This window comes from Ictidomys tridecemlineatus, chromosome 2 (assembly GCF_052094955.1).
Source record: "Ictidomys tridecemlineatus isolate mIctTri1 chromosome 2, mIctTri1.hap1, whole genome shotgun sequence".
In the NCBI taxonomy this organism is placed as follows: Eukaryota; Metazoa; Chordata; class Mammalia; order Rodentia; family Sciuridae; genus Ictidomys; species Ictidomys tridecemlineatus.
This window is the reverse complement of record NC_135478.1, coordinates 76,725,311-76,795,016: the sequence shown is the minus strand read 5'-3', so window position 1 is coordinate 76,795,016 and position 69,706 is coordinate 76,725,311. Positions and strand designations below refer to the sequence as shown.

At 55.9% G+C, this 69,706-nt stretch overlaps 2 protein-coding genes and 1 long non-coding RNA gene across 5 annotated transcripts in view; 1 reads left to right on the top strand and 2 right to left on the bottom strand.

Moving 5' to 3' along the window:
• Wscd2 (WSC domain containing 2) overlaps positions 1-5,980 on the top strand; it is an 82,341-nt gene extending 76,361 nt beyond the window's left edge. For all 3 annotated transcript variants that reach the window (XM_078038980.1, XM_078038978.1, XM_078038979.1), the window contains one exon: positions 4,115-5,980. In XM_078038980.1, coding sequence (XP_077895106.1) covers positions 4,115-4,467 — 353 coding nt within the window. In that variant the 3' untranslated portion in view covers positions 4,468-5,980. The remainder of the gene's footprint in view (positions 1-4,114) is intronic.
• Positions 5,981-14,003: 8,023 nt separating this feature from the next.
• LOC120891289 (uncharacterized) lies at positions 14,004-18,637 on the bottom strand. The gene is made up of 3 exons (XR_005735667.2): positions 18,567-18,637; positions 15,600-15,765; positions 14,004-14,169 (listed from the first exon to the last, which is right to left on the bottom strand). It is a non-coding gene; the product is annotated as an uncharacterized LOC120891289 (long non-coding RNA).
• Positions 18,638-31,842: 13,205 nt separating this feature from the next.
• On the bottom strand, positions 31,843-68,261 carry Cmklr1 (chemerin chemokine-like receptor 1). Its single transcript, XM_078038977.1, has 3 exons — positions 67,903-68,261; positions 38,545-38,609; positions 31,843-37,898 (listed from the first exon to the last, which is right to left on the bottom strand). The coding sequence occupies exon 3, from the start codon at positions 37,893-37,895 to the stop codon at positions 36,804-36,806; it is 1,092 nt and encodes a 363-aa protein (XP_077895103.1). The 5' UTR covers positions 37,896-37,898; positions 38,545-38,609; positions 67,903-68,261; the 3' UTR covers positions 31,843-36,803.
• Positions 68,262-69,706: the final 1,445 nt, after the last annotated feature.

The window sequence follows — 69,706 nt, the reverse complement described above, 5'->3', positions numbered from 1 at the left end:
ACAGCCGGGACCTTTAAATCACTGCGAAGGAAGGAATCGCGACAGGCTGAACCTAGAGGCTGTGGGTGGACGGGGTCCTCCACACTCATCTCCCATCAGCCTAGGGCCCCACGTCAGTCTGGGAAGAGGCCCCAACATCCCCTCCCAGGCCTGACCTCGGTCTTCAAGCAAAGAGCCCCCCAAAGCGCAGTGCTCCCAGGCCACCCTGCGGATTCCTCTTCTGCCCTGGGATCCAGAGTTTGAGACCCTTGCTCTTGAGTCTGCGCAGCAGCGACAGCTTGGCCTGGGAGCTCGTTAGATATGCAAATTCTCAGGCTCCGCCCAATCGCTCCTGGATCTGAAACTCCGGGAGTGGGCCCCGCCCTCTGCAGTTGGCCCCGCCCTCTGCAGTTGGCCCCGCCCTCTGCAGTTGGCCCCGCCCTCTGGGAGTTACCCAGGAGAACTCAGGCTTGGGCACCTCTCCTACTCAAAGTGCCGCCGCGGACCCGCAGCACCTACACCACCCAGGAGAGTTACTGACTAGTCTCAGGCAGGCCCCAGCCTCGTCTTAGGGGAACCGAATCTGCATTTTAACAAGATTCCCAAGTGCTTTGAGCCCAGTTGGAAGTTTGAGACTTGCTGCTTTAGGATACGCTCGGTGTGGGAGGGGAGGGTCCTCCTTAAAAGCAGAGGCCACCCAGCTGTTGTGTAGGCCCATTCCCCCTTACCTTTGCCCCTCTCCCAATTATGGCTGGATTGAGGCTCCTACGCCCCCCCTTTGGTTCCACAACATTAATTTTACAACCTCCCTGGAGCGAGTTCAAAGTAAAATTTTATGTGATCTGATTACACAAGGTGAATTGTCCTGGATCTGCTTAATGAAACAGAGACTGTGTTTAATGATTCCAGGGGGAACTAGGTAGAGACAGCCATCCCTCGGGGCTGGTTCCTCTGTGGACAGGAAGATGGCCAGGCGCACCTGGGGGGGGGGGGCGGTCCTGATGGAACCGGCACTGGGGATGGGGCCGGGTGGCTCAGTGTGCCTTTGTTACCGGATTTGCAGGCGGTGATCGATAACCAGGAATCCTGAGTTAATTGAGGACTTTGGGTTTTAATTTTCTTCTTTTTCCCAGTGAAGTCACTTGGGAGCTTGGCCACAGGACGGGGTGCGGAGGACAGATGTGTGGCAGAAACAGCGAGGCTATCTGCTGAGCTTTGGGAGGGAGGCTCAGACCCACGTGGCGGGGCATTGGGGGGGGTCTCAAGAGATGCTGGGGGGGACCGCATCAGCTCAGATGACCAACACTTACGGAGCACCTCCTGAGCCCCAGATGTTGTGCCAGGACCTTTGCAGACCTTACTCCGCCCAATCTGCACCACGTCTGTAGGAGGCGGGCCTTATCTGGACTGCTGATTTGCAGATGGGTAAACTGAGCCTCAAGGAGAGCTAATAATATCCTCAAGGTCACCCCGCTCAGGTGGAGAGGAACTGCGTGTGGAGCCCCCCGACCACCCAATCACAAAGTCATGGGTGAATAGACCCCATGTCCTACATGACAGGCTGAAGGGCCCAGAGGGTGGAGTAGAAGACAGCTGCCCAGGACCCATCAAAAAAAAGAAAGGCCACAGCCCGTCACACCAGGGTTGTGACGTCTTCCAGGGTTGGTGTGGAAGCTGGAGCCAGCTGCAGCCTGGGGCTGACGTGGGTTTGAATCCTGCCTTGGATTCCAATCGCCTCATGTCTCTGAGCATCCTTTGCCTGGGTCTCAGGTGGGGCTAGCCATTCCTACTCCGCAGGCTGCTAGAGAGACAGGGTGAGATTGGGCAAGGTGCCCCGCGTAGCCCCTGACGCCCCCCAGAGGCTCCCGCAATGTCCATTCCCAGCTTACACCGGGGACAGAGGAGCCTGGTCTCCCCCAGAAGTTTCCAATCAGCAAAAACAGTGTGTCCTCTCTGTCCCGCCTGCATCCAAGGCCTGGGCACCCGGGCTGCCTGAGGGACCCGCCACCATGCACACCAGCCCCTCCTTTTTCTCCAGGGCCACCCTCAACCCCCCCACCCACCCTTTGGCATCTCTCAGGGTGGTCAGAAGTGACAGGGTCTAGAAGTGTGGGTGTGGAGGGTGCTGGGTGGCATAGCAGTCACCTCGCAGTCACCTCCGGTGACCGGTGACCACAGCAGCTGTCCTGAATCACCAGGAGTGCTTGGAGGTGACTCAGGAGTGGGGAGATTCTGGAGAAGCAAAGCAGACCCTGCCACCGCTGGATCCTCCTTAATCACCAGCTACATCTGGCCTTAACCCATTGTAACAGTACGGGCCCAATTAGCCAGAGACATTGTCAATAATTTATTTTAAGAATAAAAACTATCCCGTCACCACCATAAATATTTCTCAAGCAGCCGTGGGACCCCAGGAGGGGACGGGGGGCGCAGGAGTCTTCCACAAACTCCGATGTATTCTGCAAAGGAAAAGGAGCCCTTTATCACATTGTGAGGGTGGTTTGCAGATTTCAATTTAGTTCAACAGCCATTCACGGAGCCCCTGCTGAGTCCCAGGCCTGGGGAAGTATCTAGGGTGAGGCTGCGGGTGCCTGGAAAAGAGCAGGGGCTGGAATCAGGCAGGCTTGATCAGGATGATGCTTCTTGGCTGTGTGACCTTGAGCAAGTCGCCTCACCTCTCCGAGCCTCAGTCTCCTCCCTGGTGCTGAGTGAACAGGAGTCCTGATTTCAGGGTAGTTGTTAGGGTTAAATGAGACAATGGGTAGCCATCACCCAGCAGGAGATTCCGATTTAGTTGAAGAACTAATAATAACTGTCCTCACACACATTCCCCCCAGGGAGGTGCTGGGTGGCGCTGAACCCACAGGAAGCAGTAGTGCCCGTTTGGTCTTCAGAGCACCTGCCCTGTGGTTTTCCAGCTGGGCTCAGAGTTGAGGCAGAAGTCCCTTTTCTCTGTTCCCAGCATCCTCCTCTCACCTGAGAAGAGAACAGGGTAGCAGTCACAGCTGGTTCCAGCCTCCATGCCCACAACTGCATACGATTCCTGCTTCCTCTGTACAACAGCCCCTTTATTACCCTCGGAGTAGGGGCTCAGGCCACATGGGACACGTTAGCCGCCGTTAAAAGCCCAGAACTTGAAGCCAGATTGCCTGACCTCAGATCTGGCTCTGCTGGTTATTAGCTGAGTGACCCTGAGCAAACTACTTAACTTCTCTGTGCCTCCGTTTCCTCTCCTGTTGAGTGAAAATGATGATGTCCAACCCCATAAGGTTGTGAGGATTCATGAAATTAATAGCTATATTAGCATAGCTATGAAAATACAATTATAGCTGGGCATGGTGGTCATGCCTGTAGTCCCAGCTACTCCAGAGGCTGAGGCAGGAGGATCGCCAGTTCAAAGCCATCCTCAGCAATTTAAAGAGGTACTAAGCAACTCAGTGAGACCCTGTCTCAAAATAAAATGCAAAGTAGAGTTGGGGATGTGGCTCAGTGGCTGAGTGCCCCTGGGTTCAATCCCCTGTATCCCCCCAAAATATATGTATATATGATTATAGGTATACACCATGATACATAATTGACATGTTAATATAAGTTCTATATAATTTATGAATGCATTTGATTCTATATTATAAATATATTATTTATATGTGATACATGGTTATTTACTTATTACATATATCACATATATTACATGTATTTATGTATGTGGCATACTTCTATAAAATTTAATGATATATAAATATGCATGTATATGTATAAAATATGCATATATTATATATTAATCTTGTATAATTATCTAGTGTACACAATTTACATATTTCCTATCATATTTTCTATATTCATATATGTAGGGTGATGCGCATTTTCTGTCATCTATGGTTGTGTATTTCTGTGTCCTATGTCTCTTACGTTATCTTTCTATGCCGTAGTTACCCAGGTTTATACCCAGGGCTGTGCCTGGCCCGTGGTGACACCAAGTGGTGCCACCCTCCTCGGCGAGGAGGGCCAGAGGCGGTGCCAGGCGGAGGCTGAGGCTGAGGGCGGGGGCGGGGCCAGCGCGGTCAAAGGCCGCTCCGCCCCGGGGGGGGGGGGGGGGGGGGGGTCCTGCCTGACCGCTGGCTCCTCCTCTCCGCAGAGTGGCCGGAGTTCGTGCGCAACTACGCCCCCTGGTGGGCCACCCACACGCTGGACTGGCTCAAGTTCGGCAAGAAGGTGCTGGTGGTGCACTTCGAGGACCTGAAGCAGGACCTGTTCGTGCAGCTGGGCCGCATGGTGCGCCTGCTGGGCGTGGCGGTGCGGGAGGACCGGCTGCTGTGCGTGGAGAGCCAGAAGGACGGCAACTTCAAGCGCTCGGGGCTGCGCAAGCTCGAGTTCGACCCCTACACGGCCGACATGCAGCGCAGCATCTCGGCCTACATCAAGATGGTGGACGCGGCGCTCAAGGGCCGCAACCTCACGGGCGTCCCCGACGACTACTACCCGAGATGATGCGGCGCGGGAGGGCGGCGGCCTGGCCACGCCCACTCACCTGGCCTCTCCGGTTGGGGACCGCCCCCGTGGCAGCCGCTGCTTGCCCTGGGCGAGCCTCCTGCATGACAGAGGAGGCTCGAGGGAACCGACTGTCCAGGTCCCCGCGCCCTCCGCACCCGCCCCTTCCCTCTTGGAGATGCGGGCTACCTGGCTTGGGGAGTTCTGGTCACGGGCACCAGCGTCTTGTGTCCCCCGTGTCCCTGCGCCCACCACTCCGGGTTGCACTGGTGGGCTGCAGGGTTCACCGTGGTCGTGGAGATCAGCTGTTTGGGACCTTGCCCGGATGGCTCACGGGGCAGAGCCTCGCTTTCTCCAGGAAGCGCTTGCTGTGACATGGCTCAGGTCACCTCCTGTTTGGGAGAAAGACAGCCGGCCACGTCCCGGAGGCCTTAGATGTCTGGGGTCTGGGTGGGTAGAGGAGAGCGCCGTGCTCACGGCACAGTGGGCACCCCAGGCAGGGTCACGGGCGTCCTGAGCACACCCCAGGCAGGTCACACTGTGGCCCTCCCTCCCTGCCCAGCCCCCTGTCTAGGAGGTGAACTCCGAGTCCTGGATCCTATTCCCAGGTCTCCCCGGGCACCCGACGGAAGACCCAGTGAACCAAGGTGGAGGTCTCACACCTCGATCTTACACTGCCCTGGTGACCCCTACCAGTGGGTCCCGTGCTATCCAGGTGAGAGCGCCAGGTTCCAGATCAGAAGGAACCGCGCCTGGAAGAGATGCCCCTCCTTTCCAGGCACCGGCCTCCCCTTGACCACAGCCCAGTAGGACCCGCCTCCCCGGGGGTCCTCCGAGGAAGGGGTCAGAATGGCCCATCATCTCCACGCTCCGCTGCTCTCTTGACGCCGAGACACCAAACCAAAGGATTTCTGAGGACCTGAGTCACTGATCATTCATTGACCCCAGATCCCCTCCCGCCCGCAGGTCGGATCCTTCGGCTTTACATCCTGTCCACAGGACCCTCCCACGACCTCCATGCAAAAGCCATAGGTCACTGCCTCTTCGCCATCCTGTCCAGGGCGGCCCCCCTGAGCCGTCCCTCTGAAGACGAAGCTCGTTCCAAACAGCAAAGGGGCCTGGGGAAGGCAAGTGAAAAGAGATTTATTTTTTTAAGAGGTCTATGACGAATACATTCCGCCCCCTGGACCCCGGCCATGCAGAGAGGGCACAGGAGTCAGACCTGTATCTCTGGTTCCCACGACTGTAGGACCTGGGCCACCCCAGGGCCCGGCCAGGGGGCTCTGAATGTATCGTGTACCGAGTGTCCTTCCCCCGGTGAATTTCTAGTGTTCTTTCACAAAGCAGCAGCGGACTTGGCCTCCACTCCCACTGGGAGGGCAGCTGTCTCTGGGAGATTCGGTCCAAGACCTGGACCAGCTCTTTGCCGGTGGTCACCTTGGACCACCCGCCTCTGTCTGAAGATTCCTCAGGTCAACACTATCATTAAATGAGAGTTTTGTTGATAATTCTACCACGTGGCAGAGTGTTGTGTTCATAGACGGGATGTTTCCTTAGTGTGTGTGTGTGTGTGTGTGTGTGTGTGTGTGTGTGTGAGAGAGAGACAGAGACAGACAGGTAGACACAGTGACAGAATATCTGGGGCAAGGGTTGGTGTCTAATCCTGAGGTCACTGAGATAGGCGGGGAAGACAGAGCTCTGGGGACGGGGCGTGAGGTTGCTCAGAGCTGAGGGCAGTGTCCCTCTCCTCAGGGCTTGGTCCTGGCTCCTGGACACCATTCTGTGCTCTGATCTGCGCCCCAGGCTACCCTGGGACCCCACTGTTAAGCCAAGTCTGAGCTGGTCACAGAATCCAATCCAACACCCCTGAACCTGGCTCATAGCTAAACCCTGCTCGCAGACTGAGCCCTGATCCTAGGCACGTGCTGATCCCTGATCTAGGTCTCCTACTGATCCCTTGTCCACACTCCACATGGAGTCCCAAGTCTGACCCGAACCATACCAAACCCTGACCCTGCTCATTGACTTTACTCCCACCTGGGTCAGTCTGCCCAGAACCAGGGCTGACAGTGTCTCCTGACTGAGCCCTGATCTCTGTCACCTGAGCTCCGAATCGGGCCACAACCTGAGCCCCAGTCCTGGCCCTGGAGGAGTCCTGACCTTGGTCACTCTGAGCTCTGGCCTGATCTCAGACCAAGCGTTGGCTCTGGTCCCAGGCTTGATCCCAGAACCCGTGTGCGGCCAATTCTCCTCCCACCCTCTACGCAGCCGGCTCCTCCCAGACAGAAACCAGGGGCGCCACGGAGCATCCAGCTGTCCTGGATTCTCCCCCCCCCCCACCTCACAGATTCTGTGCCACATCCCACTCCCCCTCCTTCATGGTGAATGACGGGAAGGTGGGAGGAGCTGGGGGCCAGGGGCGGGGTAGATGGACAGGCTGGCGCCCTGCTCTGTCCAGGGTCTGCCTTTGCCACCCCCTCGGCAGCCCTCTAGCATAGATCTTTATGGCCAGCCTGGGAAGGACCTTGGTCCTGATTCTAGGGACCACGCAGGCAGACCCCCCATCCCTGCAGAGCTCCCACTTAACCAGCTACGTGCACGGGGCAGATACGTGCACGGGGCCAGACAGCTTCAGGAAGGCGCTCCTGGACAGAGAAGGGGAGGACGTGGGCTGCCTTCACCGACCCTGAGCTGCTCAGAGCGGAGATCAACTCCCTTTTCTGGGGACAGGGAGGCTCCTGCGGTCACTGGCCTGAGCACAGGGCTCAGCTGCTGGCCTCTCCTTTAAGGGCCCCAAAGCCCATCCTGTTTGCAGAAAGTGACAGTCCCCCTGTGTCCATGGAGGAAGAGAAGCTGCAGATCCCAGTGGTTCTCAGTGCAGGGACGCCCAGGCCCCGCAGCGGCTGAGAGCTGCCATCTACTCCAGATTCTCTAGAAGCCCTGGAGGTCACTGTGAATGTCTCCAGGGGACATGTGGGAGGGGAGAGAGGATAGAGATGCTGGGAACAGGTCCTGTGCAGACCCCTCCTCCTTCTGGGGGCCTGGCTCCACTCCCCCTCCCCTCCTCTGGTTCCTTCCCCCCTTCTTCTTTGCCCTCTTCCTCCTCCCTCCTCCTCCCGCTCTCTCTCTGGCTCTTTCCTCCCTGCCCTCCCGTCACCCCATCCCCGTCCCGTCCCGTGGTCTCCTCTCCATCTCTGTCTCTACACCCTGCCTCTGGATCCTGGGCTCTCCCCCACCCCTGCCGTCCTCTCATCCTGGGGAGCGGGGGCGACTCGGCGGGATGCAGACGCAGTGAGACAAATAGTACCCAGGCTGGTAACCAAGGAAGTGGTTTCCTTAGCAACAGAATCTGCAGGCACAGGCTGCGCTGCCCGGTCCCTTCACTACCAACAGGGAGGGAGGAAGAGCCCACGAGATATGGGGAGGGGGGCAGGAAGACAAAAGAGCCAAGAGGGCCCCGAGGTCCTGGGCCAGGCAGTTTGGGGGGGGTATCTTTGACTGAGATGGAGATCACAGGGCAGGGAGGGGGCCAAGGGGGGAAGATGCCCCTCTGATTATAGCCCCTGCTCCCAAGAGCTCATCCCGTAGGCAGGGGAGGGCTGGAACGTAGGGGACAGACACAAAAGCCCTCCTTCAAGTCTCCCTTAGAAATTGACCCCAAGGTTGCGGGGTGTCGGGGGCCAAGCACAGCCCCGTGGGCGGCCGGAGGCTCGGGGAAGTTGAGCCATCTGCTTTGAGACACAAAAGTTGGTGGCGATACCTGGATTGTATTCTGGGAGAATCCAGAGACTGTTCAGAAGGTGAAAGAGACAGAAGAGAATATGGAGAGAGAGAGAGAGAGAGAGAGAGAGAGAGAGGTAAATCATTGATCTGGCAGTTTTTCCCACCAGGAAAACAAAAATATGTTCCATTTTAGAGAAATGAGAAGGAGGAGGAAGGAAGCACGGTGCCCTACTGTAGGAGAGCTCTTGCTGCTATAAATAACTGTCCCCAAAGAAAACATCTGTCAAGACGCATTCCCTTCCGGAGAGAAGAATCCTGTCCCCCATCCGTGTTGTGTGGGTATTTGAATGACTCAGGGGGGTGCGCAGGGGACGGGGAGGATGGGGACAGGCAGGACGGAAAGTTGATGAATGCTACACCGAAGCCTTTTCCCCAAAAGCAGTTCAAGGTGCCAGCGACCTGTGAATCCAGATGATGATGACATCCATCCTGGCGGAAGCAGCATGTTTATTTACCCCGTTTGCGGGTTGACCGACTCCCCCCAAGTTGACAGTCTGCAATCTGCCAGCGCACAGGGGGTGACCCGGGGAGAGAAGGACCCCGAGGAGGACGGGGGAGGAAGTGATCAAACACCGACGCCCTCACCCCACCCCCAGCCCCGCGGCCTCAAATCCAATTTCAGAAGGTGGCGGTGGCTCCCGGTGGCTCCAAGCAGGGCTCTCTCCCAGGCCACCGAGGGCCCGTTAAATGAATGAGCGCCGTGCATCGGAATGTGTTGCGCAAAAATGACTTCTGTGTATTCTGGAAGAATCGTTTGCTGAGCAATGAGGGAGAAGGAGCAGGCAGAGCAAGTCACCCTGGCCGTGACCAGAGCTTCATGCGTCCTAAAGTGGGACCGAGAGGGAGGAGGATGGCACCCAAGCCATCGTCACCGTTCCCTGGGCTTCTAGAAATTGCCACATCCAGGCTTATTTAGAAATTCTGAGTCTGTTTTTCCAAAAAATGGGGCTCAGGTAGACAGCTGTATTTTCCAGAGCGTTCCAGGTCCAAAAACCACTACGATACAAGAGTGATCCCGGAGATAACCACCAGCCCCAGCTAAGCCACCCTCACCACGGGACAAAGGGTGGCTGCCGTCCCTCACACCTCTTCAGGCATTACGACCAGCGCATTCAGCCAACCAGCACAGTAGGCGCCGTATCTGGCGCATAGTAGGTGCTAAGGAAACCCCTGCTGATTTTCTAAAGAAGCAAATCAAGGAATAGGAAAGGCTACTGAGTGAAGGGTCCCAGTCACCTGCCGCCACAGGCCTGAGCCAGTCCCCGAGCGGCCTTGAGTTCCATTTCCAGTATTATTCAGCTGTTTCTGCTCTCTCGCCCCTGCTTGGAGTCCCAGAACCAGTGGTGCAGTACAGCTCACAGATCCTGGTCCTCAAGAGTCGCTTGAGCACATCTCCTCCCAAATTCTTATGCAGCCATGTCCCATGGGTAGCTCAAGGTCTATCCCAGAGGCAGCTCACACCACGACCCACAGCACCCCGGGAAGCCCCTGCCTGGCTAAAGCTCCACCTCCCCAAAACTCAGTTCAGCCCTTCCTCGTCTCCGCAGCTTCCCTGACCACAGAGACAGGTTCTGCTTCTCCTGTAACCACAGGGGAGTGAGAAACCATGATTACAGTGATGATCACAGCTAACAGTTATCAGATACTAAGCATGTGCCAGTACCATGTAGAATATCACCAAATTATCGCTGGAACCTTGGGAGACAAGAGACTCTCATTCTCCCCATTTTGCACCTGAGAAACCAAGGCTCAGAGGGGCAAAGCAATTTCCCCCGAGGTCACACAGCAGGGGAGAGGACGGAACTGGACTTTGAACCCAGGCAGTCTGGTTTCAGAGTCTGCATTTTAACTCCTGGGCTACATCCTGGGGAGTAAAATGAGTTCAGAGCCAAGAAAGAAAGGAGAGGGTCTGGCAAGACACTGGGAAGGGGTGCTGCCCGGGAAGCACCTAACAAGGAGAATGTTACAGGGCTGGGGATAGAGCACCACCAAAACAGAAGTAGAATCTCAAATATGAATTTGAGATTTTGCACTGCAGAGTTCTTTAGCAATGCCTGAAGATTTTGGGGGTTTTCACTCCTGGAGGTGGAGGGGTGTTGCTGGCATGGGGCGGGGTTAGAAGTGCGGGAAGGTGGGGGTGCTGAGATGGGGCCTCTAGTGGGAGCCGCAGGCCAGACTCTCAGCTGGGAGGTTGGTTTACAGGTTCCCATGACGACGGCCAAGCAATGTTCTTGGACTCCTCCCCTCTGCTTGGACCACCACCGCGCCCCGACATCTGCCCCCCAGAGATGAAGGGTCAGTCCCCCGGGAAATACCACCCAGGAAGGAAGTGCAGCCTCTCCCCTTGGAACGGACAATGGAAGGGAAAGACTTGGGTAGAGGCAGGAGAAAAGGGGAAAAATCCAATCACCAGGAAGAGAAGGGGTGTTCCAGACCAGCTTCGAAACCTAAGGAAAAGCCGGAATTGCCTCCCCAGGAAAAACGTGCACACACACACACACAACGTGTGTCTACAGCTTCAAAGAGACTTTAGATCCCTTGGGGCCTAAATTAGACAGTTAGAAATCTAAATTGGTGGTTCTCAAATTAGAGCAATTAGGAAACCCTATCAAAACCAAATGATCACTGTGTGGGGTGGCCCACTCCTGTCATCCCAACAGCTCAGGAGGCTGAGACAGGAGGATCCAGAGTTCAAAGCCAGCCTCAGCAAAAGGGAGGCCCTAAGCAGCTCAGTGAGACCCTGTCTCTAAATAAAATGCAAAATAGGGCTGGGGATGGGGCTCAGTGGCTGAGTGCCCCGAGTTCAATCCCTGGTACCAAACCAAACCAAAACTCAAAGGTGAAACTCTGACCTGGAACTCAGTGGTTCTTGACCCGGGGTGGCTTTGTGGCCCAGAGGGTACTTAGCACATGAACTTTCCACCAGGCAGGGGACAAACCTGTCACAGAAACACCTTGACAAAGCCAGACACCCCACATGGACACATCCAGGGTGACACCTTGGCACAAAAGCCCACCTTGTCATTATTTAGCTGTTTTTCCTGATTCATCTATTTGAACCCCGACCCTCATCCTTGGGGTGAAGCTTGATTTTCACATCTAAGCTCATTTCGCCAGCCGGGCCTTTGCTCAAGGTCCCCTGAAGGCCGAGCGCTGGGCGAGGATTTGTGTGCAGGTCCTTTAATTAAGAAAGGAGCCTGGGGAGCAGAGGTAGGGAGAGGAGAAAGGAAAGGCCAAGGTCAGGTGCATGGTCAGGGTCAGGCCTGTGGGTCATGGGGGTGTGACTCCCCCAGGACCTCCCAGAAGTGGGTAGGCCACCTCCTGGGACCATCTGCTACCCGTCAGGAGTGGTCACCAAATCTCCACCTTCCCTCCCCCACAAGGTCGTGTCAAGGCCATGACATTGGGAGGTCCAGGGCCCAGGGCAGGAGGCATCGTGCAGGCTTGAGGTGCATCCCTCAGAGGCCAGATCCCAGGATGCCAAACAGAGCTGACGTGAGAAGTGAGCCAAGGGGTGCAAGTGACATCACCAGTGGGAATGTTCAACCACAGGGACTCACGATCCCTGAGGGTCTTCCTGGTTCAGGTCTCACCCTTACCAACTCTGAAACACCCTGAGCTTCAATTTGCTCTTCTTTAAAGTAGACATGACGGCACCTCTCTCACAAAGTTGTTGGGAGAGTGGGATGAGCTTATGTTGGTAAAGTCCCTGGATAACAGTCAAGGATCAATAAGCACCTCATACCTGAGCAGCAGCCTTTTTCCAAAAGCAGCCTGTCTTGAATATGGAATCTGCTCCATTTCTAGTTGCCTCTTGAGCAGGATTTATATCGACCACAAAATGAATCTCCTGGAAGTAACTGTGTAACTGTGTTGGTCAGCTTTCCAGGACTATGACAAAACACCCAGGTAAACAACTTATAAGGAAAAAAGGTTTATTCTAGTTTGTGATTTCAGAGGTCTCAGTCCATGGTGGCTTGGACCTGTGGTGGCTCAGTATGTTATGGTGGGAGCATGTGGTAAAGGAAGCCTCTTCACCTCAGGGCAGCCACAAAGCAAAGAGAAGGACAGGAAGAGGCCTGGCTCCCCAGCTCCCCAGCAAGGACCTCCCCCAATGACCTGACTTCCTTCCACTAGGCCCCGCCTCCTAAAAGTTCCACCCCCTCCCAACAGCATGGTGGGCTACAAGTCTTGAAACTGTGGATCAACCTTGACACATAGGACCAAGCCTTCAACCCACAGCCTTTGGGGGGACACTTCTAAACCTCATCAGTGATTCTAAGGAACCCTGGTACGAAGAATAAAATGGACTGGGAAAGAAGGGGGAGCAAGTCATGAGAGAAGGGCCTTCCTGGCTTAATAAGGGTCTCCCTGGTTCCCGGTCAGTGGGTTCCAACTGACCCTGGCCAGCTCACACAGACAAAAACTGTTTTGTTCCACTTGCAGGTAGAGAAACCACCTGAGAAGCTTAGGTAGGTCCTAATACTCACATACCCAGAGGGTGCAGGTGATGCCACCAATATGCTAAGCATTTTGGGAGATCACAAAACAAAGGGAATAAATCCTCGGACCAAATCAAGCATCAGCTGGTAACGATGGCAGAATTGGCATTTTGGAACTCTAGACTTTAATCCACAGTGTACACCAACCGGGGAAACGCTTAATACAGTAAAGGAACCTGGATTTCAGCATTTAAGGAAAGCCTTAAGGTCACCCTCTGACCACTAAAATAATGGAGCAGGGACCTCAGTGACCACACGTGAGAAAGAATACAATCGGCACAAAAGTAGTTTGAAAAAGTCACTGAGCAGAGAGTTTCCTCTCCCGGTGATCAACCACAGCAAATCCTGGGAAAGAGGGGAGACTATGATTCCAAGAGTGACATATTATAACACTCAAAATGACCAGTTTTCACAAAGCACAGAAAAGAACAGGAGAATATGGTAACTTCAAAGGGGAAAAAAATAAATCGACAAAGATCATCCGTGAGGAAACCCAGACATTGGACTTAGTTGACAAAATCCTTAAATCGACTGTTCCAAATATGTCTCAGAAGCTAAAGGAAACCATGAACAAAGAACTAGAATCAAGAAAATGATGCAAAGCCAGGTGCAATGGCACACGCTTGTCTTCCCAGAGGCTCAGGAGGCTGAGGCAGGAGGATCAAGAGTTCAAAGCCAGCCTCAGCCTTAGTGAGGCCCTAAGCAGCTCAGTGAGACCCTGTCTCTAAATAAAATGCAAAATAGGGCTGGGGATGGGGCTCAGGGGTCGAGTGCCCCTGAGTTCAATCCCTGGTACTCCCCCTCCCACTCCCAAAAAATGATGCCACCCCCCCCCACAAATGATTCAAGAACTAAATGAAAGTATCAATAAAATAGAAGTAAAAAGGAACCAAGTAGAAATTCTGGGTCTGAAAGTTACAGTCACTGAAGTAAAAACTTCTACTAAAGGTGTTCAGCCATGAATGTGAGCAGGAAGGAAAAAGAATCTTTGAACTTTAAAATAGAAAAATGAGAATTATCCAGTCCGAGGAACAGAAAGAAAAGAAGGAGGAAGAAACGTGAAGAGCTAAGGGACTGGAGGTCACCATCAAGGGTAAAAACATGAATTATGTGAGTCCAGAAGGAGAGAAGAAAGAGAAAGAAGAAAGACTATTTGAATAAATAGTGACCTCAAAACGCTTCCCCCAAAATGTTAAAATACATGAATTCACACATAAGATGCTCAATGAACTTCAAGTAGGATAACAAAGAGATCTTCATCAAAATATATTATAAGCAAACGGCCAAAATCTAACCCAAAGAGAGTCTTGCGAGCAGCAGGACAGGCATGAGTCTTCACATCCACGGGATCCTCGGAAAGAGGAAGAGCCAACTTCTTATCCTTGATCACGGAGGCCACAAGGCCCCGATCCAAATCCTGCAATAAAAGAGGTAAGTAAATAAAAGGGCCAGCCAAGGAGGCTAGACCCAACAAGAGTATCCTCCCAAAGTGAAGAAGAGGTGAAACTGTCCCCAGATACACAAAAGCTGACCGATAAGAAATCCCAGAGAGTCATGAGGGCGGAAACGAGAAGGTTCTGGAAAGCAACTCAGAGCCATGAAGACCTTTCTGGCATCTTGCTCCCTAAGGCCCACGGCAGAGCCACAGTCTCCTACCCCCTGAGAAGCTGGGAAAGTCAGGACCCATCCTGCCCATGGCAATGAGTGGACGCACGGCCCAGCTGATGGGGTGGGGACAGTCCCTGGCTTCTCAAAGAGAAAGACAAAGCATCGGAGGAGGAGGGCGATGGTTTCTGCCCCAGTAGCCGTCTCAGGTTCACCGTGGACAGGGCTCTGTGGATCTTTAATCTAGGAGACCCGGCCTCCATCTCTCATGGTACAGTTGTGCCCTGCAGAACTCTCCAAGATGCCATTAGCACCGAGTCATGCAGGTTGACATATTGTGATGCTTTTGGAAGACTACAGTGTTCCTAATTTGCAAATAAATAGCACGAGGGCAAGTAGTACAGCTTTGAGGGGGGACTTGAGTGGTCTGGGGTCTAATCCTCTATCCCCAAGCAGATGACCACATAAAATATTTCCAAAACTAGAAAATCAGAACCTTGTAAATTACACTTTTTTTTTTTACAGGGAGAGATCAGGGCCCTGATAACACAAAGAATTTGCTTAGAGGAAAATGAATGGCTATCGTGAATAAAGAACCGTTGCTATTGGTCAAGAACAGGCATTCTATCAGATACTTTTTTAGATGATCTAAGATGACATTCTAGATGAAGAAACTGAGGGTCAAAGTGGTGAAGTCACTGACCCAAAAGTTACCCTCAGCGTGCATGACAGGAACGGGCTTCGCACTCAGGCAGTGTGGCTACAGGGCCATGCATGATTGGCTTATGGCACTGAACAGCTCATCTCTGTTCCACTGGGCACTGGCTGGCAGCCGGAACTTCCTAAATGCCCCTTACACACATCAGGGAGCCGGAACATAGAGGCTATGTCTCTCTACCTCAGAGTCTCCCCCGTGGTCTGCCCAGCATGGAAGCTTCAGAGCAGAACTTCCTGCTGGTGGTCAGAACTCCCAGCGCACATCTCCCCAGAGAGAAAGGCAGGTGCTCTCTAAGACCTGGCCTCCTGAAGCCACAGAGTCACAGGCCCACGCAGATTCAAGAGGAGAGGACACAGACTGTCTCCTGATGAGGACTGTCAACATCTCCTGGCAGAAGCAGTGTGTGGGATGCAAGGTGACACTGTGGCATCCCTGAGCCACGCCACCTGTCATGTTGGTGGAGGGGGGTGCAGAGGTGTGGGGGCAATGGAGCCCCCCAGCTGGAACCTGGCTCTTGGGCTCACCTTTGACTCAACTTTGCTTCAGAGTGCTCCCGGGTGGCCACGGGGAGTAGAGTGGAAGGGGTGGCCGGGTTCCAGAAGGTGCTTCTGGGTGATATCCAGATGCCCCTCTGGGTGCCACCTCTGCTTCCCCTGTCTGTGCTGGGTCCAGGAGACGGACCTGAGGACCCTGCCCGGGTTTAAGCAGAGGGGAGAGCGGGCAGTTAGTGGGGGACAGAGGGACACTCCCCTGGCCCCTCCTTCGGTGTGGCCCAGCTCCCTCTGCTCTGGATCCAAAGCTGCTCTGCTGCTCTGCAGGACCCTCACCCCCCCAGGTTCGAGGGTCCTTCTGTCCCCTTCCCGTCCCCCTAAGGGGCTGGAGTGGGCAGTGCTCCTACTCGGGGTCTATGCAGGACTTGGAATTACCCCCACCAACCCCCTGAGGGAGACAAAACCCCAGGAGGAGAAGGTCCCTGTCCAAAGGCACAGCGGATGTCACACCTCCTTCCCAGATGTCAAAACAAAGACTCCAAGAACCATCAGCCCTTTCTCTAGTTAATGAGCCCACTGAACTGAGGCGCTGGGCCCTGCCCTGAGGCTGGCAGGACAGGACCCAGGAAAGCCACGCCCACCTCCTCACCTCTGGGGGGTCCTGGGAAGTGGCCACGCCCCCTTCCCTCACCTCCCTGCACAAAATGCTTCATTCAGAAACATGCGTTTAAAGCCAGCGGATGTGGAGGAGCGAGGTTTAAGTGCTAATTACTGTTATCCCAGGCAGCCTTCCACCTAATTAAATGCCAGACCCAGTAATTGTAGCTAATTCCCCAAGAGACAGGAGGGGCCCCTCAGGTGGTAGGATCCCGTCTTTCCCCAGCAATTGACCTCATTCTCAAGTCCTAGGCTGGCAGCCCGGTTGGTCTCAGGGCCTGACTGTGGGTCCTGCAGAAAGAAAATTCTGGTTCCAAACCCTGCTCTGCCCTTCCCCAGTGGGGTAGCTGTGGGAATTGGCTTCATGTCTTTGAGCATCCGTTTCCTAGTCTAGAAAATGAGACAAATGTCTGTGGACATGTAAATACCCATTAAATAACTATTAAAGGTATTTAATTACTCTCATCAGTAGTAGTATGTCCTTCATCGTGGGATATTTTGGCCATTTTTGGACAGTTTTATTGAAGCATATTTTGCATGTAGCATGTATTAGCCAGCTTCACATCGTGATAACAAAATACCTGAGGCAAACCACTTATAAAGCAAAAAGGGTTATTTGGGGGGCTCATGATTCTGGAAGTTCCAGTCCAAAATGGAGCAACCTCATTGCCTTGGGCCTCTGATGAGAGTGGCAGGCACACTATAGCACAAGCATGTGGCAAAGCAAACATTTACATGATTAGCCAGGTAGTACAGAGAGACTGAGAGAGTGGGGTTCCATGATTCCCTTAAAGTTAACCTGAGAGCCTTTCACCAGACCTCACCTCTCAAACTTCCCACCACCTCTCAATAGCACCACCCTGGGGACCAATCTTTGGGGGGACATTCAATATCCAACTGTATGAGTCATGACAGTGACCAGCATCACTGTCATGCTAGAGAACATTTCCATTGCCCCATAGGACTCTTCCAGGCCCTGTGCAGTCACTCTCCTCCCTCTACCCCATGGCTCCAGGCAACCACAGATCTGCTTTCTATCCAGATAGTTTTGCTTCTACAGTGTCATGTAAACAGAACCACGCAAAGAGCCTTGCTTCTTTCAGTTAACAAAGTTCTTTTGTGATTTATTCATGTCATTGCATGAATTAGTTCATTCCTTTTCACTGCTCAGTAGTATTCCATTGTATGGACATACCACATTTTTTATACCATTCACCAACTGATGGTGATTTGAGTTCTTTCCAGTTTGGGGTTATTATCAGTGAAGCTGCTGTGGACATTCACCCACAGGTCTGTATATAGACATATGTTTTTATTCTCTTGAATAGGAGAATAATAAAGGGAGGATGAGGATATCCCAAGAAAATAGAAGAGAGCCTGGGGGAGCAGAGGAAGAGAGGAAGAATGGGAAAAGGGAGGAATGGTGGGATGAAGTTGATTGAACGATCCTATGTACGTATGTGAATATGCCACAGCGAAGTTCGCCTTTATTCACATCCAGAATGCATTAATTTTTTTTAAATACTATAAATAAATAGAAGGCAGACCAGCAGAGTGGAGGAGGGAAGCAGGGGATTGGCGGAGGGTCAGGAAAGGGGAAGTGCTTGGGCCTGACCTGGATCAAATAAAATTCCGTGCCTCTATCATTATGTCCATATGAGCCCCAATATCATGTATGACTGTAATGCACTGATAAAAGAAATCAAAATGTGGTCTCCTCTTAAAGGTGCTTAAAATTTAGATATTAGTAACAAAAATTGTTTAATAGACTCATGATTTCCTACTAATATTTATGAATAGGTATGAGAGTGGTAAGTCAGCTTTTTCGTTGCTGTGACCAAAAGACCTACAAGAACAATGTCGAGGAGGAAAAGTGTATTTTGGCTCCTGGTTTCAGAGGTCTCAGTCCATATACAGCTCCTCCATGGATGCCCTGCGTGAGGCAGAAGGGCATCTTGGCAGAAGGTGGAGGAAAGCAGCTCAGGATGTGGTAACCGAAGGTGGAGAGGGAGATTATAGACTATGTCACACCCGTGACCTGTCTCCTGCAGCCACACCTTACCTGCCTATCATTGCCACCCAGTGCAACCCACCCGTGATTAGGTTCCACCTCTTATCTCCTCATTCCATCTTGAACTTTCTTGTGTCGTCTCACCCGTGAGCTTTTGGGGGACACTCATATCTAAACCATGGAAGAAGGGAGGAATGGTCGACCCAACTACCCTACGTATGGACCTATCGGGTCTCCTACATGGTCTCCCAAAGCACGTGCCCATCTCCCAGTGCAAAGTACATCTGGCCCATTTCCAGGAGTCCCCATGTTCCCAACGGTTCCCACGTTACCCAGAAGCTGGGCCAAAGCTTTCAAGGGCAAAGTCTTCTGAGATCCAAGGCAAATGCTCAGCATGATCCCCTGTAAAAATGAAAACACAAGTTATCCATGTCCTAGAAATAATGGCACAGAGTAGACATTTCCATGTCACAGAGGAGAAACAGGGGCTTGGAGGACAGGAGGGCTGGACCCCAAACAAGGTGGAAGCCCGGCTCCCGTCCAGCACCTAGGGCACGATCCTCCAAAGGGCTAGTGTGGCTCTGCCCCGTGGCTTTGCTGGTTACAGCCCATGTGGCGCCTCTCTCTCTCTCTCTCTCTCTCTCTCTCTCTCTCTCTCTCTCTCTCTCTCTCTCTCTCTCTCTCAACTTGTTTGTACTTGATGGCTGCAGCTCTCCGCAGCAGAGGTGCCATGTTACTGGCATCTCTTAATCTCGGGCATCTGCACTGCAACTTTGCCTTCCTTCTCACATTTTCCTGCATCGCCCTCCTGGGAGCTGCCTGCAGGGACTCTAACCCTGCTGCACGTCACCTGTCCCCCAGGACTTCCTCGGTAACCTCAACAGAAGCCTCCAGGATCCCTCTGACTCCAGAGGCCTGCAATCCTGCAGAACTTGCACCACGTGGTTGCTGCTGAACTCTGCGGTCATCTGGAGCAGTAGCCACACCTCTAGGGAGGACTGCGGCAGCCTCTGCATACCCGAGTGACTGAGCCCAGTGGAACAGCTTCCCGGGCCACCCTCCGGAAGCAGAGTGTCCCATGGTCTCCTCTTGGAGGAATCTTTGCTTTTACACCTTTGGCTGAGATGATGTGGTCTTGCCAGCTCCTGAGCTGCCCGCCAGCTGTCTTCCCCATTATTTCTGTGCAGAAGACTCAGCATCTCTTTAGTAGCTGCCATGTCTTTCAAAACCACAACTTCCTTAGCCCCGGTTTTTACTTGCCCTTTTCTGATCAAGCAGCACGTTTTCAGATTGCTTTGCTTTCCGTTCTTGATTATTACAGAAAACTTGGCTAAAAGTTGCCAGCAATATCCATGCCACTGTCTGAAGGTTGTGCTGCCTTGAAATTTCCTCTGCCGGAGGAAATTTATTTAAATTAATTAATGCTTAAGATAAATATTTCATGTAATAAAACAAATTAGATATTTAAATTCGTTAAATAAATGGTGTCCCCAGAGCCAGAGTTTATCGTGCACTTACATTGTGCAGGCACTACAGTCTACTACATATTCTGTTCCCTTTGTACCCATCAGCTATTCTCTCAATAATGCTGCATAACAAGCTGTGACCAAAAGCGCAGTCCTTGTCCTCAATGCGAATCCAATAACGAGGACACCGTTTTGAGGAAAAGGAAACAATGCTTATTGCCCTATACCCGGCCCCAGCAGGGGCTGACCTCAGCGTGACCGGCCCCAGGGGGTGGACCTTGACTCCTGCAGCCTCTTAGATTCTTCCTCCGCCTCTGACCACATACAGCCCTCCCTCAGCATGCCCGGGATCAGTCCCAGGACAGTGAACGCTAGAACAGCAGCAGGTACCCGGCGTCCACTGTTAAAAGTCACCTAGGAGGGGGACTCCACAGGCCGTGTGCAAACACCCTGCCGCCTTACCCAAGGGACCGATCAGCATCACAGTATAGGGGCTCTAAAGGGCTGCCTCCGCTGCCAAGCTCACGCCCTCTCTGGGAAGCCCAGACCCAGGACAACTGATGCAAGGCAGAAGCTCTGGATTCCTCAGCCCAGTTTGGGAAACCCCCAAAGAGCCATTCTCTCTCTTGGGGGTCCACCAAGCCATCAGGGAGGTGCACTGTAGTACCTCTTCTCTCTGCCCAGGCCTGGCTCTCTTCCCCTCCCTCCCATTAGTGTGGGTCCAAGGGCAGTCCCCACCCAGCCCCCACCAAAAAAAAAAAAAAAAAAAAAATTCTGCATGTGGAAATCCATCTCAGAGTTGGTCTCCATGAAAACCCAACTTGGAACAGGTAGGCAAATAAAAATATCCCCTAGATGATTTTTTTTTTTTTTTGGTACTGGGGATTGAACCTAGGAGTGCTTTATCACTGAACTCCCCAGCCCTTTCTATTTTTCATTTTAAGACAGGGTGTCGCAGAACTGCTGAGGGTCTCATTGAGTCGCTGATGCTGGCCTCCAACTTGCGATCCTCCTGCCTCAGCCTCCTAAGTAGCCAGGATGATAGGCCTGCACCGCCACACCTGGTATCGCCACACCAGGATATCTTTATTCTCCAAAACAGGCTGCAGTTTACAGTGGAGTCATTGAACCCTAGGGAGGAAACTCAAAGTTGCTGAGTGTCTAAGCCGTGCTGTTCAGTGGGCATTTAAAAATAAATTATCATATATAATATCTGGTTCAATGGTTCTATGAAAACTACAGGTGGAATATTCAGTAACTGAGTCCCTGGCCACAGAACATGCTTAAATTATCATAATCAAAACAAATGCTTACTGAGCATTTAAAATGGACAAGGGTTGTACCCAGAGTTGTGAATCTGGTTTTTTATTTTTCACTGTGTCCTGGAACCAGCAACCAGGCCTCAACCGACTGCCCTGCTCAGATATAGGTTTTCTGTAGGAGGTCCTTCCTGGGACCTGGCTTTGTACACAAGCCACAGCAGACATGTCTCGGGACACACACCTGATCCAAATGGGCAGTCTGGTCCCCAGAAAAGCCGGGGAATTGTTGCTCAGCCCCATGATCCCAGAGGGGCACCCCTCACTAGAGGGATCACATGGAAAGTGGCGGCTTCCCATGGCACCTGTCTCACTGAAATGTAGGAAGAAGATGAAGAGTCAAGAAGGGGGTGTTATTTTTATATAAGAAAAGTGCCTGGTGTCCAATGCAAGATAGCCATACACGTTGAAGACAAAATAAGGAATGGTCAATATGATCTCCCGCCCAGGCTACAGGGACCCCTTGTAGTGCTAAAGGCCCTGAGGGACCTGTTTCCTGTCCTGCTGGGCTCTTGAGCTAGCAGAGGACAGCGGAGACGGCAGGATTGGGGGGTCACAGTGGCTGGCTTCAAAGCTCGGTTCTGTCCATTCAGTAACTTCTACTTAAAGGGTGGCCCTGGGACCGTCCCCATCAACGTCCCCTAGGAGTGGGTCAGAAATGCGCCTTCTCAGGCCCCGCCCAGACCCTGGAGTCAGAATCTGCATTGCAACTAGGTCCCCAGGTGACTTACCCCACAGCGGTCCCCTCCCCACAGCCCCCCACAATTTCACTTTCTGAAGTTTCAGTTGCACTTGGTCAGCCTGTGCGTGGAAAGTGGGGTGGTCCGGTTTCAGAACCTAGAATCCAGCCTTACCTGGATCCCATTGCACCGCCTGCCTTTCCCCCGCCCTAATTCTAATATTAGCCAATCGCGTAGATGAGAGCCCAGATCTCCTCCAATCAGAGTGAGGGGCGGGGCTGTGTTAAGCCCCAGATATAAGCAGGCGGACTTGCAGCCAGGCTCTGGCTCCCGCTCCTGCTCAGGCTCTGGCTCCAGCTCTGCAGCCTCCAGAAATGAAGGTTTGCTTCGCAACCCATTTTTGGAGCCCGCATTTGATTCCTTGTGGCGCCTCGGAATGTCTGGCAAACCATAGTCTGAAATACCAATTTTGTCTTGATTTTTTTAAAGAGAGACCATAGCCCCACACTTTCCTTAGGGCGTGTTGTCGTAATTGTTGGAGGTGAACGGCGGCGCTGTCCCTCTATATTGTGCCTGTGCCTAGGAAAGCCAGGACGCTGAGAGCCTGGTGCTATTCGAGGTTCCACGCATACGCGGAGGAGGGGCAAGTGTACCTTGTTGCAGCCCCAACCAGCTCCTGTTCGTTCTTCAAGTCCCACGGCCTCTGGACAAGCCACCCCTGGCCCTTCAGCCTGTGCTAGGTGGCCCTGCACACCTTTTGGGGGTGGCTTCTTCACTTAGCCAGCTGGATCTTGGCTTCCAATGGGCTTCTCAGGGCTGCCATTTGGGGGGACCTTCACGATGGCAGGCAATTTGCTAGCATTTACTTCTCCCGCCAACCCCACCAAGGGACCCCAGTAGCAAGACCTCTCACCGCGGAGGGAATCGAGGTCCAGGGGATCCAATGAGTTGCTTAAGATGAGCAGGAAGGAGGCAGGACCAGGACTCGGATCTTTGATCTGAAACCAAAGCCAGTGGGTGGAACCATTTGTCAAAATGCACAAAGCACCCAGAGAAGGAGGCGGAGGACAGAACCCACCAACCCGTGTGTCTCTGTAGGAGACACCGTCACAGTGACACAGCGCACCCTTTACTCAGCAGGAAGCAGTGCGGGTGCAGATGTTCTGTGGGGTCGGAGGAGGCAGAAAACCTGAAATCTCTGAGTTCTTCTTTTTCTCCAGCTCCTCTGTGGTTTATGGTTCCCCAAGCCAAGCCTCCCCTTAATCCAATTAAAATGGACTTGCGCATGCTTATCGCTCTTTATTTGGTGTGTTAAAAATGTGCAAATTACCCAGAGGCCCCTGCAGCCCCTGAACCAAAAGGCATCAATAAAACTATTAAGTTAAATCCAATTAAACGCAGCTGCTGGAGCTGGAGCTTGGAGGAGCAGGATAGAAGCAAGAGATGGGAGGACAGGACCTTGTGGGGAGAGAGAGAAGGTCCTCTGGCCTGGCTGCCCTCCAGCACTGCCTGAGTGTGGTGGGAGGTGGCATAAGGAGCCAGGAGTTACCACATGCCAGACATTTCCTCACATTGGTAGCTCTGCAAGGTGGCCACCATCGGACCCATTTTTCAGAAGGAACTACTTAGGCTCAGAAAGGTGAAGCCAAATTTTGGGAATCCAGGGGAGGCAAGATTTGACTCTCTGCCTGGAATCTGGAATGTCCAAATTTACAGGGTCCCGAGAAGCTGTCTAAGAGCAAAGCTCCGGAGACACTCACCTGAGTCTCCACACCCCAAAAAAGCACTTGGCCATGCCCGTCCCCAGGGATCCAGGAGGAGTCAACGTCAAGGGCAGCCGACACACAGTCTGTTTCATGCTAACCCTGACAGTCACGGGCCTGGGAAAACCCGTCGCCTTCCCTGTCTCCTGCTCTGTTTCTCAGAAAGGAAAACTGAGACCCAGAAAAGGAGAGTGACATACCCAAGGTTGATCCCGGGACATGCAGCCTACCTCGGGGTCTAGCATCCCATTTCCGACTCCGTGCCTCCTGTCCATGTTGCAGAAGAGGAAACCAAGGCTCAAAGTGTAGAAGTGCCCGGCCCAGGCTCACCGAGTTCAGTGCTGGACACGGGAGCTTGGCAGCCAGTGTCCCGGGCACTGACACTCCTTAGCTGTGTGGCTTCGGCACAAGGCTTGACCTCTCTGAGCCCCTGAGTTCTTCTCTTTAAAAATGGGGCTGATCAAGCCTGGGTATGCTGGGGCACGCTTTAATCCCAGCAACTCAGAAGACTGAGGCAGGAGGATTACAAGTTCAAAGCCAGCCTCAGCAATTTAGCAAAGCCCCAAGCAACTCAGTGAGATCCTGTCTCAAAATAAAAAATAAAAATAATAAAAAGAGCTGGGGGGAGGGTGTGGCTCAGAGGTTAAGTGCCCCTGGATTCAATGTCTGGTACAAAAAAAAAAATGGGGCTGATCCCTCCTGTTGTACTGAGCATTTGGAGCGGGTTGGTGCCAGGCAGGTGAGGTCCTGTGTGAGCCAGAACTGCCATCTGCAGCCCCAGGTCCAACAGCACCACACACGGAGGATTTGGGGATCTGCCTGGGCATCTGTTCTCACCATCTGCAAAGGCCCTGGGATGGGTTTTTAATTCCTGGCAGCCCTGAGACCCAGGAGAGCCAGAGACACAGAGAGGAAGAACAGATCTCAGGGTCCCAGGCGCCCCCCAATCCCATCACACATGCATTAGGGACCTCGGGGCCTCGGTGGAAACCCCCGCATTTCCATGGAGTTTCTCCAACCCCATCCCTGACATGTAGTACGCAGCTCCACATCAGTGAGCAGAAAATCATGGGTCACTGTACCCGGGAGCCTGAGGACAGCAGCGTCCCACCCCCATCTCTGTGTCATTTCACCAGCCAAGTCACGGTGGGCAGGGAACATCCCCTCTCCCTGAGCTTCCATTTCCTCCTCTGTAAAACGTGGAGAAAATATATTTTATGGTTGAGGAGTCATAAAAATGGTCTTTATAATGATCATTATGGCCGGACACGGTGGTGCACACCTGTCATCCCAGCAGCTCAGGAGGCTGAGACAGGAGGATTGTGAGTTCAAAGCCAGCCTCAGCAAAAGCGAGGCTGCTAAGCAACTCAGTGAGACCCTGTCTCCCCAGTACCAAAAATCACAATCATCATCATCATCATTGTGACTTTTTCATTTTAGATTTTTTTTGTGGGAGGAGGGTACCAGGGATTGATCTCAGGGGCACTCAGCCACTGAGCCACCTCCCCAGCCCTATTTTGTATTTTATTTAGAGACAGGGTCTCACTGAGTTGCTCAGTGCCTCGCTTTTGCTGAGGCTGGCTTTGAACTCGCCATCCTCCTGCCTCAGCCTCCTGAGCCACTGGGATGACAGGCGTGGGCCACCGAGTCCAGCTCATTCCAGTTTCTAAGACCTTAAGTGCTATGGTTTGAATGTTTGTGTCTCCTCCAGAATTCCTACAGAAACAATCTCCAATGCACCAGAATTAAAGGCGCGGGGGTGGGGGGGTCCTTTGGGTGGGGATTAGGCCAGGAGGACCCTACCCTTCCTGAGGATATCAGTGTAAGCAGGGCTTGAGGGGCGAGGCTGCCCTCTGTCCCTGTACCCCAGCCCTGCCAGGGCTTCATCACGAGCTTCCCGTCTCGGGGACTGTGAGAAATCAATTTCTGTCCCCTCTGAATTGCCAGGCTTCGGGCATTTTGTTCCAGTGGCACGAGCTGGCCCACGCGAAGCCGCTGGGAACAGCCGGAAGAATCAAGATCTAATTGTGGGCTGGGGATGTGGCTCAAGCGGTAGCGCTCGCCTGGCATGCGTGCGGCCCGGGTTCGATCCTCAGCACCACATACAAACAAAGATGTTGTGTCCGCCAAATACTAAAAAAAAATAAAATAAATATTAAAAAATTCTCTCTCTCTCTCTCTCTCTCTCTCTCTCTCTCTCTCTCTCTCTCTCTCTCCTCTCTCACTCACTCTTTAAAAAAAAAAAAATCTAATTGTGACCAGTGACTCCTCTGGAAATCCTGAGGACGCTCCTTTGGTTAGCGATCCAAGGACGTGATCAGCGTCCAGCTGTCCCCAGGAGTCCACATGCACAGGAAGAAAACAATCCCTTACGTAACAGGCAGAAGGAGGCCATGTTCTGTTTGTGATGCAGAATTGGACGGTTAGCTGGGCTTCTCGTCCCCAGGGAGGATTGCCCAACATTTGTTAGTTATTTATTGGCAGAACTGGGGATTGAACCCAGGGCCTTGCTCATGTCAGGTGAGTGCTCCACCCCTGGGCCCCATCCCCAGCCCTATTTTGTATTTTATTTAGAGACAGGGTCTCACTGAGTTGCTTAGGGCCTCACTTTTGCTGAGGCTGCTTTGAACTCTCTGTCCTCCTGCCTCAGCCTCCCGAGTCCCTGGGATGACAGGGTGCACTATTACTCTTCTCCATGCACTGAAGCAGGGCCCGGGAGACCCAGCTCCCAGACTCTGCCTGAGCCAGAAGCCAAACACCTTCCCTCTGTAACTCTGAGGCTTCCTGCAGGATGAGAAGGGCCCAGCCCGAGGGGAGGGGGGAAGGAAACTTGCTTCTTTTTGAGGACGGGAGGCGGGGGAAGAGAAGGGGAGACGCTGGGCCACAGGAGCAGGGACAGGCCGGTGTTGGCTCCTTTCTCCTCTCCCGGCTCTGCTCCGGGGCCTGGATCACAGCCCCACCTGCCACGGTTCGGATGTCAGCACATAAGTTCTTTCCTGTTGTGTTCTGTTTTGCTTTATCTTAGGGAGGGGCAGAAGGGGACACAGTTCAACCCACGCAAAGCGACAACTTCATGTCTGTTTTGTTTGTTTGCCATTGTGGGGTGGGGGCCTGGGGTGTGGCACGAGAAGGACCAGACCACCTGTCAGTAACAAAAATGGCCCTCTCCTCGCCTGCCAAGGCCTAGCAGCCCGGACACACCATCTAAGATCCATGCCGCTTCCTGGGTCAATGGCCCCGATTGCGCAAGGCCCTGGAGAGCGCAGGGCAGAGCAGTACTGTGAATAAGGAAGAAGAAACCGTGGGGCGGGAGAGTCCGCGTGGCTGAGTCCTCACACAGGCCACAGGGCATTTCTACAGCCCTCTCCCGCTCACAGAGAGGAACCAGGGCACAGGGAGGAAGAGCCACTGCCCACTCTGCTTGAGGCCACAGCCTCACCGTGTGGCCATGTCCACCTGCCATGCCCTCTCCCTCAAGCCAGCCAGACTCTGGAAGCTTCTGGAAAGTTCTCAGTGCTCTAAGGGGGACCCCTGTGGGTGGGCCTGAGGGCAGAAAGTCCAGGTCAGTCAGCTCTGCGGGCCTCCCGGACACTAGGGGCGGGGGCTTCGGAGCTCTGCTCGGTGGGAGCCAGGACCCCCTGAGGAAGCTCATCACCATACTAAAACCTTCTAGAAAATGAATCACCCGAACGTCCACCAATAATTCGTTTTTGTTTCTCTATTTGCTGTTTTTAGATATACACGGCAGTAGAGTGTATTTTGACACAGACGTACGTGGGGTGTAGCTCCCTATGTATGTGGCTCTACGTGATGTGGAGTTTCCCGGGTCGTGTGGTCATAGAGGGACATGGAAGGTGACGTCCCATCATTCTACTGTCTTTCCTATTCCCATCCCCCTCCCTTCCCTTCATTCCCCTTTGTCTGCTCCAGTGAACTTCTATCTGCCCCCAATGTGTGTTAGCATCCGCATAGCAGACAGAGATCATTCAGCCTTTGGTTTTTTGGAACTGGCTTATTTCACTTAGCATAATAGCCTCCAGTCCAGTTCCATCCATTTAATGGCAAATACCATGAATTTCATTCTTCTTTACAGCTGAGTAAAATAAATAAATATATATGTATGTGTGTGTGTATATATATATATATTATATATATAATAATATATGTAATATATAAAATATACCACATTTTATTTATCCGTTCATCTGTTGAAGGGTACCTAGGTTGGTCACCAATAACATTTTAACTAGATAAATTGTGGCACCTCCACTAGGTCTACTAGGTAGTGACTTGAGTGTCCAAGGCTGTCTAAAGGAACACTTGGTGACCTGATTAAAAAATGAATAAAAATGTGGTAGAGGGCTGGGGTTGTGGCTCAGTGGTGGAGCGCTCTCCTAGCGTGCACAGGGCTCTAGGTTCAAGCCTCAGCACCACATAAATGTGAAACAAAGATATTGTGTCCACCTAAAACTTAAGAATAAATATTTTAAAAAATGTGGTAGAACAGACCCCACTGGTCTCTACCCTGAACTGCCCTCCTTTGTCCTTGGGACTGGAACCTGGTCTCATCTGAGTGGTCACCCCTCTCCCAGGTGACCCAGGAGTGGATCCTGATTGGTGTAAGCCACCCTCCTTTCCCTCACTGTGATTGGTGGAGCAGCAGCCACGTGACCCAGTTCTGACCAAAGAGGTGAGGGGAGCTCTGCTGGGGGCTTCAGGGGAAGGCGTTTTGCAACATTCTTAAAGGGACAGTCTTTCCCCTTCTGGCAGATGCCAAGGTGGCTTCAACATCTGACATTGCAGAAGCCATCTTTGGACCAGGAGAGATGTATCTTGGGGACAAAGTCTGTTCTCTGAAGGTGACAAATCAGGGGCAAGGAAGTGCCCTGAGCCCCTGGTGTCAAGGTTGGGCTGCTGAGTTCCCACACTCCGGGCCTTTTCAGTAGGGAGGGAATGCCTTTGCTTGTGGCCTCAGCCATCTTGATTCAGTCTTCTGTTACTTGCAGCCCAAAACACCCTCATGGAGATGATCTTCTTTCTTTCATATCTTGCTTGGTTTATTTCCAAGGGTGAGTCCAAAGGCAGATATTAACTCTCAGGGGTCTTCAGGGCTTTCTTTCCTGCCATTTATATTCCCAGCCTTTTAAAGTACGCTGATTGTCTGTTCCTCTGCTTCTCAACTCAAACTGTGAGAAAAAGACTGAGCCACAGAAGGGACTGGAAATGGAATTGTGGGGCAGGAGAGAAAGGTCTGGGGCCAGGGGAAGTCCCCAGTTCCTGCTTTGTCCCATAGAGGATCCTGGGGATAGGGGGGCTTGACTAGGCTGACCACAGGGCCCCTTCATATCCTGCATTTTAAGGTTAAGCAAACTTTTTCCATTAATCTGTGGAAGAGTCTGCAGCCAGGGGACTAGAACAAGGATCATACGAGCACAGCAGGCCCAAAGAATCCAGAAATCACCAACCAGAGACATTTTGATTCCCATAAATGAACACACTGAGTGTTCCTAGATCGAGAACGGAAGGGGGTCAGGAAACCCACATCCCATTCTCTATTCTTCCTCCCACCTGCCTCAGTTTCTGAATTATTTTTTACCTCTCAGGAGCCATTCATTTGGGTCTCTTCCTGCTCTTTTTCCAAGGAGGGAAAGAGCCGTTGAATCCAATCTCTTGCCTATTTGGAGAATCTGGGGGTGGGCAAGCAGAGGCTAACGGGTGCCTCTGGGACCCCAGAATCTGTCTCCACTCAGCTATTTCCAGCCAAGCTGTGAGTCTTCTCTAACTATAGCCAAAAGCCTCTTCCTCTGATCTGTACTAATTCTTAGGTCTCTGTTTTACTTAACCCAGGAAGTAGAATAAGCAGTGAAAGAGAAGGTGCCACAAAGTCATATGGGTGTGGCGTGGGTTCGAATCCCAGCTCTGCCTCTGGGCGAGTGGTTGATCAGTTGATCCCTCTGAGCTTTCTTGTCCCTAAATGCTGGTTTTACTGTCCAGCCTTCCAAGGGAGAGGAAGTAGAATGACTGACGTGGAATGGCCTCCGGCCACCTGTCACTATGCCTAAAGTCTCATCCCAAGCCAGTGGTTCCCAGGAAGACTGGACAGTGTCCTGAGCATCCTAAATCCTGCCATCGACCAGGAGTCCACAGGCCAACAGCTAAGGCTGTGAGAGTCCCCTTTCCCACCATGTCCCTGCTCCACAGGGTCAGCATCTGGAAGCCAACTGGAAACTCCTTCAGCCACCCAGATGCTTGCTCTCGGGTGCCAAATGTCCACATGGTGGAGACCAGGGCAGGCGTAGCCTCGGGCCTCTGCCAGGGTCAGTTCCCTGGGCTCCAGAGTCACGGGGCATCATAGGACACTCAGGTGTCTGGATATGCTTTGTCACCCATCATCTGTGCCCCATGCAAACCTGATGCCCGGTCGATGGCTTTATCCAGAGGGGTGTAAACACAGGAGTCCGCGGCCAGCCATACCCGCCAAACCCTTCCCAGAGCCCTGATCCGGAAAAAGAACCGCAAAACCATAAGAGGAGTCGGGGAGACATCTGGTTCCTTTATTTCCAGGCTGCAGTAAATCAGGCCGCAGGGGAGGGAGGGGGCCAGGGGAGGGAGGGGGCCCCAGGAGGGAGGGGGCCAGGGGAGGGAGAGGCCCTTAATGGGAACCTCCTTCGTCTGATGGCTCTGAATTGTGCAAGAGAGCAACCAAGACTCCTCCACTCCCAACTGAGTACCCCAGGCCTCAGTGTCCTTGTCTGTGAAATGGGGAGAAATGGCACCCTCTCCAGCCTTCATCCATAGAGGAAAAAAGTAGAAAATCAGGTATATTTGGAAATCATGTATTTTTTCCTATTTGTTCTTTTTTGAGTGTGTTTTGACATGTCGTACATACGTGGAGTAGAGCTTCCGATTTCTGCAGTTGTACATGATGTGGAGTTTCACTGGCCGTGTGCTCCTGTGTGGATACAGGAAAGTTATTCAGATTCCTTCGACTCTCTTTCCTATTCCCATCCCCAGTCCCTTCCCTTCATTTCCACATTTCTAATTCAATGAACTTCTATCCTCTCCCCACCCAATTGTGTGTTAGCATCCATATTTTAGAGAGAACATATGCCCTTTGGTTTTGGGGACTGGCTTATTTCACTTAGCATGAGAGTCTCCAGATCCATCCATTTACCAGCAAAAGTCATAAAGTTATTATTTTTAATGACTGAGTAATATTCCACTGTGTATGTGTATCACATTTTCTTTATCCATTCGTCTGTTAAAGGGCACCTAGGCTGGTTCTGTAGCTTAGATATAGTGAATTGAGCTGCTATCAACATTGATGTGGCTGTGTCCTGTAGTGTGCTGATTTTAAGCCCTTTGGATATAGACAGAGCAGTGAGATAGCTGGGTCAAATGGTGGTTCCGTTCCAAGTTTTCTGAGGACTCTCCACACTGCTGTCCAGAGTGGCTGCACCAACGTACAGTCCCACCAGCAAGGTATGAGGGTACCTTTTCCCCACATCCTCACCAGCATGTTTTGTTGCTTGTGTTCTTGATGATTGCCATTCTGACTGGAGTGAGTCAGCATCATTTTAATTTGCATTTCTCTAGTGGCTGGGATGTTGGGCATTTTCACTGTATTTGATCATTTACGTATTGTGAGAGTGTATTGTGACCATGACCATCATGGTCCTTGACGGTGATGGTGATAAAAATGTGAGCTGCTGACCATTTTTTCACTCAACAAAAAACTGTGAGCACTTTTCCGGGCTCAGCTCTGCCCTGGGTGATGGGGTTCAGTGGGAGGGACGGGCGGAGCTCGCCACCCACAGCAGGGCAGACCCAAGGCAGCCAAATACAGAAAGAAGTGCAATGATCAGACAGCACCAAGGAGGAAAGAGACCAGGGATCTGCTAGAGAGGGGGACCGCGCACCTTAGCCTGGCCTCTCTGCAGAGTGGGGGAGGGGCAAAGGTGACCAGGCTGTGACCTGCAGGGGGTGGTTGCCCCTAAGGGCTAAGCACTAAGGTGGGGGGTGTCTCCTTTAACTCCCTGGTAACCCCAGGAGCTGCAAACTCTGATCGGATCCACTGTGCAGATGAGAAAACCGAGGCTTGGGGAGTTGAATGAGCTCATCAGAGGTCTCCAGCTGATGTAGAGTGTGGACTAGGATTCGAGCTCAGACCGCGTGACTCCCGAGCCCACCTGCTCCTGTCACGGTGATCAGAGGCCCTTAGAGTCAGGGTCACACTGGGATAACCCCCAGGAGGGCTTGGTCCTTCCTGAGACTGTTGCTTTGGACAGACCTGCAGGATGATTCCCCCAGATCTGGTCCTCTCCTCCTGCTGGCTGGCCGGGTGCCCGTGGGAAGTCGTTTCTACAGTTACCACCAACTATTTTATTTTTAAAAAGACTTTTATTGAGGCTTAACTTACTGCTGTGCGGTGCATTCACCGTAGACACACCGAGAAGGGAGCGTAACCTGTGAGGACTCCCATGTGACCCCTTGCAGGTCAGGGAACACCCCTCGCCCACACCTGGGGCAATTTGGAAGGTTGAGTTCATGCCCCCAACATCACGTCTCTGCCCTGAAGTGACTTTTGCCAAGACCTGCCTCCTTCCAGCCAGGATTCTGCCGAGGCTCCCGAGGAGAGCCTGGGCAGAGGTCCTCCAGGTCAGACCGGGGGCCTGGGGGACAAACTCAGAAGTGAAGGGGGCGGCCTGGCGAACGCCGACCACATGCAGGAGCATTTGCACTCACTCAGCGCACAGCGGCCAGAGAGGCAGGAGGTCCCCCGATGAGCTGCACCCCCGACTTCGTTTCAGTCTGTGAGCCGGAGAGGGGAAGGGCGGGACAGGATGTGTCTCTTCCAAACTCCAAAACCCTAAGCCCCCCCAAGGCTGCCTGCAAGTGACAAGCCCACCCAACACGGCTTCCCTCCCTCCAGGACAAAGCAATCCCCAGACCCCCTCACTGGGGCCTCCTCAGAACCCGACACCAGAGAGGGAGCGCACCCTGTCATGCTCCCTTCAGAGGACAGTTTGTGTCTGCAGGTTGCTGGGGAAACAGATTTTTTGAGACCAGCAGGGCTGGGACCCCAGCTTGATCACTTAGTAGCTGTGTGGCCTCAGACAGGTCACTTCACCTCTCTGAACCTCAACTTCTCCATCTGTATGTGGAGAGAGCTACAGCTCCTACCACAGAGGTTGCTGCAAGGACTCAATGAAATAATGACACTCAAGTGGCCACCCGCACTTGAACATGCCCGATGACATTAGCTCCGGCCACCAGGTTGTCCTTGTCAGTCACTGGACCATGCACAGGCCTGAGCTGCTTGCTGCTGGCTCCCCACCTGCCCTTGGACCAGGAACCCAGGCCATGCTGGGGGCAGCCACATCCTCCCGGGGGGAGGCACTTCTAGAAGATTCCCCCCAGACAGAGCCCAGGTGATGGCCAAGGCTAAACCCCGGTCCCCGCAGCTGGACATCTTGTCTGCACAGACCCCCGCGCCACCCCCGCCACCACCCCCTGAATCGCAGCATGAACAGGCCTCCGCCGCCCGAGGTGAACCTGTGCGTTATTTATGGGCTTCATTATGTGCTCGGGCCCCCGAGGATGGTAATTGTGCACCCGGAGTCGGTGTGAATCCTGTTTACTATTAATTCATGTCAATAAAGCAAAGCATCGAGACTCTGTGTAGAGACACGGGCTCAGCCTGGCTTCCCACTCACCGCTCCCCTGAGAGGGCCCGGGGCTCTTCACTGTCTCCCCATAGTCCCCCTCCAGGGCTCCACCTCCCCTCCCCCAGTCCAGGGACTGTCCCTGCTCAGCTGGGACACCTCACTGCCTGCTTCCTCTCTGCCCGGCTCCAACTGGGTCCCTGCACAGCAGCCAGGGCCGTGGACACGGGGTGCAGACCTGATCAGGCCTGGCCCCTCGCTCTCAGGGTGAAGGCCTCCCCGGGTCTGTCCAGCCTCCGCCCTGTTCCCGCACGGAGTCCCCACTCCCGTGTGACCGCTGTGTCGATCTCCCAGATCAACAGGACTGGCCACCTGTCCCCTCCCCCAGAGCGCCCCCTCCAGGGCCTCTCCACCAAGCCAGTACCCACCAAGGTAACTCAAGCGTGTCCCCCAGGGAGCGTCCTTGTCTCCTAATGGGGTCAGGTCCCTCTAGAATAAGTGTGTGGCCTTCACTGGGGGTCTTCTCCACGGGGATGGGCGGGTTTGGTGGGTTTTAATGGTCAGCTGTCTGTCCCACTCTCCAGAGGTCAGAGACGGTGTGGCTTGGTTATCCTGTGTCCCAGGGCCTCCCTGGGCTCCCAGCACAGAGCAGGTGTTAAATGCGCTGTAATGGGCGAGTGGGTGGATAATAGGTGCTCAGGTAACAGGTGTGTGGGTGGGCGGTGGGGAGATGAGTGGGTGGATGTGTGGGTGGATGGTGGGTGTTGGGGGGATGGGGAGTGTTAGGGGATGGTCAGTGGGGGATGGGCCCTTGAGCTGGCCCCAGCAGTGCTCAAGAGCAAGACTTAGGAGCCAGGAGGCCTGGCCTTTCTCTCCCATCCGCCAGGCCTTTGCTCTTAGACTGACCAAGTCGCCACCCCTTTGCGTGCTTGGTTGCTAGAAAAATGGAGGTGGGGGCCCAGACAGCAGCCCTGGCTCCAAGCCAGCTGCCCCCTTCCTAACCCGTGTCCCCCAGGTAAGCGTGACCAGCTCCTAGCCTCGCTTTCCGCACCACCCACAGGGCCACGGTAGTCCTCCCCCCCCCCCCCCGCAGGCCAGTCACAGGGTAGGTGACACATGGTAGGTCACACATGGTAGGTGACACATGGTAGGTGACACATGGTCGGTGCTCAGTAAACGCCAGAGCCCTCTCGGTCATCAGTGTGCTCTGCTCCCCCTCCCTCCCTCCCCCACCCTCAGGTACTCTCTTCTCTTCAGGTCTCTCTGCCATTCGTCCTCATGTCCCCTCGACCCACCTGGCCCCGGAGGTAGCACTGAGACCACTGGCTGGGTCCCGGCCCAGAGAGAAGAAGCCAGGCCCTGGGCGTGTGGGTTACCCGTGGAGTGTGACACAGGAGCACGCTCACCAACTGCAGGGATTACAGAAGACACCGTGGGGCCAAGACAGGAGGGGATGTCCTGGTCACACCGACATCCCTAACAGAAAAAGTCAGTCGGAACAGGGACGCTGGTGTGGCATCCAGGAGAGAGGGGGGAGGACAGCTGGTCTGCATCCCGTCCTGCTTGTCGGCGACCCCCGTGACCCCATGAATTCCTGGCCCCCCGCCTGGCCGGGCCTCCCCTGCAGCCCAGGAGAAGCACTGTCCCCACAGCCCGGAGGCCTGAGTGGCAGAGGACCGCCTCCGTGACCCGGCACCTAGCGCCTCCTCTGTGAACCTGGGCGGGGACGGCAGGGGCGCTGGGCCGTCTTCAAAGCTCCATTTCCCGTCCAACTGTGCAGGTCGCTATCCCTGAGGCCGTCGGAGGCTCGGATGGACTCAGAGCTCCCCCATCGAAAGCTCCCAGACCCCACAGGAAGGAACAGTCTGTCCCTTGATGAAGTGTGACTCCAAACAGCCCAAAGATCGGGAACGGGCCCAGCGTGAGGTCGACGTGACATCTGGAGGACAGGCTTCCCAACCAAGGGACCTGGGCGGTTCGGGGCCAAGAGGCCTCCGTCCGACAGAGACCTCGGGGTGCGCTGAGGGTGGGGGTCCCGAGGGCGGGGGCGGGGTGCTGATGGGTGTCCAGGGAGCTGGAGGCCAAGTGCATTTTCTCTGCCGTTTTGGATCATTTTGAAAACGATTTGCAGAAGCTCCTGAAAGGGCCATTGAGATTTTCACATTGATCTGCTGAAAAAATCAAGCTACGCTCAAAACCTAACCTCTCGCCAGGCGCGGTGACGCTCGCCTCCGATCCCAGGCTGAGGCAGGAGGGGTGCCAGGACGAGGCCAGCCTCCGAAACATGGGGAGGCTCTGTCTCAAAATACAAAATAAAGCAAACAAACAAACACACAAAAAGCCCTGGGGATGTTGCTCGGTGGTAAAGCGCCCCTGGGTTCAACCCCCAGCAGCACCCTGTTACAAAGAAGCCCCAACCTCTCTAGCTCCTTCCTGACTCTGCCGCCTTGTTTGAACCCAGCAAACTGAGGTTCCCATCCAGCCTCCAGCAAACTAGCTGGGTGACCCTGGGCAAGTCCCTTAACCTCTCTGAGCTGTGATTCCTCATATGCAAAAGGGAAATGACCATTGTGCCTAGCTCAGGGCCACCGTGGGGAGTAAATATCTTATGGACGCTGAACATGGGCCACGTGATGGTCTGGAATCTTCTCAACAGACAAATTCTCCATACCAGAGGGGAGCCTCTGGAGGCAGAGCCTGGGGCAGATCGCATCTCTGCCGCTGTGAGGCCGTGTGTGTGATGCTGGGTGCCTGGCTTCCTTCCTCAGAGCCTCCGCTCTGTCATTTGTCAGTGGGACAATGTCACTTCCCGCCAAAGGAAGGAGAGAATAAGCCAGACACGGAGGTGCACACACGGGAGCTGTTTGCCTTCCTCTCAGGGACGTGGTTCGGCAAGGCAGCTTGCAGGCTGTCCTGCCAGGTAGCACCAGGTCCCCACCGCCACCCCCACCCCTGGGCCGGCTGACGTGCCCCACCGTGGGGAGCTCTGGGGCCAGCTGCCGTGCCCACGCCTTGGTCGGTCTTTGCTTTGCCTTTCCCCAGACTCCAGTCCCGGTTGCAGGCTCCCTGGTGCGGACCTTGCCAGAATCCACAAAGCCCTGCGGACCTCGTCTCCATCTTCTCAACTCCTCTCAAAGCCAATTTCACGATCAGGGGCGTCTGTCACTCCAGTCGGTATCCTGTGCCTTTCCACAGGCCTCACCCGGAGGGACACTGCAGGGCCAGGATCTCGGGGGACGAAGCGTCAGCTGCTTCACACTAGGTTCCCCCTGACCTCTCCTGCTCCCTCCAGGGACTTTGGAGAGGACCCAGGGTATTCCTGGGGTACCCAGTAGGCAGCTGAATACCACAGCCTCAAGCCAATCTCATTTCATGGGGGTGCTTTTGAGAATCCTTCCTTGGCTGCTCTGGGTGGGTCCAGGCTGGTCTCCCTTGGAGCTCAGGGTGCTGGTCCAAGGTCCATGTGAGACATGGCCGGCTCTGTCCCCCATGCCACTCAAAGACAGGGGTTCCCCACCCTGGATTCAAAACATGGTTCACCCCTACGCAAAATACAGCGAGTATCCATCAAGGAGCAGTCACGAGGTGCCTGCCTTGGTTTTCAGAAGGCACGTCCCCGGGCACCCCTGGGCACCCCTGGGCTGGGAGTGACCGCTGCAGGTCTCCCAGGTGAGGCTCACAGCATGCTGGTCTCCCTCTCGTTCACGGAAGACTTGTCGTTCACTGACGACATCCGGGTGAAGCTCCTGTGGCTGGGGAAGGAGGAGTGGCCCGTGTCCTCACTCAGAGCGTTGACCAGGCGGGAGAAGAGCGTCACCTTGAACTTCTTGAAGTCCTGGCCCATGAAGACGTACAGAAGGGGGTTCATGCAGCTGTTGGCGATGGCGAGGGCCGTGGCCAGGGGCAGGCCCAGGCTGAAGACGGGGCCAGGCAGGACAGTGTGGTGTAGCTCCAGCAGGTAGAGAGTGTGGTAGGGACACCAGCAGCAGAAGAAGGTGACGATGATGGTGATGATGATCTTTAAGGGCTTCTTGGTCTTGGCCAGGCGGTGGCGCCGCAGCCTGCAGACGATGGTGAGGTAGCAGGCCGTGATGACCAGGACGGGGACCAGGAAGCCACACAGAAAGCGGGTGACGGTCACCAGCACGTGTGGGCTGGACCCGACCCGGCCGGACGGGCCGGCCGCGGACAGGCTGAAGTTGTTGAAGCAGGAGGTCTTGCCGTGCAGGCTGGCCGTGTCCCGGAAGACGAGGGACGGGGAGCTCAGGAAGAAGGCCAGGACCCAGATGACCACGCAGGCCGTGTAGGCCAGCCGGACGCTGCGGTGGTTCTGGGACCAGACGGGGAGCAGCACGGAGACGCAGCGGTCCAGGCTGATGGCGGTGAGCAGGAAGACGCTGGTGTACATGTTGTGGATGAGCAGGAAGCTGCTGACCTTGCACATGGCCCTGCCGAACACCCAGTGGTAGTCCAGGGCGGCGTAGGTGATGTGCAGCGGCAGGAAGACGTTGAAGAGGAAGTCGGCCACGGCCAGGTTGAGGAACCACACGCTGTTCACCGTCCTCTTCATCTTGAAGGTGGCGATGACGATCACCAGGCCGTTGCCCAGGATGCCCAGGAGGCAGACGAGGCTGTAGATCACCACCACGAGGACCCGGGTCACCCTGGCCTCCGGGGGAGGGTGGTCGTCCAGCACCAACACGGGGCCCAGATCATCCAGGTACTCGTCGTCGTAGGGGAGCGAGGAGTTATACTCCGCGTCCTCCATCCTCTGCAAGGCAAGGCAGGTCATGAGGGGCAGCTGGGCGACAGTGACCTCCCGAAGCTGACCCGCGCCAGCAAGACCAACCGCGCCCTGCCCCGCTCTGAGCAGACCCCCCTCCAGCAGTGGCCCAAGGCCAGAGAACTGGGAAAAGACCAAGCTGCCATTGAAATCCGAGTGTCAGCCGGTCACAGTGGCCCACGCCTGTCATCCCAGCGGCTGGGGAGGCTGAGGCAGGAGGATCAGAGTTCAAAGCCAGTCTCACCTAAAGCAAGGCGCTAAGCGACTCAGTGAGACCCTGTCTCTAAATAAAATACAAAATAGGGCTGGGGATGGGACTCAGGGGTCGAGTGCCCCTGAGTTCAATCCTCAGCACCAAAAAATTCCAAGTTTCAGGTCTGTCCTGTTGACGATCATATCTTCTGCCTCTTTGGGATCCTCTCCTTCCCCACCGTTTAATGGGGAAGGAAATATTCACCCCAAAGCCCCTAGAATAATGGGGAAATTGCCCCCTAGGACAGAGAGGCATGGTGCCACGAACTTGGTTCCAGCCACACTTCCAAAACCCTGCTAGCAGCCACCCCCGTGCTCCCAGCCTGGCCGGGGCCACTCGTCCCCTTTGGAGACCTGAGCTCAGACCACAGGAGTCCCTCACCGTTCAGTGCTGTGGTGTCCAACGGGGGTCCCCGGTCGGCCGGTTCCTGTGTACAGCTGAGACACCTGAGGGGAGAGGGAGGCGGCAGGTGGGTCTGGGTCTGAGGACAAGAGGATGGCGCAAGTTCAGGGCCAGAATCAGGAGCCCCTGGGCTGCTCACACCAGACACAGGAGGCGCAGAAGTTTGGGGTCTGAGTAGTACTCAGCTGAGGTCACTCAGCCCGGAAGGGATCCAGGTGGGGTTTGAACCCTGCATGTGACCTTGCACGTGATCACTGCTTCCAAGACCTCCAGAACTTGAGAGCTCTTCAGAGGCTGGTCTGGGTACAGTGGCGCAGGCCTGTAATCCCAGCAGCTCAGGAGGCTGAGGCAGGAGGATCACAAGTTCAAAGCCAGCCTCAGCAACTTAGCAAGGCCCTAAGCAACTCAGTGAGACTCTGTTTCTAAATAAAATTTTTAAAAAGGGCTGGGGATGGGGCTCAGTGGTTAAGTACCCTGGGTTCATCCCTGGTTCAACAAATAAAAAAGAAGAACTAAAGTTGTCGAGGGTGCTGGGACCGGACACACAGGAAGCCCCCAGTAAGGGAGGTGGCAGCCCCCGGGGTCACGGCCACCCAGGGCTGGAACCCCGGGCTCAGCCCCCCGCGCCCACACTCTCTTCTCTGCCCGGCTCTCCCGTCTTGAACAACCGGCTCCAAACCAGACGCCGGAGCCGGGCGAGGCTGCCCGTGGATACTTCATGATAAATACCTGCAGGTTCCTGTGCGTCAGTGTGTGGCTGGTCCTCAGGGACCTGAGGTTCTACTTTATTACATGAAAGTCGTCCTTTGCTTTTATTAAACAAAAGCAGTTGGGAAATTCCACGCAGGACTCTGAGATCAAGGGGCTCGGGATTTGAGCTTCGGTGTCTCTCCACTCTGCAGGCTGAGGGGGCAGCCCAGGGTGTCCACTGAGTGTCCCCAGGGGCACTAGAATAAAGACGGGGACACTGGAGCTGGCCTCTCATGATTGGAGGACGCTGACGGGGGTTGGTGACCCCTGGGGTGACACGCTGAGCTGGCAGGCACCCGGGACTGGCAGAGCTCTCCCTCCGGGTTGCTGTCACTCAAACCCCAGGAGGGGCTAAGTGAGGCTCCGGGAGGTGAAGGTCCGGGCAGAGGCCGGGAGAGACCCTGGGCTCTGAACCCGCAGGTCACGCTGCCCCTGAAATCGTGATCCGTTCAAGTCAATGGCTCCCACCAAGCAGGTCCCTGAGGAAGAAATGACCTTGTCCAGAGTCCCAGTGCTGGTTCTCCCAGGGACAAGGACATGGCTGTGCCGGGGCCCTTCCCACGGGAGCTCACAGGTACAAGTGCGGGCCCAGGGCAGGTCTGCAGGCCCCAGGAAGCCCTGCGGGGGGACAGCCACCAGCCTGGGAGTCCGAGGCTTCCTGGGGCAGGTGGCTTCTGAGTTGGGTTCTGAGGGTCAGGTGGAGTAAGAGGGTAGAAGGGAGGGGCCGGCTGGGGCTCGGGGGTGTGGCCCTGGGTCCGTCCTCAGCACCACGTAAAACTCAATAAACAAACTCAGGGCATCGTGTCCATCGACTGAAAATATGTTTTAAAATAAAAGAAGGGAGAAGGGAGGGAAGCAGGGCATGCCGGGCGCCTCCCCCCCCCCACACCCCCCTTGTGGGGACAGGAGGGACATCCAGGACCCCAGCCGCTCCGCAGAGACCAGCCGCACGTCGTAACCTGGTGGCTCTCAGCCTGGGCTGAGGGCACCGTGGAGCCAGAGGCCGCGTCGTCCCGTGTTTGGGTCCGGGTCAAGCAGGGCTGGCACAGAGGCCCTGACAGCCCCCTGACAGCCCCTGGGCACGTCTGTCTGTCCACCCTCACCCCCCCAGCAGGAGTCGAGTGGGTTCGATTCCTCTGTGGGGACGGGCCCTTCCCCCGCTTCTCGAAATCCCCAGGCACCAAGGACCCCGTGCAGATGGCGATGCCCAGCCACGTCCTTCAGGATCCCTCTGGATTACTTATGAGACGGGACGCAAGGCAAATGCGGCCTAAATACGCTGAATGGTTTGGGGACAAGGAATGACATGTTCAGTGGAGATGCAATTGTTTTTCCAAAATATTTCTGATCCCGGATACGGAATCCTTGGGCACGCCCCTCGCAGGCCGGCGTCGAGTGCTGGTTATTATTATTAACTCCTCAGGCTTCTCCACGACCCCTTAAACTGTCTCTCCTCTGAGCGGAGGGGAGAAGGCCAGCTGGGAGGCCAGAGGACGGGGACCTTCCTGCCCTCCTGTCACACCGATTCTGAGTCCAAAGGCAGGTCAGGGACAAGAGTAAGATTTTGCTTCTCAAAGCCAAGCGTCTCAGATGGAGGTAAAGGACCCCTCCCTCGAGTTGCTGGGAGCAACATGCAATGACAATGACCCTTTGGACAAGTTTTCGTTGTAAAGAGCTAGCACATTTTAGTCACTTGTATCCCACCAAGCTTATGAAAGAGAAGAGTCTACGTGATTATATACACAGACTATGTGCGCACACGTGGTGAACAACTACTCAGGTGCTCACTATTTGCAAGATTCCATTCCGTACTCCCAAATGGCCCTGAAGGGATAACTCCAGTTCATAGATGAGGAAACCAAGGTTCAGAGAGGTGAAGCCACTTGCCTGAGGTCACACAGCTGGGCGGTCTGCCTCCAGAATCTGACTTCTAGAGATCCCAGGTGAAAAGGCTCAGGTTTCCCCTGCCTCCTTGCAGGGTTAACAGCCCCCACATCCCACCTACTCTGAGCCCAAGCAGTACCCTCCTCACATTCCTGGGGCCCACACAGGGATCCTTCCCTGAGCCACCTTCTCAGACTTCCCTCCTCTTTACCCCAAGTTCCACATGAGATGACACCTGCCGAGCTGTGTGACTCCTGGTCCATGGCGCTGCCATTTCTTCCTTCCTGGTCAAGGACAACATTGTGTCTCCCGAGACACTGAAACTGTTTCCTCTTTCTCCGTAACGCAAGACCCTGCGACGGATCTGCTGTTCCTTTTTTGATGTGGCTACAAGGAAGCTCGGAGTGGATTTTGCAGGCTAAAGGCAGCCGTTCCCTCACCGCTGCTGGCCTTCAGCCTCTGCCTGGGTTTGGCTGGGTCTCTGGTCTGCCCGGATGAGGCTTTCCATTGGTTTTAGTTCCTTGTGAGGCAGAGTTGGTGGGGTGCACACAGAGCCCGGGCGGACTGAGGACGCTCGCCTGCATGAGCTCATGCAACCCAGGGGTGACCCTGCTGTCGCTTCCGTTGAAGGGAAGCCCATGTCACAGGGTCAGCCAAGGACAGATGCACATCCAGGTTGCTCTGACCCCGACCTTAGCCCTTAACCACAGGGCTTGCTAGAAAGCCGAGCACATTTTCCTGAGCCTGTTCACATCCTTCCTGATGCTGCAGGGTCCCCGGCTCCACCCTCCGGGGAACCTCTCAAGGAATGCACCCTCCCCAGATTTGGGGACAATCTGGCTGAGGTCTGGGACACACGTCCAGGGAGGGGAGTCTGGCCAGCAGCCACATTATCTGTCACAGCCAGGCTGACAGCAGAGCCACCGTTAGTGACCATTTGGTCAATCCCCGGCTGCTCACCTCTGCGAGTCATGAGTTATTTATGTGACCGTGGCCAGGGGACGCCTCTGACCGGGCGGCAGGACATCTGAGCACAAGAACTGGATCTTATTCAGCGCCACGTCCCAGGACCAGAGCCAATGGTGGGCACCCACTGTTCTTTGTTGTCTTGTTTTATTTTTCTGACGCGATCCTCTAAAGCACTGGTGGCTTGAGCCTGCTCCTGGCATGGTGGCCTCGGGGCAGTGGCGTGTCCCAGAGCAGCCCTGGGCTGTGTGCGAGAGTGCCCCAGGGATCAGGGCCTCCTGTGATGTCCCCTCAGGCTCAGGGTCTGGAAATCACAGAGGGTCACTTCTGCCCTCTTCTCTCTATAAACAATCACAGGCAAAGAAGGAATGCGGGAAAAAAAAGGGCCTGTCACCCTTTGTCCCCAATGAGCATCTTACATGCCTCAGCCCGGGTCCCCTAATACCGTCCGGCAGAGGGAGGGATGAAGGACAAGGTGACTTCACCCAGCATCTCCTGGGCAGCCAGTCACGAGCTGCACTCTGACGTCACCCAAGAGCCGTACAGGATCCCAACACGGTCACACCCATTTTCAGCTGGGGACACAGAGACTCAAGGAGGCGAGGTCAGTGGACGCGGCCAGTGTTGTTGTTTATTTTTGTTGTTAGAGGTGACCTTCACTGTAGCCGGGGTCCACCAGGCTACTCCTGCCCCCCTCACCTCCCTCTCTCCAGGTCCCCAGGCCTCTCCCTCTGCTGGTGACCTTTCTCCATGCGACGCTTCTCCCAAGGCCACCCACACACCAAGGGCCACCTGACACATACCGTTCCCAGTCATCGCCCCACTCAATGCCCGGCATGCAGGGAGCACTTAATAAGCGCACGCTTCACATTACTGGCACCCTAGTGTATTTATTGGGCACTTACTACGTAACAGTGCCCAGCCTTGTCACAGACTGTCTCACGTATGGCTGCAGCTCTGCAGTGGGGGGGGGGTTCCTCTGGCCCATTTTACAGATGAGGAAACTGAGGCTTTGGAAACACATACAGCTTCAGGTCATTGCTGTTGTCATTGTTATAAATTAGAGCACCCAGTGCCCAGCTCAAGACGATCCGGTTTACAATTTTTGACTTTCATGATAATGCCAAGGCAATATGCATTCAACAGAAACCACACTTCATATTTTGAATTTTGGCCTTTTCCCAAGCTGGGGATAGGTGCTTGGATCCACTCTCAAGATGCCGGGCAGTGGCCTCTGGCCACAGTTCCCAGCCAATCTTGGGATCCTGAGGCTGACTGGGGCACAGTAAATGCATTTTTAACCTACAATACTTTGAACTTTGGGTTTATCTGAACACGACTCCATCAAAAATCAAGGAGTGCCCAGCGGCTAGGGAGGCTGAGGCAGGAGGATCCCGAGTTCAAAGCCAGCCTCAGCAAGAGTGAGGCTCTAAGCCACTCAGGGAGACCCTGTCTCTAAATAAAATACAAAATAGGGCTGGGGATGGGGCTCAGGGGTCGAGTGCCCCTGGGTTCAATTCCCAGTACCCCCCAAAAAATCAAAGGGGTTGCTTGTGGTTCCTCCAAGTGTTCATTCTGCGCTTTGAAGCCTTCCCTCTAGCTCCCTGCCCTGCAGCCTCACCTATTCTGGGACTCAGGTCCCCGGACTCCACCACACACACACACACACACACACACACACACACACAGATGCACTTACACCACAGACACACACACAGAGACTCCAGTGGAGGAGGGTACTTATAGTCTCCAAACCCATCAAAGGATGGCCATCAGCATGTTCAAGGAACTCCTTCCTGCAAACCCCTAAAGACAGCGCCCCCCACAGGAAGGTGGGGAAATGTCGGGACAGGCAATGTCCAGGGGGGTGTCTCCCAAGCCCAGGCGTCGGACGAACCCAAGGTCAAAGAGCTGCCAAGGACGAGCACAAGGTGTGCAGCCCAACCCACCAGGCCGTGGCAAGAAGGAGAAAGCAGGAGAGTCCCCGGCTGCCCAGGAGGGCGCACAGACACCGTGTCACATCGTGGGTCCCTGTGGCCACTCCTGAGAGAATGTCCAGGCCTGGGTCTCGCAGCAGGTCTCTACCTGCTCGTTGCTGTAGAGGGGCTTCTGCCGCTGCCCCCAGGAGCAAACCCTCGTGTGACGATTCCTGCAAAAGGATCTACCAAGGAAGCAATCCCAGAAAGCCCTCGGGAGCAGAGAGCCAGGGCTGTTGGGCAGGAGGCCAGGGAGGGGACCTGCAGAGGCCCACAGACGTGGCCCTGGCTCAGCCCCACCACATCGGGACCACACAGCCACATCCCCGAGGCCGAATCCCGACTTCCTCGCACCCTGTCCTGGGGGCACATCCCCAGGGGCTGCCCGGGTGCCTGAGGTCATCCCTCCCAGCCTGTCCCAGTGCCCGCTGTCAGGGGCAGGAGTCCCCAGGGAGGCCAGTGCCTGCACAAGTCCCTACAGTGCTCGGGCAGGCGGCAGACGGGTCTGCCGGTGGCTGGATGCTGGCAGCCCCTGAGTGTCCACCCTGGCAGAGGGGACAGGTGACTGGGGTGAGTCCCCACCTGGGGATGTTGTGCCACTGTTCAGAGGACCACATGCACACGCAGCCACATGGAGCCCTTTAAAAGCAGCAGGGGGACAGGCACGAGCCCCTGAGAGCGGGAAATGCGTTGGAGTCGTGGAAATGCACGTTCTAAGACCCCAGCCGGACGACAGGACGCACCGGAGCAGTCCTGGGACAGAGGACCACAGTGGGGCAGGGGACAAGCTCAGGGGCTCCTGGAGGCTGCCATGGAGGTGAGGTGGGAGTTGAGGTTGGAGGTGAGATCGGCGGTGAGATCGGCGGTGAGGCCAGAGGTGAGGTCGGAGAGGGTGTAATGGGGTCAAACCCCCCTCCTCTCCCGACTGCCAGAGAGACCCCAAAATAACAGACCCCCGCCTCCCTGCCTGGGTTCATGCTCAGGTGGCGCCCAGCCCAGAGCTGCCCAGGCACAGGGCCAAGCGGGTCCTCTCTGCCGTCAGGGGATGAACTTGGACTTGGACAAACCAACAGCTCAGCCCAAGGCGTCTGAGAGGTGGCCTGGCCCCAGGACCTCCCCAGATGGGGACAGGAGGCCACCAGGCCGTGTCCTGACCACAACCCCACCACAGACTCCTGCAGGGACCCAGCGCGGACAAGGTCGCCACCGGTTCCCCGACACCGAGAACAGAAGCCCAGGCGGATGGTGTCTGCTCCCTTCTCACTGAACAACCTGCTGGTGGCCGTCACCGCCCTCCAGCCGCCCGCCCAAGACTTAGGGGACGAACCTCAGCCCAGGTAGCGCAGGACCCGAGGAAGCTCAAGGTGGCAGGAGCCCAGGGACTGGCCAGACCCCCTCCTCCTTGGCCTCAGCCCCTGTGGAGCCTCCAAGAGCAGGACCAACCCACCAGGGCTCCGGGTCTGCGTCACACAGACGGGGCTCCGGGCGCCTCTGGTTTCCCTCCAGTCAGTGGCCCGAGGGGAGATGGCCTGACCAGGTGCCACAGAGGCCCTTCTGAGGCGGTGGACCTTCCAGCCTCCTGCAGGCACAGGAGGGGCCTCCGCCCCTGGCCAGTGGGGACGCTGGGACACGGCAGGCCACGGAGGGAACGTGGCCTCGGCTCATCTTTGTCACTTGGATGGACCCTGACCCTAACCCTGGGTCACCCCTCACAGCCGCCTGGTGAGCGTGAACCAGCTTCCTGCGAGCTGGGCTGACCTGTGTCCCCATGGGCTCAGGGGACAGTGGGGCCAAGGCACATCTAGGCAGCAAAGTGTGACTTCCATTTCTGCCTTATCCTCCCCCTGGCCCCCTTCCTCCGCCCACTTCTCGTTGGACCCCTCGGTCCCCCCTCTCTAATCCTGTCCCCATCTGTGTCTCAGCCTCCTCCTCCTCCCGCCGTCCCCCTCCCCCTCCGTCATCCCCGCAGCCCTCCTGGCTGAGAGCCCCCGGCCCTCACTGCCACCCACTCCTCACCTGCGAGCCCCCCAGCTGTGGCACCACCTGTGGGCCTTCCCTCCGCCGTCGCCCCCCCCAGCCCAGCGACAGGCCCCAGGCTCAACCCCAGGCCTCATCAGGGCCGTGGGCGTGGGAGCCCATCAGGAGGCTGGAATCCCTCTCCACTGTGCAGATGGCCTTGTTTGGCCTGGCTCCTGTCCCCTCTCCCCCTTCCCCACGGCCCTCCCTGACCGTCTAGCTGGGCGGCCCAGACGCCTCTCCCCTGATTCTCTTGGCCTCCAAAAAGCTATGGGGAGCCAGGACGCCCCCTGAGGATGTCCTATTTTGTAGCTGAGGAAACCGAGGCCCCCAGGAGGGTGATGCCCCCCCCCCCAGGCCACAGAGAAGGGAGACATTGTCCATCGTCTGCACGGTGGACCCCAGAGCCTAGAACTAACTGTACCCGCATCCCACCCGCCAGACAGCTGTGGCTCGGGATGTCCGCCTGCTGCGTGGTTCCCTGGAGGGTCCCCTCTCCCACCTCCCACCCTCCAGGGCAGAGGGCAGGGGCCCCCGGCTCCCCAGATGGCCGTGGTTGCCATCCCTGGATCCCCAGGCTCTGAGCGATGTCTAACCTGGAACCCACACAGCACCAGCAGATGTCCCAGCCGCAGCCCTGGCTGCCAGCCCCGGGACAGAATTAGCTCCATGTCGGGAGAAAATGTCCTCCTCGCTCTCACGCCCACGTGCGGGAGCTCGCACTGAGTCACCGGCCGAGCTGGGAGGCACGGGCTGTCTGAGAGGCCGCCCCACTTTTCCTGGGCTTGGAGGGGCCGAGTTTGAGCCCAGGACCTGAGGACGCGGAGGCCAGGAGAGCCTGTGCTCAGGGGCCAGGGGACCCCAAGACCTCTTGCAGCTCTGAGCACAAGGATGCAGGAGACTCCCCAAGGATCCAGCCACCGCCTGGCCTGCCACCCGAGGGTACCCCTCCCCGAGGGGTGAGAGCTTTCCTTCCTCGCCAAGGATCTCACCAGAGAGCCACCGCCTTCCTGCCCTGTGCCCTCCAGGGTCACCCAGATGCCAACCCCAGAGCCTCCTTGCCTTCCGACCTCTAATTCCAGCCTCTCTCTGTTGCACACCGCTGGGCCAGAAGAGTGCGTGAAGGGGCCCACGGCTTAGCCACAGAGGCACCCTCTGGGACCCAGTGGCCACGCCCTCTCCCAGCCCTTCAGCCGAGGGAGGAAAGTTCTCCTCGCCATGGCTGGACCTGGACACCAGGGCTTTTCCGCTCCTGGCCACCCCATAAGCCAGCACTGGGTGATCACTTTCCTCCTCCACAGACCCAGGAGTCATGAGCCCACTGACCCTGGACTGAAACCAAAGCCGAGCCCAAAGAAACCTTTCTTCTCTTCAAGTTGCTTTATGTCAGGTATTTGTGATAGTAACCGGAAGCTATCACAGGACAGATCTTTCTAAAATGCCAACCACCTCACGTCAACCACTGGCTAAAATCCCTGCCTACCTTAGTGCTGAGCTGAGGCCTGACCCCAGCCCCAAAATGACCCCTGAGCTGCAGCAGGTTCAGAGGTAGAGTGCAGACACAGACACCTCTTCCAAACTCAGCCCGGTTATGGCATTGGCGATCGGGGACCTGTGCGGCCATCTCCCCAGAGCCATTCCTAGCCATCAAAGGCCCCCAGAGCCAGTATTTGGATGGACATCTCTCCAGGCCAGAAAGCCACTCCAGTCCCCAAGAATGCGTCCAGTTCTCAACACTAGGCATTATCTCAAGGGCCAGGCCTTGTACAAAGTCGCCGGGCAGACGGCCCAAGCTGCTCCCCATAAACACTGCCCCTGCCCCTGGAGGTGGACAGTAAACACAATTCCTCCCCTGCTTATGTCCCGCCGGACTGGGAGGCCCAGAGCTGTGTTCAGCTAATCCCCTGAAGTCCACTCTGGGTCCACTCACGCCATCACACAGTCCTGGGCTGTGTATTCGGCACAGATGGAAGGCGGCAGCCTCGGGTGCTCCCGTGGGCCGCTCAGGATGTGGTCTGCGGACACTGCGGGAGGCCCGCCTGTCCCCAGCCAGGAGCCAGCTGGTGGCACACACTGGCTGTGCCACGCCAGGGTGCTGCAGGTTTGGAGGCTGCGCCTGAGGGGTCCCGGGTGCCCCTTGAGCAGCTGTTGCTGTCTCCCCAGGCCCAGCCCAGCCTCCTTCAGGGCCAACCACCAACCTGCACCGATACCCCTGCAGAGGCACCTTCAGGGACCTGGGAGGTGGCAGGAAAGGAAATTCCCCGACAAGAGAGCCCCAGCCTGCCTGGGAGAGGGCGGAGGGAACCCCCAGCCTCCGCCTCCTCCTTCGCTGTCCCTTGGTCCAGTGAACATCCCCCCAGGCCCCTTGAACTCACTCCTGACCCCGGCCAGGTGGACCCTGCACCCTCCATCAGCAGGGTTCACTGTGCACAGTAACCACCAGAGTGAACCATTTTGTTGAACACCTACTATGTGTGCCAGAGGTGCAGAGACACCACCTCACCCAGGCCCCAGGGATCATGCCCACTCTTCAGCCGCTCTAGAGTTGAAGGGCCGAGGATCTCCCCAAGGTCAAGGCTAATGAGGAACAGAGGTGGAACTGGAGCCCAGATGGAGAGGGAAGAACCTAGTGCTCTTTCTTTGACTCTTCCCAGTCTCTACTTAGCACATGGCCTTAGGAATATCTCTGACTCCTTGGAGCCTCATCTACAAAACAAGGAGGTTGCAGTTGATGATCTCAGAAACTCCCTTCCAGCTTTAAAAGATACCATAGTTGAAGGACCAAGTGTCTATTCCTAGTTTGTGCTGGGGGAGGGGGGGCGGGGACCATAAATACACAGCATGACTGGGCTCCATGCTGTGTGACCCTGGGTCAATTGCTTTGCCTCTCTGAGTTGTAGTTGAACCGCCCATAGAATAGTCATAATAAAACCTTCCTTGCAGGGAGGGATCTTTGGGGACCCTTTGCAGCTCTAAAACCCCTCAGAGGGTCAAGGTTAATTTACAACCCATCCTCTCCCCCACGACCCCATGAGCAAGGTGGGCTCCTTGCTGACCACAGCAGTTTCTATGAAGCATTTTCACACTTTGTGTCAAAGTCCCTCAGGAGGAGCCCAGCAGCCATCCGGTCCTTCCCTGGCTGCGTGGCCTCCGGCCCCCCCTGCACCCCTCCAGCCCCGTTTCCACTTCCGGGACCTGCAGATCACCTGGCATTCCAGGAAACGGCCTTGCTGGTGTCCCTAGACAGACAGCCAGGCCTTGGTCAGGTCCCAAGTGATTCCGCGACTCAAATGAAGGCACTTCACAGATGAGAAGACTGAGATTCCAAAAAACTCAGGATTTTCCTCAAAGTTACCCAGGGAGTCAGTGAGTGGGCAGAACAGGAGCTTCAAGCTGGACCTCAGCCTCCCCTCCTCCGGTTTGCCCTGGAATCCTGCTCCATCACTCGGAGTTAGTTTTGCATTCAGCCACCAGCACCTCCTGGCTGTGTGACCTTGCATAAGTTACTGAACCTCTCTGGGCCTCAGGCTCCTCCTCTCTACCCTCCGTCTCCAGGAGTTATGAGGAACCAGAAAACACGGCTCGCCGTGGCCACAATCACTGTGCTGGCACTACAGGAAGGAGAAGTTCTGTCACAGGATGGAAGTCACGTGTGCTTCCACGGCTCCTGGGTGGAATCCGCTGTTTCAGGCTCCAAGGAGAACTTGGCAGTGCACAGGCCCCTCTCCTCGTGTCCCATCGGCCCCATCACATCTGGCCAAGGGCGTCCCCACTCAGGCCTCTTGCTGGCCGCCCAACAGAGGCCACCTTGTTCCCAAGGCCCGCGGCCCCGCCAGGGCAGGAAGTGGGCTCGGCAGGGGCCCCGGAGGCAGAGAGAGGCCCGGCACCTCCTCCTGGGAGAGGTCGGGAGACAGAGGTTCTACTGGAGGCCCCCCCCCCAGGCTGACTCAGGCCTCCCGGAGGCTGGGCAGCTTCCGACAAGACAGGCTGGACGCGGGGCTGGGCTCCAGGCCCAGGGATGCCTCCTTCCAACCCGGTGACCCTCCTGTCCCCGCTCCTGTCCCCTCTCCTGCCGCCTTCCTGGAAAGGGACGAGAAACCGCGCCATCCACGCGCTCAGACGCCCCTGGAGAAGCCGCTGGTGGCCACTCTCTGTGTGCCACCTCCTTCCCAGATGCTATGGGGCTGAGGTGACCCACCCCCGCCCTCCCTCAGGGGACGGGGGTGCAGGAGCAAAGGACAGCATCGTCAGGGCTGTGCCATGCCACCTCAAACCCTGACCCAGCCGACCGGCCCTCCTGGACCGCACACAGGGTGGGTGACCAGTCCCCAGCCCTGCCTGTTGTCCCCTGGCTCTAAGGGAGCAGTCGGCCGCCGTTTCCCGCGGCCCTGGGCCCCTCTGTCCGGGAGGACAGGTCACCCTGGCCGCGGCCTCCCTGGCCTCTCTTTGTGGAAGTGAAACGGTCCGTGAATTAGTCACCCGTGTCTCCCGTGTGGCTCCTCTGGCTGCTGAGCGTGTGTCCCTGGCTCTGGGCAAAGCCGGGGACGGTGGCCCGGGAGACGAGGAGGAGCCCGGAGGGGGAGGCCGCAGCTGAGCCTCCGTGGAGGATGGAGAAGACCTTTGCCAGATGGAGCCACCGAGGAAGAGGGGTCCCCGCGGAGGGGACCGTGCACGTCCCCACAGAGGCCTGCGGAGTGCGGCTGGGGTGCGGGGGGATCTCAGAGTGTGAGACCCCCCCACGGGACCTGAGGGCCATCGGGGGCCAGTCCTGGGGCAGCTCCTGACCAGGGGGCGATGGGGAAGCCGCACTGGGAGGAGAGACGGGGACAGCAAGGGGACTTGGTGGATCAGGGAGCTCCCTGGAGGGTCCAGGAATCGGGTGTCCCACCCTGTGGAGGGAAGGAGGCGGCCCAGAGAGGGGGGCCTGGCCATGAGCAGCAGCATCAGGCCCTTCCCCTCGGCCAGCCAGGATGGCCTCCTGGGAAGACAGGGAGGGGTCACTGTGGGGACCCTCGGAGCCCAAGTCCCTCCAAACCAGCCCATTCCCTGTGCTCAGGAGCCCAGCACTGGGGACATGGTGACCAAGTGCCCGGAGGCCGCTCTGTCACGGGACCTCTGCCCGGGTGTGCTTTTCACAAGGGCCCCTCCCCGCTCCCAGCCTCACGGTGGACTCAACGCGGGTCAGGCCAGGCTTTCGGCAAAGTGACACCAAGAACAAAGAGCCTCAGTGGGCATCCTCGCCTCCTGGTGTCCCGACAGCTCTGCCGTCATTTCCAATTTACAGATGGACAAACCGAGTCTCTGGGAGCAAGCAAGTGGGGTTGCCGGCCAGTGTCTGGTGCCCTGAGGGAGCCCAAGGCCTGTGGTCTAAGCCAGAGCCCAGCATGATCCTTTGCTGTTTGAAACATCCCGGTGAGCCAGGTGAGGTGACACACGCCTGTCATCCCCGCAGCTCAGGAGGCTGAGGCAGGAGGATGGCAAGTTCAAGGCCAGCCTCAGCATCTTAGTGAGACCCTAAGCAGCTCAGTGAGACCCTGACTCAGTAAAAATCCAAAAACGGCTGGGGTGTGGCTCGGTGGGTAAGTGCCCTGGGTTCAACCCGCTGTACCCCCCACCAAACATGCCCTCTGCCCCCTCAGCACCAGCCGGGTCCTAGGGTCCAGGGGCGAGAGGACGGGAACCAGGAGGCTGTGATGACATCAGGCAGCACCCCGGCCCCATCTGCCCCCCAGGCCTCTACGTGGACCTTCCAGGTGAATCTTCTCATTCCCACTTTTGAGGTGCAGAAGCTGAGGCAGAGAAAAGTGAGGGAACTGGCCGGGGACCCCACAACTAAGGAAGGATAAGAGTGGGATCAAGACCGGGGGGCCGGCTCTGAGGTCCACCTCTTCCCAGCCCTTGACTGTCCTTTGGTCACAGTCTGTGACCTTCTGCACCCCTCTTCCTAGAGCCCCCGGTGACCCCCACTCACCCAGAGCTTGCGGGGGGCCTGGTGGGTCCTGAGAGACCCCAGTCCCCACCTGGCCAGGCGCAGGGCCTTGGGCGGGCGGGTCTGGCCCCTTGGCATCCCCTGGCCCTGGCCCAGGCAGAGCATGACAAATGTCCTGTGCCGCTGCCAGCGACCAGGCTGGGGTAGGAGGTCCCACCCACCCTGTTCCCAGGCTCCTGCCTCCACCCCTGGCCACCTATTCCCAGGGAGGCCCAGCCCTGACCCGGGAGGGGTCCTGCTGGGAAGCCGCTGCCCCGCCCCGCGCCCTGGTTGGCCACCAGAGGAAATTCCGGAGCCTGAAGAGTTGTTGTTGGAGAGCCCAGGACAGGCCACCACCCTGGGCCAGAGGAAGTGGGGCCCAGCGCCCGGAGCTCCCGCCTGGCCCCCGGCTGGCCGCGTCCCCCTTGCTGGCTGAACTGCAGCCTGGGTCCTGGGGGCCATCACGCAGGCAGGTGTGTGGAGTGACCCGTTGTCCAGTTTGAGGGGATCGAAAGGGACCCCAGGACAGGTGGGTGGCTCTGAGGACCTCCGAAGTCCTGTGCTTCTGCGGTGGGGGCAGTTCGAACCCCCCCCCCCCCCCACGGAACGTCTAGAAAGGCTCCGGGCATCAGAAAGTGCTTCCTTCTATTTTGTTAAGGAAACGGAACTTGGACAACCTGCACGTTCATCTCAGGCCTGGTCCGGCTCCCCCTGGGTCACACAGGACACACTGCCCGCCACCGCCCACCCTGCCCCTGGCTGGGGCCACTTCCTCCCTGTGACCTCGGCGGGCACTTCCTCTCCTGCCCTCAAGCCCCCGCCCGCGGCTTCCCCAGGCCCGAGCTGCCCTCCCAGGCAGGGCCAGCGCCCAGGGCCCGTTCACTGACTCGCTCCAGAAGGGGACGGTGGGGGACGTCCGCTCGCACAGGGACCGTGAGCTAAAAGTGAGAGTAAAAGGAGGAAGGGGGACGTGGGTGGGGACAGAAGAGGAGCCAGGACGGGGAGGAAAACACGCAGACGATAAGCAGAGTCCCCAGGGTTCACGGTGGGTGGGTGGGTCCCAGGCGGAGAGCGCGACACAGGTCAGCAGCTCCTGGCTCACAAAAGCCCCCTCTGGAAAAGTGCACCACCCCTGCTGCGGGGAGCAGGAGGACGTCCCCCCGGGGTCTGGGCACAGCCGTCCACGGAGCTGACCCCTCACAGCCCAGAGTTCCCAGGTGTCCCCGGGGGACGCTGCACACACCATGACTGAACAAGACGCCTCTCTGTGGACGGGACAGGCCTGGGGGTGCCAGGGGAGAGGGACGCTTCATTTCAGCCTTGACATGCACAGGTAGGCACTGCTGGCTGCGTCTGAAGAAAGTTCCAGAATATCTCAAGGGCAAGTGCTCTGACCTGGTCACGCTCCTCATGGGGGGGGGGGACAGGCCTGGGCTAACCCTCGCTGGTCTGTGCGGGGTGAAGAGAACACAGGACCCAGGTGTAGAGTCCCGAGCAGGACCACCCCCGCTACACCTCGTGTCCCGCCACACACTCTAGGCCTGTCCCTGTGGCTCTCAGTGCCTGGGAGTGTGCAATAAATCACCGTTTCCTGAATCCCAGAGGCCCCTTCCTCTGTCCCTGAGGGGGGCAGGGCTGCCCTGTGTGTTACCCTGTCCACTCCCTAAAGCCGGACCCTCTGCCAACATCCTGCCCTGTGACATTGCGCTCCTGTGAGTAGTAGGGACGACTGTGACACCCATTTGACAGACGAGGAAACTGAGGCTCAGAGACCTGCGACCTAGGGTGGCAGTTGTGTGCCGGGAGCTGCCCAGGAGTCAGCGAGGCAGTAGGCTCTGCTCGGAGGGCTCCTCTGGGCACCTCCATCTCCCAGGTGCAGACACAGAGCCTCAGCTCACGGATAGAAAGGGTGGCCTCCCAGGGCCCCTGCGGTTTTGGCTCAGGAAGGGACACAGGACGCCCACATGCCAGGGTCAGCTCTCTCCAGTCCAGGCTCGTGAGCTGTAGACCATGGGGAAAGCGACTTGGCCTCTCTGGGCCTCGGTTTGTCTCGTCTTTACAGATGAGAACCTAGAGCCCATAGACAAGAGGAAGGAGGCCAAGCTAAAAGGAGTCTTTTCCCCAGACTCCCAGGAAGACCCAACGGAGCCACCCCAGTGCAGACAGGCGGAGCTCCAGGAAAGGCACCCCACCACGGAGGCCCCCAACATCTTGGATGCAGGTGGGGAGCATTTTCTGTTGTATTTGCATGTTTTTAAAAGCATGAGAAGGACGGGCAAGGATTTCCAAAATCCCCAGAGACCAGAGACCTCTGAGCTGAGCATCCAGACAGGAGGGGCCTTGGCTCTGGGATGGAGCTAGAATCATCCCGGCGTCAGGTCTGCCCACGTGCTGGTCACAGGAGCCAAGGGACGCTCATCAACGGCTTTGGTGGGTTCTAACAGGAAGAGGAACTGCTTGTTTGTTTAGGGGCACTGGACATTGAAGGCAGGGTGCTTCCCGGCTAGGCCACATACCCCCAGCCCTTTTTATTTTTTTATTTAGAGACAGGGTCTCGCTGAGTTGCTTAGCACCTTGCTTTTTCTGAGGCTGGCTTTGAACTTGCGATTCTCCTGCCTCATCCTCCCAAGTCTGTGGGATGACAGGCAAGCTCCACTGGGCAGTAGAATTTTTGGCTTTTACTTAGCCAGTTTCCTGGGGATGGGTACTTAACTTCTTTCTGTCCCTTACTGTTACAATGTCTTAAATAGCAATAGTGCATGTGTTACAGTGTTACGGTTTACCCCACCATTTTTCTGGAGCATCTTAGAAGAGTCTCGTGTCTTTATTTTATTTTAATTTGTTCTCTATGACAGCAGAATGCACATGTATCACACATGTAGAGCACAACTTTTCTGATCTCCAGTGCCCTCATCCTTTACAATGAGCCAAAGGGGCTTCACCCCCGTGTTGGATGAACGCTGTATTAAACCATCCAGAACCTTCTCCAGGGCCTACCCTGTGGATCCCCTGAGCTGGGCCACGCCTGCAGTCAAGGTCTCGCAGGAATCAGGGAACCGTGGTTCTCACCCAGCTGTGGGAGCTGTTCCCGATCCTGACCCTCAGTGTCCACATTTACCAAGGGAGACCACAGCCATGCCCGGGGTGCTGTGGGACCAGGGATCATCCACACGGCGGATGGCCACCGGAGGGTGACGTGCGCCCGAGGCCCCTCCTCGACCGCAGGGTGGAGCTGGACTCTCTAGGTTCCCAGAGAGGAGGTCAGCCAGGCTAGAGGACGGAGCATGTGACAGAGAACATGTGACAGGCCAGCAGGCAGGTGTCAGTGTGGTCCCCAGTCCCAGAGCTGGCGCCCGAGCCCTGGGGGAGCCAGTTCTGGGGGTGGCTTGGCAGACAAGGGTAAGCCACCCGAGCAGCCACCAGCTAAGAACCGCCTCTGCCTTTATTTAGTCCTAAACCGAAACAGCGATGGCATTCCCCGGGCACTGGAGAAAGCCGTCCCTTCCACAGACTTGGCCCCAACCTTCCTGGCCCCTCGGGAAAGAATCCAAGGGAATTTTCCACCCAAGGCACTAGAAGAACATGTCCTGGCAGAAGGAAGGGTCCCACCCACTCCTGGGCAGGAGTCCCATCCCGTCCACCTTCTTCGTGGTACTGGTGGTCCTCCTGGCCAGCCTCCCTGCGGGGCCAAGTGGCTGACAGAGGAGCCTTTGTCTCCCTCCTCCTGGTCTCTTCGACCTTCTACCAACAGCCCTGACCTGTGACGTCCCTGCTAGTGCTGACTTCAGGGACCCCTTGAAACCGCTGCTTTGCTGAGACCCGGGAACCTTCCCTGTAAACCCTTGGGGTCCTCCCAGCCCTCACTTCTCCTCCCGACCACCCCCATCTCCCAGGTGAAGAAACTGAAGCACAGAGGCATCAAGCAACTTTCCCAGAGTCACACAGTTTAAAAACAGAGACACCAAGACTTGAACCCAAAGCCTTGTTCAATGAGTGATGGTGAAGGGGGCAGGCTCTGAAGCCAGACCACCCAAGTTCAAGTGCCAGTTCTGCGACACCATCCCTGTGAGACTTCTGGTTTGCTTGATTTCTATGTCTCTGTTTCCCTATCAAACGAAGCAGTAATAGTACGTACTTCATGGATATAATACAGGAGGGAGGTAAACTGGAAGAGCAGAGCACAGGACCCGTGATAAAGCCTAAGTTCATTAGTATTATTACTATTATTTATTATTATTATTATTATTATTATTATGAGTGTGATAATGAATCTTATCCAGTTGCACAAGCGGTACAGTTGTGAAGGAGCTTGAGGTTCTCAAACCCCCATCTCGTAGCTTTCTTGCTGACATGTATTTTGGAGGAATGTGTGATTACATGGTTCTCATCCATAGTTAATAACCTTACTGAGCACGTATTACCTGCCAGGTCCCGGCACAGGAGCCAGGAACACAAAAATACAGATCCACTCCCATGACCCCGGGAGCCAGGTGGGAAGGCAGAGGAGGGATGATCAGGAGAGGGATCCCAGGGTGCTGGGGGACACATGGGCATGGCATTGACTCCAGCTCTGAGTCCGAAGGCCACTTCAAAGAAGGGACACCTGATCGGCAGGTGGTTGTCAGGCTGAGGTCACAGCAGAGCCCAGAAGCTCTGCAGGATCCCATCATATGGATGGAAAAAGCTCTCCTCAGCGGAACTGGGATGGGACATTCTGATGGTGAAAAGCCAGGCAGCACATGGGGCAGAGGCGGAGGTTCACCAAGAACCTCTCGAAATCCTAAAGGGGAGGCACCCTGGCCAACCCCCCCCCCGCCCCCCCCTTCCCGTACCCAGGAGATGTACAAGTGACCTGTTGGCAACGCCCACATCCTCTAGCTCCGTCACACCCTTTAGCTCCACCCACATCCTCTAGCTCCACCTCTCTAGCTCCACCCACATATTCTAGCTCCACCTACACCATCTAGCTCCACCCATATCATCTAGTTCCACCCACACCCTCTAGCTCCACCCACACCCTCTAGCTCCACCCACATCATCTAGCTCCAACTTTCTGGCTCCACCCACATCCTCTAGCTCCACCTCTGTAGCTCCACCCACACATCTAGTTCCACCCACATTTCTAGCTCCACCCTCTAGCTCCACCCACATATTCTAGCCCCACCCCTCTAGCTCCACCCACACCCTCTAGCTCCACCCACACCCTCTAGCTCCGCCCACACCCTCTAGCTCCGCCCACACCCTGCTCCTCCATGCATTCTGCAAGGGAGTGGAAGCTGGACCCGAAGCTCCCACGCAATCGCATCCACAGAAACAGAAACAGTCCAGAAGCCAAAAGCCCCAGCAGAGCTGCCCATCCGCCAGCCCCAGGGGACATTAGAAGCAAGCATGCCATCGCCGTCCTCTTTGCTGAGAATCGCCCTCTGCCAAGCAGGAGCTGCCTGTCCCTGACTAACCTGGGGCACAATCCCTCGGGTTCCAGGGCTCCAGGGGCCAGGCTGAGGCCAGCCTCCACCTGAGGCCACATCTCGGGTTGGCTCCCTCCCTCCCTCCCTGCCGTGGTTTGGAAATGGGGCTTTTCTTCCTCAACTCAAGTTGAAGTTCGTTCCTCAAGAGGAGCTGGGAAGATGGGGTGTCTGAAGGGGGCTGGGGTTCTGCCCTCCCAGGGATCCATCCGCCAGTCCCCGGGCAGGGCAGCGACTTAGCGGGTTGTCTCGGGAGTGTCAAGGCCTGGAGGTGAGCGTCGCACCCTCCCTGTCCCTTGCCATGTGATGCCTGCCCCGCCTGGGGACTCTGCCAGCAAGAAAGCAAACAGATGCGGCCCCCTGACCTTGGACCCGAACTATGAGCCAAGACAAACCTCTTCTCTACAACTGACCCAGACGGTGGGGTGGTATTATTAGTAACAGAAAACCGACTCGGAGCCCTCCCCGCTTGGGAGCAGAACTAGGCGAGTCCAAATGGGGGGACACGGGGTGCCCAAAACTTGATAGTTTTGCCCTCACACACCTAAAACCACACAGAGGACCCAGATCAGAGCCCACCACAGGGCTTCTCAGAACCCTTTTTTACTCATTCTTTTCCCCCAGGAGACTCCCGGGTTCTGGGAGGAAGGCCATCTTACTGTGCAGGAAACCTGTCCTAGCTGCCCAGCTGCAGACACAACGGGACAGTTGGACTTAGTCAAACAGCAACTTCCCGAACAGGATGATGGTTAAAGCCCCTGGGGGTCAAACTCTGGCTCGGCTGCTGGTCAGCTGGGTGACCTTGGGCAAGTTCCTCCACCTCTCTGTGCCTTTCCTTGAATACAAAATGCAGAGACAAAGGGATAAAAAGAGCCCCTCCCTCAGACCTGGTAGTCCATGAATTCCCCACCCCAAGTTTTCTCCAAATGAGCCACCCAGACAGGAGGCCAGGGACAGAGAAGGCACCCTTCCAGGAACTGACTCAAAGGGCCACAGTATTTTAGCTCAGATGCACAATAAAGCAAACCAAGTGTATGTCCTCGAAATATTGTATATGGTTTAAAAACAAAGCGCAGGATCTCAGCATCATCTCAGCTCTCCTTTTGGTTTCCCCGAGGTAAACAGGGCTCCTGCGGATGCCCCAGCTCCTGCTCCCTGCAGGGGGAGGGGGCGTCCCTCTGCTGGAGGGGCCCATTTGTCCAGTCCCTCCATGAGCAAGTGTCACCAGCAGCCTTGATGGGACAGGTGCGGACGGGGAGCTGAGGGGTACGAGACAGGTCCCCTTCCAGAGCTGAGGCCGTGCCCATCCCAGCGCCCAGCTGTCACAGGACACTCCAGGACCCTTCCGCTGGGGACAGGCAGGGTTTGGCCCAACTGCTGGGCTCAGCCTCTGGAAGGCTGCAGCCCGTACTCAATAAAGAGAGAAGAGGAAAAGGAGGAGGAAGGGCCAGGAGGGACAGAGGGGTCATGGGGCGGGAGCACAGGGACAGGCCAGCCAGGCCGCCCCTGCTGACCCGCACCGGGCCATGCTCTCCATGCCGTGGCCAGGAGACTCCCCAGGACCCCCAGAGCCCCCTCAGGAACTCAAGGGTCTGCAGATGTCCCAGGATTTCTACCTGGCACCCGAGGGGAGAGACATGCCTTCTAGATGGTTCCAGAACGTGTCCCAAGGGTCTGCCTTGGGCCAGGGCTCCTTCTACATTACCACCACCCTGTCCTGATCACTCAAGAGGATGCAGAATACAGCCCTGGTTTCTAGGAACTCGCCCCTCAAAAGACAGAGACAAGCCAGCACGGGGGCGCACGCCTGAAATCCCAGCGACTCGAGAGGCTGAGGCAGGAGGATCGCAAGTTTGAGGCCAGCCTCAGCAATTTAGTGAAGCCCTAAGCAACTTAGCAAGACCCTGACTCTAAATAAAACATAAAAAGGGCTGGTAAAGTGTCCCTGTGTTGAGCCGAGCCCAGCTTGCCTGTCTTTTCTGTGTGTGTGTGTGTGTGTGTGTGTGTGTGTGTGTGTGTGGATGGTTTCATTTTATCCTTGTTACATAGCTCACGGCAGATTCTGCCACCACTTTGAATTTATAAGCGAGGAAACTGAGGCTCAGAGACACCTTCGCAGATCCAAGATCACCCAGCTGGAAATGCGGGGACTCGGGATTCGAACCCAGGTTTGTCCAACTGCAAATCCCCAGGAGCCCCGCCAAACAGGAAAAAAGCTCAAGTCATTATCTCACTGATAAAGATGTCACAAGTTGGAGCATGAAGGGCGTCCCCTCTGGCCCTCATTTCCCTGCCCCTCCTTCAGGGCTGTCCCCTCCTTCACACGCTTCCATGGGGGGGGGGTAGTGTCCCTTTCATAAACAGTCTGTGGCCATCGGCCTGAGGGTGATGGCCCAGGGACAACCTTGGCAGTAGGAAGTGGCGCTAGGCAGGAGCCCCACCTGGACACAGATGGTGACATCTACCTGTCCCTCCAGGAAGATGAAGCAACACAAGGGCTCTGGCAAGCAGAGCCCCAGGCACCTCTGGCCTCCAGGCCCCTGGGACATGTGACCTGCCAGAGCTCGGGCAGGGCTGGAGTGTGGAGTGACCGGGGAGCGCGAAGGACAGCCAGCCCTGGGGACGGAGAAGGCGCAGGGCCCCGCCTGCCCATCAGACCACAGAGTCCTGCTTCTGATTTCCTTCACACCCTTGGTGTGTCACGGGAGGAGAGGGGACAGTTGAGGAGAGGCCCCTTTAGACCAGACAGGCCCCGGGGCCCCAGGAAATGCAAGGCTGGTGACTCATGTCTCCCTGATCCCTGCCATGGTCTTTGGCCAAGGCAGGAAGAGGAGGGGAGGCACTTGGGACAAATCGAGGACAAGGGCATTGTCCACAGCTGGCCCCTCTTCACCTGCGGTGGCTCAAGAGTCCTGGGGACCCGGTCAGGCCAGCCCCTCCCACAGAGGCCGTGCTTTATTTGGGAACCCCAACTCCGGCTCAGCAGGCCCTCCTCTGAGCCCCCCGACGTCCCTGAGAGGAAGGTCCTTTCCTGGTGGCTCCTTGGCCGTGGGGCAGCCTTCCCAAGGTCAGCCCAGAGAGAGCAGGAGCAGGGCCAGGGGTCAGCCAGCCCAGGGCTGCTGCGTCGGCCGTCCCCCTGCAGAGGAGCCCTGGATTCCTCATGACCCTGACCCCGGGCAGCCCAAGAGGCCCCTGGTGAGCCCGGTTGTTCTAGAACACACTGGAAACCACCCGGCTCCCTGAGGACCTGTCCCTGCGTCTGCCCCAAACCCCCCACGGCCTGGAGGCCGCCAGAGCCTCTAATGTCAGCGAGGCTTGGCCTGGGTACCGAGGCTGGAGGCCAGCCTCCTCCTGCCCGTCCAGACTCCACAGATGCCCCGGGGCCCACCAGAGAGGCCACCCTGAACCAGCTCCCGTGAAGCCCAAAGCAAAGGCCAGGTTCCCTCCCAGCCTCGGTGCCCACGTCCGTCAGCAAGTCCTTAGAGCAGCAGGACAGAGGACCCGCCATCCCCCAGACATGAGAACCACTGTCCCCCCCACCCCAGCTGGCCTCGGGGGCCAGACAACCCGGGAGACAAGCCACAGAGCCACACACCCTCTGTTGACTCGTAACTGCAAACTCAATTAGCTTGGGGTCGTCTGGAATCTTCCATGGCCCCATGTTGGAGTTCAGCACTGAGTCTGGGAGGGCCAGGGTGCCCTCCAGGAAAACCAGGAGCTCCAGCCCTCCGGAGCCAGCCGCTGGGAGCTCCCAGACCCTGCGGAGCCCCCGCTCCCTCCTGCCAGCCCCGGCCTCCCGCCCTGCCCACAGGACACCCCACGCTGTGGTGCCCCCACGTCTCCCGGCCAACTTTCCTCCAATCACCCCCTTAACCCAGCTCTGATCCCCGAAAGCTCCAACCGTCTGTCCCTGTAGCCCTTGGCGAGCTAAAGGGGCCTCAGTTAGTGCAGACAACAATCAGCCCTGGGTCACAATGGCCCTGTGTGCGAGTTCCCTACTGAATGAGTGGAATGGGCAGGGGCGGTCAGGACCATGGGCACCGTCCCCCGACTCCTGACCTGCAGGCCAACCTTCTGAGCAGACAGGACCCCCTCCGTCTGCCTACACGCCATCTCCCACTCAACTGGGGACTCTCGGGGACAGGGTTCATTCCTCCCGGTATCCCATGCTCGTGGCATATAGTCGGTGCTCAATAAATGATTGACATGAATGGAGGCTCTCTTCTCTACAGGGTCTCACGCTCCCTTTCTGAGGCTCAGCTGAGAAACGGGAGTGTGCGCTAGCTCAGGCGTGGCCACACTTATCTCAGGCGGTCACTGTCACCCCCAGTTGGTATATTATCTTTAAGGACTGACTGTGACATCTCCCAAAACATCCCTGTCCTTCCTACCATGAAGAGGGGGACTTTGCCGCTCTTCCCCTGGTTCTAGACTGGACTGGTCACTTTCCAGGATGGACAGGAAGTGGCAGAAGCGATACCCAGCTAGTCCCAAGCCTGAGTCTCAAGAGGTCAGGCAGCTGCAGATTTGGCAGAGCCTGAGCACCCAGGTAGAGAGGGGACGGCAGTTCCCACCAGAAGACGGGGAGGGGGAGGCGGGGGGGGGGGGGAGACCTGCATTGATCCAATCCACTGTCAGAGAGCTCAGCGGGTAAATGGTCTCAATGATGGACGCCCAAGGCTGGGGCCAAGGTCAGGCCTGACCACCACACGGGAGGCCGGCCCAGCCTCTCTGGGTGTTCACACCCGTGTCCATTCTGATGGTCAGCGCTCTGTGGAACCGAGTGGGAGAATGGCCAGCTCAGCTCTCAGAGCCCAAGTCCATAAGGCACGTGGGTGCAGATCACAGTAGGAGGTACCCTGACAGACAGGCAGAGGAAGGCACCCCCACCCCAAGCCCAGCAAAGATGTCTGCATTCACGGAGCATGCACATGCAGGGCCAGTGCCCAGGTGTGCCCAGGTGTGCCCAGGTGTGCCCGGTGCAGGGCCTGCCCTCCCCCATGCTCACCCCCTCCCGTCAGCTCCCTGTCTCTCATCCCTGATTTCCAAGGTGGAGAATCCCTTGTGCTAGTTGTTTCTTGAGCCTCGCTCTCCACCCACCCACCTCCTTGCACAAGTGCTGCCCTCAGCAGGAGGTCACGTGCCTCAGGACAGGATCACAGAACCCAAGTCAGGTCCTGAGAAAGCAGAACTGATTCCACCCCTCCCCCCTGCCTGAATGGCAGCTGGCGCCTGCTGACTCAACCTCTGGGCTTCCATCAATGCCAGAGTATGTGTGAGGCTCAGGAAAGCCAGGTCCACGGTGCCCCCCCCCAGGGCCCCAAGGACCTGCTCCAGCCTGGGGACCCAAAGTTGCAAAGCACCAGATGCCCCCAACCCAGACTGGCAAAGACAACTTTCTCACTTTCCTGAGAAGGATGATAATGAAATGCTTTCTTGGAGCCGCCGTGGTGCGCCCAGGGCTCTGTGAGCGTTAGATCACTCCATCCCTCCACAACCTGGGGGAGGAAGCCCAGGGTGGCAGGAAGTCAGGGGGCTGCATTCTAGAGTGGGCCCCAGAGTCTGTGACAGTTCTGGGACCGGGTAAAATGACTGCCCCTTGGTTCCGTCCAGCAGTGGTGCAAGAAATTCTACTCTTTCTCAAGAATGCTCACGTCCATTACTCCAAAAACAAATGCAGACACACCAAAGACAAATGGATCAACTGATTTCCTGACACTGCCTCAAACCTGAGCCCAGAAGCAGCACAAAGTAGCTGCCAACCGTTACCAGGCCCTTTCTCTGCATCCCAGGCAGGGCCCAGTGCCTCCCTCTCTGCCATGGATCTAGAAAGAGCCCTGGAGGGGGAAACAAGATGCAGATCTTCATCCCACCGAGAGACCTGGGACTGTCACTCCCCTAATCAGAGCCTCACTTCCCTCATTTCTAAAATGGGAACAAATATAACTGCTCAAGGTCCGCAAGGGCACGAACCCCACCTTTCTTCATGGGGTTGGTCCTGCGGGGGCCCGACGCACAGCAGGCGTTACTGAGTGTTTGTTGAGTGAATGAGGAAAAGTCTGTTGCAAGATTCTCCCTCAAGGGCCAAGGGTCAGGAAGCAGGGCTGAGTCACTGAGTTTCCTATGTCACTAAAGTCCTCGTCCTGCTATGGGCTGTCCACACAGGAAACGCTCCCAGACACCCACGGTGGGCCCAGCCCAGCCGAGCCCCAGCCTCACCCAGGACCCCAACCTGCCCCCGCCCACCGGCCTTACTTGTTTCTCGTGGCCAGTGGCTGTAATACTGTCACACAGGACTTCCCCAGGCCAGGACAACCACCCAGCTGCCTCCCCATCAGGAACTTCGGCCTGTTCTGGGAACCCTGCAATAATCTTGAGCTTCGGCTGCCCTTGTGCCCGGCCCTGGGGAAGTCCAGCCTGGAAAATCTTTACCCTGACCACAGGCACACACACATCTATGCACGTGAATGTTCCGGTGGAGTACGATTTTCTGAGTTCGAATCCCAGTTCTTTTATTTAAGAGCTGTGTGACTTTGACAAAGTCCCTTTACCTCTCTGAGCCTCGTTTTCCTTATCCATAAAGAGGCAGTGATGATCCTGAATCCTTTCCAAGCAAGATCAGTGAAACAAATGATGGCTATAAAAACTTTCAACTCCATAAATGTAAAGCACTCATTAAAATTGTCATCCTTGGTTTGATTTTTTTTCCCCCCTAGTAGGGAGAGAAAATAGCCATTGTACACGTTCTAGAGAAATTTATGATTAGGGGCCTGAGAATTGCCTCCTTTGCAACTCGATTGGCCGCAAGCCTAGCTCTCCCAGGAGCAAAAGGGAGTCTGCTACCCCAGCCCAGGTGTTAGGACGTGGACATGCCACTGTCACTCTCTTATCGGCCAGTCCAAGGAGGTGAGGGGGCCACAAGATGGGTCACTGAATTACCATGAGGAAGAGGAACACCCTCCATTCAGAAGCACCTGCCCTAAGCCAGGCACAGTGTTATGCACCTGCAGTCCCCACTGCTCAGGCGGCAAGGCAGGAGGATCAAGGGAGCCCAGGAGTTTGAGGCAACATAGAAAAAAACCTGTCTGAAAAGGTGGGATGGGGTAGGAGGGGTGAAGGAAACAAAAAGAAGAGTAAAAAAAGAAACACCTGCCTTATAATAAGCATGTCTTGCTAATGCCATTTATGTGTCTGGGCCTATTTGTTACTGCAGACCACCTTAACTAATACAACCTCCCTATTTATAGATTAAATGATTATGACCAGATACAGGGAATACCTTGCCTTAGTTCACACAGCAAGTCTAATAAAGGTCTAGAAGCTTGATCTTTAGATCAAGTAAAGGAAGTAGATTTCCCGTTTTCAGCCCACCCCAGAGAGTTAAGTGATTCTTGGAGGTCCATCAGAAATGAGAGGCGGGTCGAGTGAGCTGCAGCCTGACGTGCTCCATTTTTGTTCCAGAGTAAACTGTACCCCCTTTTTTATCTGTTTTCAAGTTGCACCTCCCAGCCAAATTTCATTTGAAAAAAGGCTTCTGCGGCTTAAAATGCTTTCAAAGTTCCCCTCGCTGGGGGCTTGCTAACATGATCCAACTCTCTGTGGTGCCATAAGACAAAGTTTCACTTCTTCTCCACCAAGCCTCCCAGCCTCAATTGCTGACACAGAACATTTGACTTCACAGAAACACAAGGGTATTTGCTTAGAAAGGGAAAAAGAAACCCCTGTGCCCAGCAAAGAATCCAGGAACCTGGAAAAATGACCAAAAAAAAAAAAAAAGATATTCAAGTACTCTGGTTCTCAAGTTTTAGGGTGCTCCCATCTCCCCAGGAGTTGGTCCAAATGCAGACACCAGTGCCTCACCTTCTGAGATTCTGATTTCAAACTCTAAACTCTGAGAAACACTATCAATGATTCTTATCCAGGTCGCCTGGAGATCACAGGGCAAGATGCTCTGAGTCTAGTTCATAGCCTTGCAGAGGCAGCATTGGCTGCACAGGCACAGAGAAGCCAAAAGAGAACAAAATAGGCTTTTGGTTTTCCTGCATGTCAGCGAGAATCTATGAACTAATCATCTATTTTAAAGAAGTTAATAATCTATTGTAAAAAATGTATATTTTTTTCTTATTTATCTATTTATTATTTATTTATTTTTGGTACCAGGGATATTGAGCCCAAGGGCATCGAAGAACGGAGCCTTTTATTTATTTATTCATTTAGAGACAGGGTCTTGCTCTTGCTTAGGGCCTCACTAAGTTGCTGAATCTGGCTTTGAACTCATGGTTCTCCTGCCTCAGCCTCCTGAGCCTCTGGGATTCCAGGCGTACACCACTGCACCCAGCTTCATTTCTGTTTGGCTCAGGTGAATGTTACAGGTCTAAACAGCATGGTAGTATGAAAATGATGACAAGAAGAATAATGAGTACCTGGATTTGTTTGAACAGGATTCAGAATCTATGACATCCTGGTGCTAAATGAAGTAAGAGTTCAGGCAACGAGCGTATTAGTTTCTTGTTGGCTGCTATAACAATAAGTACCACAAACTGAGTGAGCTAAAACAGCACAGATTTGTTAACACTACCTACCTTACTGCATGACAAGCCGCTGCGGGGTGCTGTCCATGTATGGTCCCATTGAATCTTTATAGTTATCCTACAAGATAGCTACTATTTGTAGCCCCATTTTATAGATGAGGGAACTGAGGCACCAAGGTAAAGGATAACTTGCTTCTGTCACTCACTTGTCAGGTGGCCAACCAGTTCAAACTGACCCCTGCAGCACAGTGCCTGATGGTGTCTTGTGAAGAGAGAGCCTCAGAACCCCCGTCTGGACCTTGGTCTTCTGCTCTGTAAAACAGGTGTGTTCCTGCTACCTTTATTATAAAGCCATGATGACTCAAGAGAGTCATCCTGATAAAGTGGCTTGCAAACAGAGATGTCAGTGAGTAAACACCTCAGAGATGGGACTTTAGTCCAAACCCATTTTTCAGATGGTGAAACCGAGACCTGGTTACTCCTTATTCAATCAATGCTCTTCCATGAACCTAGCATGGGTCAAGTTAGTTCTTGCACAAGGGACTGAGGACCCAGAGAAAGTGATACTGGAGGTCTCCAGGAGCTCCCAGGACAACAGGCAAGACAACTGGACTTTCCACCTGAGCCCCAAAAGTTCAAGTTAAACCTTCCTTCTTAAGAAAATGCCAAGCCACCCCCTTCCTGCACCAGATGCAGCTCAGCACGAAGTCATCTAGAGGTGTCTGTCCTTCCAGAGAGCAAGAGCTACAAAAAGGGTTGCTCTTGAGAAGGAGGCAGGTGTGCAGAAGGGGAAGTCGGGCTTTCCTTAACAGAAAAGAAGGCCAGGCTCTCCTTGGCCGCTTCCTCGCCCTGTGACCTCAGACCTGTGATCTGGCCTCTGCGAACCACAAAGTGCCGAGCAACCCAACTTCCATCCAAAAGCAGCTAATAGATCATTGGAATGTGTTGTCTATTTGTAATTTGGCCCAAAGCTCGTTTTTTCCATGGCTCCTCCCCTTTAAAATGCACCAGGATGAGGCGGGGAGGGGGGGGGTGGAATATTTTCAACAGAACACACTGGCACAGGGATCTTACCCTTCATATGCAAAGAACTCCTAAATATCAATAAAAAGAAACACATGTTCCCAGGGGTGGAGAATGGGAACAGAATTGAACAGGATAATCAAAGAAGAGCGAACCATCAACATTAATAAGAAATGCACATCCATCGAAGCATCTGGATAAGAGTCTCAGGTCCTCAGGACCAAGGGGTGGGTAACTGAGATGTGAGAACCCTGCACCCAGATACAACGCCATAGAGACTGTGAGCTGGCGCCACCCACCAGGACGCAGTTGCACCCCTGAAAAGGGGTCCCCACGACAAACACAAAAGATGACCCACTGGGGAAAGCGTGGCACCTTCAAAATAATGACAAATCTACTGCAGAGCGCTCAGTGAGTCCCCGGGCCCCTTCCCACGCAGCCCTCAAAATGAATGTTGGCAAAGATAGAAATGATCTGCACGGAAGTTCAGGGTCGGTGGCTGAGGACCCAGCAGGCTTCCCACCCAGATGGTGGGAGATTCTGTGCGGCCACACGTGCATGGGGTCCCCATCCCTATAGGACGCTGTTGTCCCTGCTGTCGTCGGTTGGTAAACAGCAGGCGTTACTTTTGAAATCTGAAAATGACCTCAAAACTCTTTGCCTGTAGACAAATAGTAAGTTACCAGGAGATCGGAACTGCTGTCCCCGCGGTCCCCTCCCCTGTCCCTTTGCAAGACGTCCAAAAGCCAGCCTGATACCTTCTCTCGGGGCTCCGTCTTCCCGGGGACACTTGTGTCCCTGGCTTCCTCCTCCTGGTCCCAGGGCTCTCGGTCCCTTGGCGACCCCCGTAGAGTCCCCCAGAGCGCAGCCGCCCCCACGAGGCTTCCCGGAGCCCCGCTCCGTCCCGAGCTGCCTGCTCGCCAGGGCTGCTGCCCTGAATGGGACAGCGACAGGGACCAGGGCTCAGCCAGAGAAACAGCTGGAGGGAGGAGAGGGAGGAGGGGCAGGAAGCGGCCTGCGAGGGGAGGGCGGGTCGCCAGCTGCGGAGCGGGGGCCGCCGCGGAGGCCGCCCCTGCCCGCGGGAGCCGTGGGTGGCAGCTGGACCCGGGCGACCCGCCCCTGGCGCAGCTGGGAGCCCCGCCCACCGTCTGGGCGCTAACCGGGAGCAGATGCAGCCCGGGCTGCTCCCTGCCAGGGACCCGCTGCGGGGCCGCTTCTGTCCCCACTCAGGGCTTGGGCCTCGGTGCGTGCTGTCCCCCCACCTGGGAACGGCTCCTGCCCCTCTTGGTGGCCGGCACAATCTGGGGACCCTGGAAGGGGGCGCTGGGAGAAGCCAACTCTGGAGGAACTTTGGAAGTCTTCGGTTCCTCCTGGGACCTGCCACCCAAGCCCCGCCCACGCCCCGCCCCCAAGTCGCCCCTGGGTGTCGTGAGCTGGAGTCTATCAGCCTGGGGCCACGTCTGGCAAGGCCAGGCCCTGGGCTCCTGTCCAGCTGGGCCCCTGGTCCCGGGGGTGGGGGATGAGAACATGCAGCCCTGCTGGGGTCCCTCCGAAAAGTCCCCCAGGGCTGCCTGGCCAAGGACCCTCCCTCAGGGGCTTCCAGCCAACCCAAAGGCAGGGGTTTGGGGCGCCCTTTGGACCATGGCTGAAAAGTTTGGGGTTTCCTCCCTGAGAGCGAAAGGATGTTTTCGTCTTGTTGTTGGCACTTTTATTTATCAATAGGATTTTGAAATTCAGGGCCTGCAGACAGGCTGGGGCCTGGGAGAGGCCAGGGCGCAGGGAAACCTGTTTATACCCCTGGGAACGCTCCCTGGGGTCAAGATGGAGGATCCGACTCCAGCTTCACCACCCCCTTCCGCTGCAGGGATCTGGAGTCCTGGAGATTTGTGATAAAGGGACTCCGGGTTCTTAACATTCTAGAACTAAAGTTTCCTGGACCTCTCTGGTCATCAGATGGCTAGAGGAGGCTCCCAAAGATGCTCTCTGTGACTTGCAGGATCCTCTGCAGCCCACACGGTGCCTTTTTGCACTTTCTTGAAGGCCTAGAACGGAGAGCTCCATTCCGGCCAGACCGCCTGTGTGGCCTTGGGCCAGTCACTGAACTTCTCTGGTTCATTCAGCCCTCAAGAGCCATTTCCTGGCCTCCTTCTGTGTGCCAGGCCCAGGCTGGTGAGCAGGACGTCCAGGCCCCACCCTAGGGAGCCTGCCTGCTGGAGACTGCACTCGAGGGATGGGATAGGGTGCCCCCTAAGGACCCCTGAAGTACCAGGAAGGATCCCCAGGGCACGTGTCCAGGACCAACAGAAACGAGGAATCGCAGAGGATGTCCCTGTCCTAACCCCCAATCCTGAGGCTATGCCACCTCCCTGGTGACAGGGAAGGGTCTTTGCAGATGTGCTTTGGACCTGGAGATGTGGAGGCGGGCTTGGGAAGGGTCCCTGTGGGAAGGCGGGAGGAGGCCGGTGATGGAGGAGCAGGGAGCCAAGCAGCTGGCAGCCTCTGGTGGCCTGGAGGGGCGAGAAGCACGGTCTGCCCTGGAGCCTCCAAGAGGGACCAGCCTGC

What these genes read in the sequence shown, in the direction of transcription:
- Cmklr1 (XM_078038977.1), bottom strand. Translation starts at nt 37,895, where the DNA reads ATGGAGGACGCGGAGTATAACTCCTCGCTCCCCTACGACGACGAGTAC.